At 39.7% G+C, this 71,826-nt stretch overlaps 2 protein-coding genes across 8 annotated transcripts in view; one reads left to right on the top strand and one right to left on the bottom strand.

The window, feature by feature from the left end:
- CEP43 (centrosomal protein 43) overlaps positions 1 to 23,742 on the bottom strand; it is a 25,430-nt gene extending 1,688 nt beyond the window's left edge. The window contains exons 1-11 of one of the 2 annotated variants that reach the window (XM_075036122.1): positions 23,348 to 23,449; positions 14,992 to 15,045; positions 14,213 to 14,288; positions 13,230 to 13,284; positions 12,487 to 12,575; positions 10,478 to 10,612; positions 9,632 to 9,715; positions 4,902 to 5,119; positions 1,476 to 1,585; positions 822 to 890; positions 34 to 73 (exon numbers count right to left, since the gene is read on the bottom strand). In XM_075036122.1, the coding sequence (XP_074892223.1) occupies positions 34 to 73; positions 822 to 890; positions 1,476 to 1,585; positions 4,902 to 5,119; positions 9,632 to 9,715; positions 10,478 to 10,612; positions 12,487 to 12,575; positions 13,230 to 13,284; positions 14,213 to 14,239 (827 nt within the window). In that variant the 5' untranslated portion in view covers positions 14,240 to 14,288; positions 14,992 to 15,045; positions 23,348 to 23,449. Of the gene's footprint in view, positions 1 to 33; positions 74 to 821; positions 891 to 1,475; positions 1,586 to 4,901; positions 5,120 to 9,631; positions 9,716 to 10,477; positions 10,613 to 12,486; positions 12,576 to 13,229; positions 13,285 to 14,212; positions 14,289 to 14,991; positions 15,046 to 23,347 lie in introns of both variants that reach the window. The other variant, XM_075036121.1, reaches the window with a different exon arrangement.
- Positions 23,743 to 28,069: 4,327 nt separating this feature from the next.
- On the top strand, positions 28,070 to 54,284 carry RNASET2 (ribonuclease T2). 6 transcript variants are annotated; one of them, XM_075036117.1, is made up of 11 exons: positions 28,590 to 28,714; positions 29,599 to 29,652; positions 32,047 to 32,151; positions 35,533 to 35,599; positions 41,924 to 41,979; positions 42,889 to 42,946; positions 43,756 to 43,826; positions 48,655 to 48,768; positions 51,027 to 51,072; positions 51,287 to 51,361; positions 53,922 to 54,284. In XM_075036117.1, exons 2-11 carry the CDS (start codon positions 29,633 to 29,635, stop codon positions 54,111 to 54,113), a joined length of 804 nt encoding a protein of 267 aa, XP_074892218.1. In that variant the 5' UTR covers positions 28,590 to 28,714; positions 29,599 to 29,632; the 3' UTR covers positions 54,114 to 54,284. The 6 variants fall into 6 exon arrangements, with proteins under 6 accessions (XP_074892215.1, XP_074892218.1, XP_074892220.1 ...); XM_075036118.1 differs by having other exon boundaries at positions 28,627 to 28,764; XM_075036114.1 differs by lacking the exon at positions 29,599 to 29,652 and having other exon boundaries at positions 28,070 to 28,764.
- The last annotated feature ends 17,542 nt before the right edge of the window (positions 54,285 to 71,826 follow it).

The following is a 71,826-nucleotide window of genomic DNA, read 5'->3' as shown; positions in this document are numbered from 1 at the left end:
TACTATGCTACTGCAGTATCATTCTTCTCTTACCTGTTGAAGTCATCAGCATACTCATCGTCATCTCCATTTCCTAAATAATTTTTAAAAGGTATTAATCAAACAAGTTTTCTTTTCAGGAAATGCAAAAAAGGAATCTAATCCTGCACCGAAATACATGGTTTGATGGCCAGCAAAAGTGGGAGTAGATTAAATTACTTTTGCAGATTAGGAAGAGAAGATGAGTTTACGTTTGCCATTAATTAATCTCAATCTCATTTACACAAACTGTTTTGAAATTGAACATACATTTTCAGGATGTTGACTACATTGATGAAGACAAGATTTAAATACTAGGCAGCTCTATTTTGAAAGAAAGCCAATACTTCTTATATCACATCATCTTCATATAGCTCCTAAAGCTTACAAGGCAACCCTCAAAGGTGTGGAGGGCAAGTAAATATGCCACTGAAAAACAGTAAGACTTGTCTGGCTATCTTTTTCCACAAATATAAATCCCCTCTTCTCTGAGAAACCTAGACAACAAAATTTATCACTTGGTACTAGCAAACGTATACACAGAATGAGTAAAATTTTTGCTGCATATGTAAAATATTAATCCACATACAAGACACTGGTTTTCACTTTTCTGTATTCCTTTAGATCAGATTTCACTCTTAACTCCAGTAAGTTTCACAATGGTGTTAAATATACATATTGACCTAAAATCTTCAGCTTTTACTTCTGTCACTCTGTTTCAGTTTCTCAGATTCCTCTAAGAAGCCAGGCCAGAAATTACAGTTAAAAATATCAGATGTTCCTCACGTTTAGCAGTTACTTGCCTAATTCTAGTGATCCCAGTTTTGCATTCACCAACCGCAGGTCTTTCAAAACAGAGTTTCTATTCAAATCTGTAACAAAACAAAAGCATTTATATCAGAAATTTGACTTGTGACTCTTTAATAAGATCCCACTTAAACATACCCATCAACCATTTATAACAAGTGTTCTTTTATAATAACTTTATATAATTTTATAGTATAGTATGGTAATGTTATATCCAATTTTCAGGTCTGAACTCTGTCCCTCTTTGCTACTTAAATGTTAGCAATCTCCCAGTATTCAAGATCAGATTTTACAACATGAAAGCAAATATCCCTAAAGAACTTGTGCAAATAACGTAAGATAACAATTACAAAGGCGTAAGTTAATTTCACTCAAAAACTGAGCAGTAAAATTTCATACTCCTGAAAACTGCTTTAAAGGACTGTAGATAAGTATTTCATGCTCCAAAACATAAGATGTCCTAATGGTAGCATAATATATTAAAATGAGTATGTGATCAATCAGTGAAAAAAGCATTACTATAAAGCACATTACAACCAGAAGGGGGCCACATACTTAATCACATTTGCATCTGAATGTGTGGACCATTCATTACATTATGGGAAATATCTTCTACATTCATCAAAAACCAAAAACATGTGAAAACTTACTGTCAGACTCCTTTAGTGAAGGTGCACCAGCCAGGGAGCTTAATCCACTTTTTAGAGGCGGTGCATCAGAAAGGGATGCTAGACCTCCTGCTTTATTAGCTTCAGTTTTCCTAAAACAAACCAAATAAATAAGTACTCTACAGAGCTGTAAAACATGCATAGTGACTTTCTTTTCTATTATTTACTAAACTGTCATAAAACTAGAACAGCAATATTTACAGCAAAAAGAACAAGGGGAAAGGACTATTCATTCTGCAATCTTAAGAACAGTAGGCAGTTTACTGGCACAAGTGTCAAGCAAGACATTCAGTAAGAAAGTCACTTTCTCACCTATGCAAAGATTTCTGCCTGCCTTCTTTCACACACAGAGCTCCTGCACCTTCATCAGCATCATTATTTTTATCAAGGGGCCTTTCATTATCCCCACATGTAAATGCAGCCAAAAGAAGAAAGATTCAGATACAAATAAATATTTAAATTAGTTTGGTTTACAACTAGAAGAGGTTATGTCTGACAAAACTATTAATCCCAAGAGCAGGCAGTTCACAGAATGAAAACCTCTCAGTTACAGCAAGATCGATGTCATCATCACATGTTAAAGTTCACTCGGCTACTACCTATTCCATTCATATATTTAAAGTACTGAGTTCAAATACTACTTGCAAGTAAAGGATGAAGAAACACTATTAAAAAGACATCAAGATTTTCACATTTAGTATTACCAGAACAGTTTGTTACTGTGATTGCATTCTTATTTGTAATGGACAACATTTGAATCATTCAATATACCTGCATCACTAAAATATCATGTATACCATCACATATTAAAACACTTCAAAATTTTGAACAACGGGTGGGAGACCTAGGGGCAATGAGAGCTTGGATTATCTCTTAACTCTGTCCTTAGTAACTGCTTGCTCCCTTCCTCTCTAATGCACCCTTCTTACAGGAATGGGCAAAGCTCCCGTAAGGAATTTACCTTTTTGCAAACCAAGCTATGCTGGCACCTCTCCTACTTACTCAACCCTTGGGAATCAGGCACACCAGCGCAACATACCACAAAGGGATTTCACCTGAAGAATATGTTCTTTTTTCTCCTCTAAAGGAGCTGCCAGGAGAGTAGAAGCAAGACTCAGCAGAGACAGCTCAGTTACAATTAGATGCTAGCTAATTTACTATTAACTTATTCAGAAAAGCTTACTGTGGAACATTACTATAATATCTACATCACAATAGCATTATAAGGTACAAATTACTACTTGGTGGATGGTGACTCTACTATAGACACACATAATTTGGAAATAATTTTTTTTCTGTAGGGAGTTTCTCTACTAGGAAAAAAAAAATCCTTATTTTACTGAATAATTAAGAGTCTTTTTCTTGGATGGTCTTTTTAAAGAAATCCAGTTTACCCAATTTCAAAGTGAGTTTCCCTTCTTGTCATATGAAAATGGTCAAAAAATAAGAAATTAGTAAATATTATTGTTTTCCAGAAGTTTTTCTAGCCTTGTCTAGTTTTCCTAACTTACCACTTAAACCGATTTTATGGCAACACAACCACCTGCTACAATGGTTAGACTTTGGTTAAATGCTAGTTAAATAAGCTCTTGAGTAAGGAGAAGTAAATGCACTCAGATGCAGTTTTAATCTTGATATTACCAATAAGAAAAAGAAAAAAGAAATACCATAGTAGAGTTATTTGTAACACACAATATTTTCCAGAGAAAAATCACTGCTCTGAGGAAAAATACTCTGCTCCAACTAAATACATCCAATGAAAGCTGTATTATAAATATTATTTCTCAAAGAGTCAGTTAATTTACTAGAAAGATACCTAGTTCACCTGGCATGATTGCTTTGTGCTGTACCAGAATGATCCCATTCCAAGAGTAAGCATCTACTGTAGTGATAATACAAAAGAGTTTATGCTGTTCTGCCCACTATCAATGTAGTTGGGGGGAAAAGGCCAACATGAGGAAAGCTACTAACAAACTGACTTGCAAATGCTTCTGCAACCTCTTCTGGTAACCTCTACTAAGCCGGAGCAATTCTCCGATTACTCAAGCACAGCAAAAGAACACCATGAAACGATCCTGCGGCATTTGTCAATAGAGCTATCTAAACTAAGCTTCAAGATAACTCGACATAACACAAAGGTAGGTTTTTCAGTTTTATAACAAAGCTGTTGTATAGTTGTCCTGATTTCAGCTGGGATAGAGTTAATTGTCTTCCTAGTAGCTGGTACAGTGCCATGTTTTGAGTTCAGTATGAGAAGAATGTTGATAACACTGAAGTTTTCAGTTGTTGCTAAGTAGTGTTCAGTCTAAAATCAAGGATTTTTCAGTTTCTCATGCCCAGCCAGCGAGAAAGCTGGAGGGGCACAAGAAGTTGGCACAGGACAAAGCCAGGGCAGCTGACCCAAACTGGCCAACAAGGTATTCCATACCATGTGATGTCACATCTAGTATAGGAACTGGGGGGAGTGGGGGATCGCCACTCGGGGACTAACTGGGTGTCGATCAGTGGGTGGTGAGCAATTGCACTATGCATCATTTGTACATTCCAATCCTTTTATTATTGCTGTTGTCATTTTGTTAGTGTTATCATTATTAGTTTCTTCTTTTCTGTTCTATTAAACCGTTCTTATCTCAACCCACAAGTTTTACTTCTTTTCCCAGTTTTCTCCCCCATCCCACTGGGACAGGGGGAGTCAGTGAGCAGCTGCGTGGTGCTTAGTTGCTGGCTGGGGTTAAACCACAACATAGTTCAGTCACTAGTTCTTGTTTCAAATGGTATTTTTCAGTCATCAGACTCCACAGATGTACAATAAAAATTGCCCTTCAAAAGCATCTGCAAAATTGGCATACACAGAAATAACAACACTTCACTGAAAACATAGAACTGCACAGAAAAGGTGCTGCACTGTGAAGAGGAAACCCTCAACTGTGAGAAAAGTTTCCTTATTCTCACATTTTATGGAGTCAGTTTACACATTCACCGGATTTTCTGTACTCCTTACAAAGCCATACAGATATCTAAAGCACTATCCCTGTCATTGTCCACTTCCTTTAGTGCTGATCTCCACTGCAGCTCTGCTGCAAGAAGAAATAGTAATGTCTGTGCCTCATATATGTTCATTCCACCAAAGAAAGGTTGGGGACATTATATAGTCTAACTGATGCACCTTAAAGTGATACAGATTTTTCCACTCATGGTACATCCAAGAGATCCCAGATGACATTGTGTATTTCAAAGAACAGAATCATAGAAATGCACATTTCAGAAACAAAATGTTACAGACCAGATCTAAACACTTGCATTTACAAGTGCGAATAATCAAACATTAGCTAGCTCTCAAAGGTCTGTCTGCAAACATACTGAAGACAAAAAAACCCCTATATTAAGTAGAACATACATGTTACTTACCAGCCATAAGTTCTTTCTGGTTTGGGTATAGGATCATCAAAAAAAGAATCTCCCTCTGCATCATCTTCATCCACACCTGGATCACTTTTTTCTTTGGTATTTAAGTCTTTGTCTTCTAGTTGAGGATCTAGTTTTGTTTCATTAGGCAGAAAATGAATGCTTCTTTTGCTTGCTTCCCCTGATGAGACACTTGTATCACTTTGAGTGGTTTCAGTAGCCTTGAAAGATAAAGAAAAAAGCCCTCACTGAAAGGAATAAGTATTTCTGTCTCATAATATTTTAAGTGGTAATATAAATATACAACATATAATATACACCTACCATCAATTTTTAAAAATTTACCTCAAATTTACTAGTACTTCTCAGGAATTTATTAGTATCAGGAGGAAATCACACAAGAGAAAAAAACCTGTTTTATCACTTTAGAAAGGAAATGCTCTTTATTGTTGCCACCATTAAAAAAATTTATTCCAGACTGCATTGCTTTACTATCTAAATCACCTCTACTATTAAAGCAACTATTTTTAAAAGATGTTGGTCATCAAATAAAGAAATCTACAGATAGACTGATTCTTACCCTCTAGCTTTGAATACAGGGGTGGGGTGGGGTAGTTTTTTTACAGCCCAAAAGTCACATGATGCTTTATTAGTGTTATTTTGCAACTTATCTATAAACAAATGTTGTTAGTTACAGCCCTTGTCTTCAAAAGAAATCAGTTTAAACCCATGCAAATTACTCTAACTTCCACATTAAATGGTAATCTCTGCAATATAGTATTAGGTTTTAAAGCAGCAAGCATAAGATGAGTGCAGTTAATGACATTTTCTCCCTCCAAATACTAAAACCAAAAATGACACAAACAAGATACTTTAAAAGTACATAACTTTCAGTCTTTGTATCACGCTTATGGCTCAGTCCTACAGATACTCAACCATTTAAAGTCTATTCTATATGGTAACTTTAAGATCAAGTAATACGGCTCAAGTCGTGTCTTTGCAAAACTTCTTGGCCCAAAGAACAATAGTCAAATTTACCTAGATAATCAAGCTGTTGTGAAAAAATGGACTTTTATTTTTAAACAATAGCATCTTGCTACCTAGCAAGCAGTACTGCAATTTCTATCTTCCCCTAGAATTATTAAAATTGAGCCAGTGAAAAGATATATTAACTTCCTTCCTGCACACTAGTAATAGCAACAGTTCTGAAACAAAACCAACAGTATTGTTTAATCCAGATAACCAATATGTAGGTTGCACTGTCCCTAGTATTTCTTTATCAGTCATCAACTTTCATTCAGAAGGCTGAAGTAAAATTTTCAAACCGTAGGCCATGAAACTAAAAAGGCCTACCAAGGTCATTTTATCTCAGTCACAGAACCACATTCAATTGCTGACAGCTCGGTTCTTCTAGGACAAAAAAAAAAAAGTACTTATACCTGTAAGTGGTAGTAACAACAATATCTTAATTTCCTATTGTTTTGGGTTTGTTTGTGATTTGATTGGTAACAAGTTAAATTGATTTTGTTTTTTTCCCCCCAGGTTGAGTCTGGTTTTTGCCCGTGACAGTAAGTGGCAAGTGATCCCTCCCTGTCCTTGTCTCAACCCACAAGCGTTTCATATTTTCTCCTCCCCATCCCACCAGGGCCAGAGCAGGGTTGAGTGAGCACACAGCTATATGGTGCTTTGTTGCCAGCTGGGCTTAAACCACAACATGTATCCTAGAGGAATAGAATTGTTGTTGAAAATTAAGAACTTATTGATACCCTGACTGGAGTAAAAGGGAAGGTACAGCTACTTTTCTGTTCTGGGCCCTGACGGAGTGAGTTGCTGCTATCTAGTCTGAGAAACTACAAGCACAACAGTTGACCTTTGCTTGAATTCATGTATCGTAAAGTTTTGCTAAAGTGAAATAACTACTTTCAAATTGTAGTCATAGGTTAACCATGGCTAAGGATTCAAAGAGCAACATGCCTACCTTGGGTTTCAGACTAATGGTGTTAATAAGGTAAGTCAGTGTGGTTTCACGCTTGCACCTAAACAAATTTAATTCTTTGCTGCTGCCAAGAGCTGTGGTCTTGGTGTCTCCTATCACACTCCCTTCTACATTACATGTATTGGTTGCCAAGTCACAGTCAAAGCCAGTTCAGTTCACCGGTTTGGTGAAAAACCACCAGAGAATCACAAGTTTCAATCAGGAAGTCTAGACTGTTCAGGTAACTTCCATCTTGCTCCAGCTGGGACTGGCTAAAATTTCCTCCTCCTGCGTTATTTTTACTCCAAGTATTTTGCACAGACAGAATATTCTCCCATCCTGCCTTTGTCAAGGAGAGAGAGAACCAGGAAAAAATATATCTAAGAACTATAGTCCTATTAAGATATCCACCGCTTATTCTTAGAGGAGTATGTAGTCCAACCAACAGCTGTTGCTGTTTCTATGAGGAAACAGCTATACAGAAACCATTTTTCTCCAGTTTGAGATAAATGTTTTCATGAAGGAGTCATCAATATATTATGAAAAGCATTTCCAGAACATGTTCATCTATGTCCCACTGCAATAGAATTATGATTTGCTTCCCACAGAAGATGGGTATAAAGAATATGAAAAGCGTGATCATAAATTCCAACTTGTTGGAACTTTGGGGGGATTAAGTGTATACACAGTAAAAAAATGCCAGTATCAGCTGGACCAGTCCCAATCACTTTCATTACGCTGAAGTCAGTCAATAGAGAAGCTTTTGCATCTATGGACTAGTACATCTAAACAGTTGATAGCAGCCTGAAAAATACTGACAACCTCAACACAGAGAAGAATACAACACACTGTAATACAGTATCACTTCTGGAAAACAGTACTAATCTTTAGAAATCATCCAGACATGTTTTGTATTTATTTTCTACCCAGTTTGGACAGCACTATTTGAGCTGGGTACAGAAGTTACTGTTTTGTACAGGCCCAAACAATTGTGATAAAAGAACTAAGACTGTCATTTATTCCTGTTATAAACTTAAACAACAGGAATGACTGTTACTACTCCATGATACCTCCTCTAAAGCAGAGTTTCCAGTCATAACTTAAAACTCATTCTTATCGATCTAGTTTCCTAATGAAACAAGTCTTAAGATATTATACTCCTCTGTGCTTATGTCTCTGTCTTCCCCTAACTAATGTACTGGACTGACTGGCTAAGTTCAACCACTGCAAAAAGGGTAGAAGTTTCAACTCCACCCCCCCCCCCCCAAAAAAAAAAAAGCACAAACCAAAAAAACCCCCAAACCCCAACAAAACAAACAAACCCACCAACAAAATCCTGCATAACTGCATTGCCAAAAGCTCTGTCAAGAACAGACATAAAGGAGTAAGATTCATACCAGACAGAGGATGCACCAACCTTAAGACATGTGCATGCACACCCAGAAAAACACCCATATGAAGACTGGTTCAATTTACAAGCTACTGGAACTACTTTTTTCCTCCTCTAGACAAGTATGCTTTTCCTCAGGAAAAGTCATGCGACAAACACTTAGCTCTTCTCTTTCTGACCTACTTATTTCAAATAAAGTAATTTAAATCTGAAGACGAAAGGTAGCATATGCAAGGTAGAATGGAATACTTATGAATTCTAACGCATCTTCAGTAGTTCTTTTTAGCTAATCTAGAACCACCCTAAGACAGAAGTTAGGGCTCAGGTAGGAAGCAATAGTAACAGTGATATTTAATCAGCATTCAGATCTTTTTAGTGGATTTGTTTTGTTTTAAAAGCTGGTGCTAAGCAAGAACTATATTCTCCTAAAGAAGGTCTGAAATTATTAGAATTTCCATTCAAAGGTCAGTTACAGAAATATTAGCTTTTAAAATACTAGCAACAAGCATAGCAATTAATAAAGTAACTTAACCTTGAAATGAAGCTTGCTTTTCAAATTGTATAGTTTTCTGGTTTTGCATGGCAAAAAACTAAAGAACTGGAATAAAATGAAGCAGATTGAAACTGAGCTGTCATTTTATTTTCTTTTATCCTTATCACTCCCTCTCTCAAGTGAATAAGCTAACATCAAAATCCACACAATGTTATATTTCCTCAGTTTTCATTAGTGAGTTGGAAAGCTTCTAAACTATTTCCAGTAATCTTGAAAAAAAACTATTAACATTTTTTATGTGATCAGATTACATCAATAATTTGAACAAATTTTCATATTTTAATCAGGGATGATTTGCTTTGGATTTTGGAGATTGTTTTGGATTGGTTTGGTTCCCTCCCCCCCCCCCCCCCCCCCATTGGGTGTAGTGGGTAGCTGGTTTCTTGTGGAAAAGAGGCTTAAGTGATCATGGCCCTTTTCATGCCCTACACTTTCCCATAATTCTCAACCTGTTGATCAGTTCCAGTCAAATGTAAAGGAGTACTAGAGGCCTGGAAGATGTTAGTTAATACAGATTTTGTGCTAACAGGAAGCAAGAGAGAAAACCAAGCCACAGGCCACAGCACAGACAGTTGTATCCTAACACCTTATCAATCCCAAGCAGCAATCAGCCAGCTGCCTCAGACAAATTAGCTCCAACCTCTGTCTCACAGAGAGTCCTGTGTATGCGCTGTCACCTACCCAGTCAGAAAGGTACAGGACTTTGCAGATCATTTAAGTGAATGCCATCATATCCACAGCTTCATAGGAGTTCTCTCTTTCAATTATCTCATGTATGTTGTGTAGCTTTTTCATTATTATTTCATTAATCTTACCTTATTTGGTATAGCAGGTGTACTTGATCTTCCATCAGATGATTTTGATGTGGGGCACAGGCTATCACTTAGAACTGGAGCCACCTAAGAAGTTTCACATAAACATTTATCAAAAATATACTGAATTTTGTCATAAAACCATCCAACAAGAAAAAAGGCTGCCATCCTCACTCACACAGTATGCAAATTGTGATGTGATGCTGTTAGGAAATCTATGACAACTACTCCTGAATTTAAGCTTTCTTTCTGAATGCATCTTGGGTGCAGAGAATTTTCTTTCAAGCCACAATCACGACAGAGTAACACTATTGGTTGGATTTGGTTCATTTAATTAACAACTTAATTACATATTATGTTAAAATATTACTGTCATTGCCTTCAGGTAGTTCAATACTTTCATATATTTAGTATTAAATACATATGTTTTCAGAACAGCTTTAAAGCTTTTAACAAAACCAATTCAAGGCTTTTCAGGTCATATTAAAATTAGAAGTATGCCAAAGAAAATAAGTACAGCTAAAAGTCTTATCAAACCACACTAGAAATTAGAAAATAAGCAACACAGTGTTTTGTGTCATTTATCTGGGTTCACTCTGTGTTACCATCTCGTAGCAGAGTATTAGTAAAGAGTACGAGGGTGACATTAAAAGTAATCAAATAGTCATAATCTTCACCTTTCAGCATTGTTTTCTGATAAGTTATGTTGAAGGCAAAATATAATAAAAACTTGAAACAGTATAATACTATAACAGTAGTCAAGTGTTCTTAATTTCAACTTATTTTTCATCATTGAAATGAAAATGAATAAAGAATTATGAAGAAAAGTTACATAATAAGACTACTTACTTCTCCACTGCCTGAAATCTTTTTCTGCTGACATTTTCTAACAACCTCCAACAACAGGGGACCACCCACGGTACCTTCTGTTTCTATAATTCCCAAATCTCGAGCTAAGTTTTCTCGACCATCAAGGCCATTTAGCTAGGGGCGGGGAACAATGGGGAGACATTAAAAAAAAAAATAAATCACAACACAGAAATAACTGTCAGAAAACACAATATATATTTTGTAATACAACTCCTAAATTTTTTTGGTCTTATTTAACTCAGCAATATTTTGACTAAACAGTGATTATTTAAGACTTCCTGTTGCATGTGGACTGAAGTAATGATAGCCTATTGCATCATTTACTTCTGATCTGCACCCAAACTTATCACAGACCATCCAAAGTTGTTTTAAATATGCAAGTATTCATCATTAGCATGCTTCAGGATTTAAGGATTTATATAGTCAAGTTACTTTAGCCCATCACATTTAAAACTGGATCCTAGGACACCTAGCCAGTGGTTCCAGAAAATTCATAGATGATGGAGAATCCCCATTCCCGTGCACATAGATGTACACCAGCATAGGTCAATGTTTACTTTCAGTCTCTATTTCACTTTAAAAAACATGGGTTTAGACAGAAACAGGGATGAAAGTAATTCAAGATCAGCCAAAAAAAAAAAAAAAAGAAAAAATTAAAGAAAAATACACTTTTTAAAAATGAACTTCACATTATAGCAGAAGCTGAATGCTGCAGCAAACCCAGGTTTCTTGGCATAACCTCAGAATTGCAATACTGCAAAGGGCACCTGTTCATCTTGAACTCTTACAATTATTTAGTGACACTTCCCATCAAAACACTGGTCAAGCAAATACTGAAGCAAGCCACTACTAGTCAAGCACACTGAAACATGGAGGATAAAATACAACACAACAGACTGCTCAGAGACAGGGGCTGGTAGAGGAAGACAAAGTAAAATCTTTCAGCACTATACACAGCAGCCTCGGCCAACTTGGTTAACTTTGCCACATTTCATATATGCACTGCAATAGGTGAAAAAGATGCTTTTACTGGAAAAAGGAAGGGGGCATTTCAAAGAGAATAAGATGCCTTTACAATGCAAATGAAGCACAGCTCCCAAGAGTGAGTGACAACATGACAGCAAGCATGACTCTTTCTATTTGGTAGCTTGAACATGAATCTTTGTACAGATGTGTCCTAGTGCAATAAATGCACCTAAGGATATTTGGCAAAGGATAACGGTGCATGGGATTTTCTTTGATTAAGCGCCTAAAATGAAACATGAACTTCTGAGAAACAGAATTCAATTAACTGATTTAATGAAGTTGGATTTTTTAATGAATTAACTACTTAAACTGACATTAAGAATAAAAATGAGTGTGTGAGAGGTAAAGAGAAATTCTTCAGTTAAATGGAATTGTTTCAAATCCAAATCTATTGTTAAAACCTTTGTATCATAAAAAGATACAAGGGGACAAACATGAAAAACCTCTAACTCAATATCAAAAGCCTAAAAAGAACCAGTTAGGCTACATGACCATTGTAGGTCCCTTCCAACTGATTCTATTCAATAACTTTTTGTCATGTGCATCTGCACAAAGTCCTTTGTTTCACTGAAATTTCTCTCAGAGTAGATTATTAACATTATTTTAATTTTCATGTAATAGTACTAACTTAATATAATGACATACTAAAATTATTGGCAAAAAATGTTGCAGAAATATTGTTGTATATACTGTTACATGATTTCACAAAAATTACTAATTTGTTAATTTTAAATTAACATATTATCAAGCATTGATTTTTGATAAAGGGTATACTCACTCATATTATCACACTTTCCTGGAATATGTGTCTTTAAGACAGTAAGCACCTTTTACAGACTAAACATAAAAAATTATTCTAAATAAACACAACCAAATGGCTTATATCTACTATAGCTTCTGTATTCATCGCCATGCACTCCAAACAATCAGCATAGCATACGTATAAAACAAGTATCTCTTACTGTGCTTGATTCAGGCTGAAAAACAGCCAGTGTAAAATCAAGATTAAAAAAACGTAGAAATTCTGCAACAAGACCTGCTACCAAGCGACCTAAAAAGGAAATGAGAAGAGTAAAAATACACCAGACGGAAACAACTCTTACTTCAAAGATGTAACATTAACATGGCTTCAGTAAGAACATCTACATTGATTCAATACTCCTACAAGATCATTTAGACACTCAGCAAACTACCACCACATAGCTAATTTGTATACCAATTTCCTAATTTCTAACTCAGTCATCACATCAAAATTATTTAAGGCAGCAATACTGAGGCAGCATAAATAGAGAGTGTGTAAAAAAAATAATCTTACACCTGAATTTTGTAAACTATTCACCTGTATTAAAGACATCATTTTGGCATTTCTCCCATGTGTGCATTCATGACTATCTCTACAGTGAGTTTTCAATGGTTACTCTTTCTATTGGTCCAGAATGGCTCTGAGTCAGCATAATCATAGCTCATAATGAAATACTAATTTAAATGCATTAGTCACTTCAGTTAAAAATACAGCTTCAGCAATATTAACTGCAAAAAATTACTGATTGAGCTCTATTCTGTATGAATAGTAATTATGACATTTGACAGGAACAAAAGCATCCTTTGTGTCATGAAGACTCTACTGTTAATAAAAGATTCAAAGATTTAATCCTTTGTTTCCTATGTTTATTATTTTGAGAAGTATATTAAACAAAGAACTTACCATCTTTTGTACCTAAAAAACTTTTCAAGCTTTCATTTACCAGAGGTGCTTTGTTCTGTCAAAAAGCAAAAACCAAACAGTAATTAACATCATCCTCGTATTAGCAAGAAATTGAAAACCACAGCAAGTTGGTGTTTTGGTCTACACTGTTCCCCAATGATGCCTGGCACACGTAATTCACTCCTTCAAAAGTCTACCTTGGTATTAATTCTACTACCTACAAGTAAAAGCTGCAGAGCCATACATTTACTTTGGCAAATTAAAATTGTCTCAGCGTTTCTATTATAAAAGCTACAGAGCTAGAGTAATTTCACCAAAATTCTTATTAGCACACTGATTTTTATTTACTTAATGACTAAAAAGGTAAGTTAAGTAATTAACTTCCCAAACTGCTCCTCTAATATAGTGCCAATTTTGTTTAAAGAAATTCACTCCCACTTTTTAAAAAAATGAGAATTTACAAATCATCTAGACAAACTGTGGACCATGCTAATTAGTGGTTCACAAATTAATACTAACCTATTAAAAGAGCTTCAAAGATATTATGAAAATGGTTTTTCTCCCTTGTTAGATTTGCCCTCTTCAACTTTCGATTTTTAAACAGAGATAAATCAATTTGCTGTGTTTGGGTTTGTCAAACCAAATTCTAAATGCCATTCCTAACATATTAAAAGATCCTGGGTAAGAACCTAACTTGATATGTTTAAGCCTTTTGAAAAAAGGGTGAGCGGAGATCAACTGTAGCAAATCTCTTTGGCCCTATTACTCTCCAGACAGTCTGCAAGGTTGTTCTCTGGGTACTCTGTAATACGCTGAAGCTCCCCATAAGAGATGGCACTGTTCCACTATATCATTCTTCCACTATTTCTTCTTCAGTAATCTTACGTTAGATTTCTGGAATATGGAATCTCATATCATAGAATAACCTCCTCATTAATGTCACAATAATGTCCATTTTTCCAGAAAGAGCACAACCATCTAACCAGTATAGGAACAGGACAGTCTTCCATTCCTCTTTTTAAACAGAGAGCCTTGACATACAGCAGCCTCTCTCTAGTTCTAGAAAATGTAAAGACACAGGAAATGAGGCAATGCCAGCATTACAAGGGGTCATAAAACTAGCATCTGCTTCCCACAGCAGTATTGTTACTTAATCATTCTAGTATCACATACCCTTAATACTATTATATTGTCAAGGTATCAGTACATAGTCCATCTCTTAATTCAGAATTCTTCCTTAACATAAGCAAATTATCCTGAAGTAAGCCTACAACATCCTTATGAGAAATACCAAAACCATTAGCATACTTGGCAAGTTACTGCATTCAATTGCTTTCACAATACACTAGTCAAAAAAAAACCCACTATAATATTTTAAATTTCAAAACATGTTATTCTGATTTGATAAAATCTTCATCAGTCAGCTTGGGTGGGTTTTTTAGGTTTTGGGGTTTTTTTTGAAGTAGTATTAGATGGAAAAGATATTTAGTTATTCTGGTCAATTGGGCAGAAGCCATATAAAACCAGCAGAGAGTTACTTGAAGCTATAGTTTCAAAAGGCTACGTAACAATTCCTATTTCTAAACATCAGGAAACACTCCGATAGTCCTGTTTTGTGTTCTCTAAGCACCATGCTCTTATACAGTAATACGTAATTTTCTCTTGTTACATTTCATGAACAGAAAGTATTAAAGCTATTATATTTAATTCTACATGAAGAACTATCAGGATGCTGATTTTCAGTTTTGTAAGGTTCTCTTACCTCTACTTTCTCTTGTTCTTCCAATGCCAAAAAAACAGCTGCTCGCAACTCTGCCTGCCAAATAAAAAAAAAACAAACCAAACATCATTTCTACAAGCACTGTTTTCCCCATGCAAATAGAATGCAAAGAGCCAGCAAGTAGCTTCACAGCTATTTGTTTCTCCTCAAGCAACTTGGCATCGATTGTAATCTACATTGGTGCAATTAAGACACTTAAGATTATAGGCAATATGACTTGAGGCTGAGAAAGAGTTTTCAGCCAGAGAACAACAAGGGGGGGGGACAGATTTGATACAAGACTTCCTAAATTATTTCTTCATACGCAAAAAGATTCCAAATTACCTATATTATCTCCTATTAGTTTCTTCTGAGACTTAAAAATCTAGCTCTTTCAGGCAGCTTTGAAACACCTACCCTTCATTTAAAATTCGTTCAGGAAACATGAACGAATAGCTTGTGGTAATACATCTTAAAACGTTCATGTTAAGATATACAAATTCCTGTGATTTCTTGTCAGATCACATTCAAAGAATCAGAATTTCTCAAGGAAAAGAGAGCATGATTCCAGTCATTCAAATACTCCTGTAGTGAGGTTTTACTTAACTGATTTTGAATATCTTATTATCAAGGATCAGACTTCTGCTAAGGACTATTTTGAATATTTAAGCTTAAGCCTTGCCTACTTTCTTAAAAATTTTTTTAAACATTATAATTTCTTACTTCTTTCATTGAACATGTCAAATGGACAACATACATTACATTTGATGAAGTAGTTTGCCACTTTAATTAACTCTTAATCTGACATTTTTAGGTAGCCAGCAGATAACACTGCAGTAAACCTATAAAAGACAGTGCTACTCTGTATGCCAGTTTTCTCAAGAGCAAAGAAGAAAGCAAGCTTTTAAAGAAAGGTTGATTTCCATAACTAAGAACAATATGAAGAGCGTCTGGATTTTCTCATGTATATTATGAAAGGTAACTAAACATGAGTTACCCTGTAACTGTTCCTTCCCACCAAAAAAAAAAATCCTTTCACAGTAAACATAAAATAAATACTTCCTTTTCAATCATAAGCCTCTTAGACACCTTTTTAAAGGACAAAAAGCAATACAAAAAAGTTAAAAAGATTTTCCATCAGAAGTAGTGTAATGCTTACCACAATTGTATGCAATGGTCATAGTGACGCTGCAGTTACATTTTTTCAGGTGCTGGGGTACAGCATTCAATCAGCAAATCCTCTTATAAGCCATTAATTTAAATATTATTCTTACAAAGAAAATTTACATTTAACTTCCCCACCAATGGCTAACAACTTATTTAGTCTTATGTCACTATGAAAAACTTCAAATGGTTGCAAGGCTGACTTCTGTTTCCACTGATGCCACAGAAACAAAGTATACTTACATAAAAGGACAAGAATAACAAAGCACTTGTGAAACAGACTGGCTATTACAACTGTTCAAAATAAAAGACACCAGCCATTACGTGTGGGTATGGGTAAACCCCCTTAAGGGTCTGGATCACGAGACTATAGAAAAAAGTTGTCTGAAAGTAGTTGCCATTACATCAGCTGATCCAGAGTCTGACCTGTTTGAGATTTTGGAACAATATCACAACTGTCATTCCTTTTCACATAACTCTGACCATTTGCCTGCTCCACTCCTCTAGGTCCAACCCAGTGGGTTTTAAATACTGACTGAAGTGCTTTTCTTCTTCTCATTTATTTAATGACACAGTGTCAACCTCTTCCAGATGTTGCCATTCCCCATTAATAGCAAGTTCACCTTTATCTCCATTACTGACCAATTAATATCCTTAAGGTCAGGGCCTCATCACCAGAAGATAATGCCAATGGTATTTACTACAACTCCCTTTGGCTTACCTGCATCACCTAGAATACCACCCTATAGCCTTTCCACAGGTAAGCAGCCTTTCAACTGGTCCTTCAATCCTGCAAGCATCACAGTAAGTTTGAAGTTAAGCACTCCTGTACTATCTCCATAAAGAAGGTTTACATCATTCCAACACACTCACCTTCATCCTTTGAGGTGGGTACTGCTCAGATCATAGCAACCTATTCTCAAAATATCATCTCAATAAATTTAGACATGGAACCATACACTTGAATCTGTGTGAGGTTAAAGCAGTAATTCTCAAGTTCATGAGGAAGAAAGTAAAAAGCAACAATAACACAGCTGAGGCCAAAGGAAAAATCACCCCAATACAAGGAGATGAATCATGCTATACAGTAGGATGAACAATGTCGTATAGGCTTTTCAGGACCTGAGACAAGTCACAGAAAATTTGAACACCAGAGACTGAGACCACCATTATCAGGTATGGTCACAGCAATTTGCTTCCACTAGCAGATATGGAGGCTTATATAACTGCATAGATTAATCCATTTACACAGTGTTGTTCTCTCTCCTGCCCCCCCCCTTCTTTTTAAATAAGTGTGAAGGGTTTGCATTTGGCTTTGCCCTAGTACCCTTTGACACTAGCCCAATCTGTGTTCCATACATTGTTACAATCTGCTCAACAGCGTATACCCATTACTCTTGCATCCACCAAACCCACAGGCTTCCTTCTCATCCTGTGGAAGGTGCCCATTCCCTTCTATCCCTAAGTAGTTTTATCACACAAGAGCTCATACTAATGAGACAGCAATTTGATTTCACTGAACTTAGCTAAAATGAGTAAGGCTAACATTGTATATGACAACCCCTGTCTGTACTCGGTGGGGACACGTATGGGTCAAAACAAAAGTTCCCCTTTTCCTCCCAGGCATTTACAGCTCATCAGACAACACTCCCTCTTGCCAATTGCTGTTGTACTGTTAATCAGAATCTTGTAGTCCATGAAAGCATCTTTTCTGCACTGAGCTGTAGTATCCCTCTTCAGAACCTAGAAAAGTTTATCCTGTTCTAAATGCAGAGCCTTTTGGGTGCATCTGAAGTACTGTATAGGAAAACAGCTCCCTCAATCTGCAGTTCCCTGGGAAAGGGGAAAACAGTTCTTAGTATCTCAAGAGCTCCCCAAACACATTTTTTAGGTGGCATCTCAAAAATGCCAATCCGATCTGGGAATATGCTCTTAATAGTACAAGCACCTACCTTAACAAGGTTATTAGTCTGATTTAGCAAACTTGTAAAAGCCATCCACAGCAGCTTACATAGCCTAATGCTTGATGAAAAGTAAAAAGATAAGATGGAGACTGTCCAGGACTGAAGGATGACCTGTAGCCTGTAACAGCCTCTCGCTTGAAGACTCCAACACATAGGTATGTAGCATGCCCCTGGAGTTTTCTTTTATTGTGGCATTTGCCTTTTATTGGGCTGGCACGCATTTGTTCAGCACTTAAACAAGAGAGCTATTGGAAAGCACTTGCATACTTCAAACTCATTTCTATGCCTTAGAGCATGTAGGCACATCAGCAGCCAAAATGACTTCTTATAATAGAGACTAAACACAACCTGTTGATATGGCTTATTCCCTGCACTCTGTTCTTCTTTGCACAGCTACACAATTCACTTGCAAATATCCTGATATCCCAACACCTTCCAAAGAGATGTCAGCAAAATTATTTTTTCCTATCAACCTTTATTCAATACTTTCTACTCTGGAGGCAATATTTTAGATGAACAAGCAGTGGCTTCATGACACTGATCTCGATATGCTATGGAATACTAGATCAAAAAGTGGTCACTTCAATTTCATAAAATGCTTTGTATGTGTAGTACAGTTGAGTATGACATAGTCTGCTAGTTAACAAAGCCTTGCTGTCTCTCTCATACATCTCTGAACATCATTTCTACAAACCCTTAAAGTCCTGCAGCTTTTGCAGAAGTAGTCCTGGGATTTCCACCCCCACACCCCCCCCCCATTAAAGACTCATTAACAGAAAGCATAATATGAATTTAAACTTGCCAAATGCACATGCTACCACCCTTCTCAACCTGCTTAAGCAGCTGAGCATAAACAGTTTTTGAAGCCACATACAGACAACTTCCCTAATACAGTGCGTTCCCTAAGAAACAAGGGGTAGGCAAGTTCAGCAAGCATCAATAAGGGAGACATTCACTTCAGAGACCTGCAATAGGCCAGCTGAAGGTGCAAAACTCTCCTGCAAGCTTGCATTCACAAATCATTACTAACACATGCATCAATGGATGGTGTGGTTAAATGTATGTTTAGGGCAGTGAAATGATTAAAGTAATGCATAAGATTTTGCAGGGTAAAAGAATGCATTGCCACTGAGATAAGCTGTTCACGGATCTTCCAGGTAAAACACAGGAATGTATAACTGCCATGTGCTCCAGTGCTATGAAACAACGCCATGCATGCACAAGCATAAACAGTCCCTTGCATATGTAAAATTTAGTGGCACACAGGCACCTTCCTGCACAGCTTTCGGCATCTCCACTTCCTAACTCCAAAACAACAGTCATGTACCTCAGTAGATACAGGGCAAGAAAGGCAGAACATTAAGCAGTCTAACCACTGGTAATCACCCCAGGCTAAAACTCTGTGTGCATCAGGCTAAAAGCCTGTACCAGTCTATACGCATCACAAATCCAAAGCCGGTGCCAAACTGTAAACAGCAACTTTACTACCAATGTCACTCCATACCCTCCCCACCACTCTCCATCTGTGAAGTGATGTTCTCATCCTTGAGCAGACCAGGAAAGTAGTTTGCCTGACCATATTTGTCCACTTCAGTGGAAAACTCTTCAACTTAGCAGCCTTAATTGGCTAAGGAAGTTAAACTTGCTGGCAGTGTAACTGAAAAGATGAAGAATGCTGGAAAAAAATAGGAAGAATCCATACCACAAAGGAAGAAGTAAACACCTAAAAGCCATAAACTCTGAATACCTGCAACTACATGTCATGTGCTTGCTCTGCATGTCACAACCAGTTCTCATTCTCGTACTCCTAAAGCTAGGATACATCCACAATGTTAAGAGGACCATACTGACATTTAAATGTTGAATTTCAGTTAGTTAATCTGAAAATATAACCATTTATAATGATTTACTTAAGAAGAAATAGATGTTACATAAGAAAAATAGTGATTCCCCTTGAATCCAAGAAATGAGTTGACTTTCTGATATGAACTACCTTAAAAAAACCAAAAACCACAACATCCAGAAAACAGTAGATTACACTGTAGTGTGCAGCATACTCATCATGACAGTTACTAATTCAATGACATTTAAAAGCATTGTTCATTATAATATATGGAATGAAGATGAAAAAGCAAATACGACAATTTTAACTGACCTATGCATATGCAGTTAACAGCCCATTTTAAAAATAGTGTTTTTATTCTAACACCACATTATCTGCCAGTACCTCAGCTGTCTTCATTTTGAACCAAATTAGGAAGAAATTAGCAAGAACAGTATCAGCTGGCCAAAAGCATTACTAGTCAAAGGATATTAGTGATGCTAACCTCCCTCATAATTGTAGCAATAGCAAGTTCCAGAGAAGATGCAAAATTCAGGTGGCATAAAGTTAATTTTCTGGAATGAAAAAGATTAAAAGATACAAACCAAAACAAAATAAGATGTCAAAGAAGCACAGTAAGAAGCATAATGGCTCTTCTTGCCCTGATGAGAACAGCTTCCCTAAGAGAGAAAGATCACATTCTCTTCGAGACAGAAGATCTCTATTTGTACAGCACGCACCACACAGTATTAGTGATAATTTTCACTAAAGTACAAATACCTACAGTTATATTCTGTATGTTTACAGAGTTCATTAGGAAGCAGTCTTATCCATCAGATTAATTCAAATGGTTAACAAAAATTGTATATAGACACACACTGCATCTTAGAGAAGACAGGGAATTCTCAGCTGCAAGTGGCTAATGTATTTACTCATCTTCCAGTTTTCACAATGTGACTTCTTTAAATACTTCAGTGCTCAAAGTCTAAGATAAATAGAAAAATTGTGAACAGACTTTTAAAATGTCATACAAGTAACATTTTTTCAGCTAAATAATCAACACCAATTTGCCCATGAAATTAATCTGAAAATAAGAATAAACTAATAAACTGCAACCCATTATAAAAATCATATTGTATTAGAGAACAAAGGCATCACCATAAATTTTTTTCTAAAAATTACTCAGTCATTATGTTACAAAATGTGTTAGCTGACAGCCTGATACATTCTATCCACTGAAATAATTCCACTTGAATTCTAATCATTCCAGAGCTGTCTTTACCTGTAGTGCTTCATACCAATTCAGCTATACATTGACCATATTTTTTTTCTCTTTAATGTATCTACTTCAATAAAACTCAAATACATTATTATAGTTTTCTAGCCTCATCCATCTTGAAAAAACGGTCAGCATTCACTCTGAAGTATAAAATAAACAACTGTTTTTATAACATGTAAATGTCATTCAGTTCTACCACATAATAAAAAAAATACTGACACATAATAGATAAAGAAACACTATTGATCACAGGTATATTAAATTTTAATGAAAGGATGATGGCAATTTGTTTTTTATGCACGGTATAATCTAATTTCAATTAAAAGCTGACAATTTAAGGAGACTTATTCAACCTTAATTCTTCTGGGAGACAATGGGCTTTTTGTCAGGTACTAGCAGAACAAATTCGATAAGTCATTAATACTATCAATCAGACAGACACTCAAACTCGCACACCAATTAAAGTTTACAGCTAAGAAAAAACACCATGAATTCCTTAAACGAGCAGCCTTAATCATAAGCATACCGATTATTAAACAGTAACTCCTAGTATTCAAAAGAGACATAACCCAGTAAGTAGGATGCAGTTTGTATTGTTTTAAGTCATTTGCTAGTTTGCCTTAAGGATACCTTATGCCATATTGGATACTACACACTTTCAGCATTATAAAATAGTGAAGACTACAATAAATATATTTACACAAAACTCAGCAAACCGGCAACTATAGTACAAAAATTTGCATTCTACGCAAAGGTAGGAGTTAAGAAACTACAGCTCGCATGCTCAATATGACCTAATTGGCTTGATTTTTTTTTTATCACCATACTTTTATTGGTTAAAACTATGTGAGAGGTTAGCAGGTGGCCCAAAAGGCCTATTTGACATTTAACTAGAAAAAGGTCTCCCTATTCAAAACACAGTTACATGAGCTAGATTCTTCATCTACTTATGGAATTTAAATAAGGATTAGCCATTTGAAATGAAAGAACAACACATTTTTAATAATACTATTTTGTTGAAAAGTATGACAACTACCCCAAAATCCAGTGGGCTTCCAAGTACACACAAAGATGCTCTTACTTCCCTTAACCACTTCAGTTGTTGAACTGTTCCTGAAATATCAGCAATGACCATCCACCTCCTGAACGCTTAAAATAGAACACTGTGGATAAACACCACCATCCTTGATCTGAAATCCAAACTTCATTTCTCCTTTAGCTTGGAAGGGAATCCAGCAGTTCTTATTCTTCCAAATCTGTATGGCTCTTTGCTACACACAACAGTTATTGCTGGAAGCCTCTAACTTGAACAAGAACCCAGGGAACCAATTTTCAGACACACGCGCAGGCTACATCACAGGCTTGGAAGTAGCGTACACTCCACTACAATATTACCTTCCATGTATTTTCTTAACACAGCATTATTTGTTCCCTGTAGGCAGGCAGCATCCCCAGAGACTTTCCAGGTTTAGCAAGCCTCCAAGACAGCTCAAGCAACCCACTTTCAAGAAGAACATTGTTTAAACAGCGACCCTCAAGAACCCCTGCTTGAAATTTTCAACTGAAGCTCTTCGTATCGAAGCGGAGAGAAACTCTATCCACCTTGTCCCGCACCACCCGGCGGCAGAATGTTTCCAGCGGGTTTGGCACCAGCAAGAGCTCTTGCGGCCACACGGTTTCTACGAGGGCGAAACCGCCCAGCCAGGCGCCGGGCTCCCTGCGGCGGCCGAGCGCTCCCCTCCCTCTCCCCGGCCTGGGCGGTCTTGCAGCTCCCGCGGCCGCCGGGCAGACCTCCTGCGGCGGTCGGGCCTCGGGCCCTCGGCTCCGCCTCGAGCACGTACCTGCTCCACCACGCACGGCAGGCGCTGGACTCGGCTCCTCGCCGAGCCCCGGGCCGAGCGGCGGGGGAGCACCACGAGCAAAGCAGGCGCCACCGCCAGGCCGCGACGCCGAGAGAGGGCCCCAGCCGGGAACACCGGCTGGAAGCAGCAGCGAGAGGGGACGAAGCCCGCGAAGCCTCAGCCCCCGCCGCGCTCCGAAGGGCCGTTAGCCGCCGCCGGGCGCCAGCCAGCGCTCCCCCCTCCCCGCCGGGCGGCGTGTGCGCGGGCGAGAGGCTCTCCTTCCCCCCACCTTAATCTTATTGAGCACCCCGCTGCTCTCCAGCGTCTGCACCAGCAGGTCCCGCAGCTCCGTGTCCTCCTCCGTCGCTGCGGCCGCCATCTTGTTTCTCCCTGACAACCGCCCAAACTGCGCTAGCGGTAGGACGAGCGCGGCAGATTCGCCTCCGCTGCCGGCAAAGGCACCGGCCCGGCGGCGGACCCGAGGAAACGAGGCGCAGCGGAGTCGGCGCCCACCCTCAGTACCGCTCCGAAAGGGGACGCGGAGAGACCGCGGCCACCCGGAGCCCCTGCCGCCCGCAGCGCTTGGAAACTGCGGCGGCGAATAAGCAGCGCGGCCGCCGGCGCCGGGCGGGAAGTTTAAAGCGGGGGGCGGCGCTAACGGCTGAACCGCGCGGCCGTTCGCCTTCGGCGGCACCGCGACCCGTTCCCCCCCCCCCCCCCAAAAAAAACCTGCCCCTCAGCTCCGCCCGCCCTCTCCCGCACCCGGTCTGCGTTCGTGCTCTCTCACCCTAAAGCGGGGGGGCACTGAAATAGGTTTAAGGAGCGAACAACCCTCCCCGGAGCCGGGGTCGCTCCAAGGCAGACGCAGTCCCTGGTCTCGGGGGGGGGGCCGAGGTCTCCGCCGCTGCTCTGCCCTGCACAGGGGCACCCGGCGTCCAAGAGTGGTAAAAGGGGTTCCAGAGTCCTAGTTTCGTAATAAGCGTGTTCCTTTCGTTAAAAGCGTTGGGCGGTGTCGTAGCTGGGCGAGGCTTCAAGGTTATTGTGCCTTTAAAAAAAAAAGATACTAAGCTTTGCGAGTTGTAATGCTTAATTCGCAGCACTACGTGTTGCCCTTCAGGCCTTTTTTTCCACGCTGAGCTTGCCGTGATTTTTCTTGAAGAGTACTCAAATACATGATAAAGAATTTCAGAAGCTACGAATATTTCAACGTGAGGGTGGAGCAAGACGTTGCCTGGAGTTATTTTCCAAAGCGGGCGGTAGGTGGCACCGGTTCTTCAGTGATGCCCTAAAGGCTCGGTCAAGCCTGGCAGGGCGGGGGTCGTTCGCACCGCCCGGCTTCGACCGAAGCCACGGGAGGTGCTGCTGGACAGACGCCTGCGACCCTTTCTGCAGCCGTTCAGAGAACGTACCGCTGCGTTTTGGAGTCCTGAAGTTTGGAAACATTAGCAGTCTTTCACTCCGGTACAAGTTCCTGTTAAAGTCGACCCACAAGGCCGCACTTCTTGAGCAAGACGGTAATGGTTTCCATCTAATTTTTCAAAACCCTATCAGAAACAAATCATAAATGCCGAAACAGAATGTCTGGTATTACAGCTACCATTTTTATTTGTCCGCTAACTCTCCGAACCCCATGGAAAGACAAAACCCACTTGACAAGATACTTGATGGAGATTGCAAAGCAAAGGAAAATAAAAATCAGTAGACTTAGAAGATAGTTTATAATTTGTAAAATTCATTTCAGCATTTCAGTAACATTGGCTTCCTGCTCTCAAACAGATGTAGAATATTTCAAATCCAGTCTACAGATAACCCTTTGTGAGCTCTGCAAAATACCAGAATATTACTTAGCTAAATATTCAACACCTAGAGGGCAGCAAAGCATTCTAATAGTCTGACTTCCTATCCAGCACACAATTTACCATCTCAAACTGTCTCATGTTTGAAGAAAATGTTGCCATTATGAATGTATGTAATTCCCAACTCTACCTTTATGGAAATCACAGAAACTCATTGTAAAAGATAAACCAAAATTATTTTTACTGTTTGTACAGCAATGTAAATGTGACTAACGTTACCATGGAAAGAAGAAAGAGTGTTTTTCATGGGAAACCCAGTATAGCTTCTAAAAGATTCTGTAAAATTAACACTGCATTATTAAAAAAGAAAAAACACTGTGGTGGCATTGCTACAGGCTCTTAACACAATTTAAATCAAATTTAAGCTTTCAAAGTCATGCATGGACTAAGTCTATTGACTTAAAATTAGGACACGGGAATATATATACATTCCAAAATTTATGCATCTGCTCAGAGTACTGTAAATGTCTTATTAACACACAGTTAAGAATAAAGTCTAGCTAGATTTGTTTGTTCTATTTGTTCAATGGGAATAATCAAAGCAAAACAACGCATTGTGTTAGGGAGACAAAATTTGAAAGTCTCTGTCTTGACTCTTAAATCCCAATCTCAATGTAAACTGCTGGAAGCTAGAAAAATGTATTCTTCTGAAGTGTTTAATATAAAATCTTTAAAGATGAATCATGCCAACCTCATTTTGTTTTGTTGTTTTTTTTTTTCCAGGCAACACATTCCAGCATATAAACATACAAGTATCTAAGATACAACTACATTTGTTCAGAAATTTTTGAGGAAAATGTTATTTTCATGAAAAATTTAAAAGAAAATTTTCAAATGTTCTGATATTTCCTCAGTTTTCCACCAATTCCTAATCACAGCATCATGAGTGTTAATAGGGAGCGAACAGGAGAAATAAGTCAATACTGAAATTAAAGATCATAGTAATTTTAATGAGAAATTCCCCAAATGAGGTCTATTATTTTTCACTACAATGCTTCTCAGATTTAGGACACCAACCTGCTCTCACAATCAATTATATACAGTATTAAAAATCCAATTTAACCCTAAGCTGGTGATTGAGGCTCTAGTTCAGGAAAGCACTTCCGTACTTTTTAGTTTTATCCCAGTTCAGAAGAGTATTCTAAACTGGTTGGTATGTGCTTGTGTCCTAGGATTTGAATGTGTGTGCATCTGTGGAGCCACATCCCCATAATGCAGGACACAGTTATGGGTCAGGTACTGAGTTTCAAACTGGACGGCCAGCCTGTTGACTGGGAGAATGGCTGTAACAGATCTTGTATCTGAGTGAGGATGTTGTCGCACTTCAGGAAAAGCCAAAGGTCCCAACAGCTTCTGTGGCTTCTACGCAGATATTCATACATATTAATTTCTTGTCCTTTCATTATGACTTAAGTGGTAAATTCTTTCTGTCTTACTCCTAATGAAGTCTCTTATGTTGTGCATAATTCCACCAAAGTCAGTGGAGGCTACCAGTGGCATAAAGTACAGCTCAAACTGACTGAAGTGCCTAAATCTTTCTTTTAATACAACCAAGTGTCAGAACATAGAATAAATACTAAATTCCAGGCAGTAATTATTAAATGAAGTCTTGGCACCACTTTACATCTTATAAACCTGGATATTTACACATGCTTGTCAACAATCCCCAAAATTCTGAGCTGTATTAAGATGGCCTGCCTATCTGCCAACTATTGGTGAAAGATGCATGTATTTTTGTTTCACAAATGATTATTTGAGAAAGCAGCCTTATTATGATTGGTTTTACTCTTCAAACAGGTTGCAACAACAGCTGTTCACATTACTGAAGTAATGAACTTCTTTAAGAGCGGAACATTTTCTAATCTTAACATAAAAATGTTGAAAACACTGGAAGTAGAACTTGGCTTTCTCATTATAGGTGTCAGCATCTGCATCTGACACAACATTTGATTTAAAATTATTGTTTTATTAACAATTTTCTTGTTTCCAGAACATAGGTAAATATTAAATGGTAAGTCTTAAGGAGATAATTATCCAACATAGCTCTCCATTGTCTATCTTTCTCATGTTCCTCAAAAATATTCTCTTTAATAATAGCCTCCATCAACATGCACTATTTTGTAATGATATCATGACATAGAAATATGGCTTCCTTGTCCTAATAGCTTAAGAGCCTACATTATTTTTTAGTAGCTTTGGATCTCTCTTTAAAACCACCTTAATGGGAAACTTGTCTTTGGGCTTAGTTTTCACAAAGTGTCAAGTGTTAAGTTGGCAGCCTCAGAGTGTAAATCACTATTGCACCTCAAAACAGGACTAACACTGGAGCACAAGACCTTGCAAGCTAGACTGTATGTGTAGTACAGCCCACTCATTTCGTCCCTAGTCTGCAAAGATAAAATCTGAGGCTGAGAGAATTAACTCAGTGTCCATGTCTACTGACTCTTCACAGGCAGTGACAAAGACTTCAGTGCCAGATGGAGCAGTGATGCCCTCAGCAGCAGGAGGAGGAAGAGGAGCAGGGCTGAGTACAAAGATCTGGAGAGCTTCACTATTTTTAACTCATCAGAAAAATTTCTGAAACTTGATACCTCAGACACTGTCAGAGACAACAGCAGATGGATCACTTGTTCCACACAGCACGACATTTTCATGTTTGAACAGAAAGGTGGGCAAAGAGATTAGTTTTGCCTCATCCTCCTTCTTACTGTGTAAACATAACCAAAAAAAATCTTGCCAGTGAATAATACTGTAACTTTGAACAAAGACCTTATTACACAGACTGTAATTAATCTGTTCAAAACAAATGTTGTTTTGCTTGTGGAAGTAGATCTGCCCACATTATTTCTCAAGTATGTTAAAGGAGGATGGCTGTGACATAACCCCCCTGCTTCAAAACTATACAATAGTAATTAATAACCATGCTTTGTATTTATGATTCATGCATCAGCAGAGAGAGAGGCGTTGGAATCTGTTTCACAGTTTACCGTAGCGCTGAGAAAACGTGAACCAAGTCCTGCCTGGGATACTTGTGGCTCATCCCTCCGGGTTCCTTCTTCCTCTGAAGCTTCCTATCGTTTCCAAACACGACTGCTACCATTTCAAACTTCCCTGGTTATTCTGAAGTTCACCACAGACTGTGTGTCAGCATTGCCCTCTTCCCCTAACCAGGCTTGCTTTGGTCAAGTCTCCCATCTGCCGTCTGAGTAGGCGACTTAAAAATATGGAGCATCCTTATCGCACTGCTGAAGACCTGTGCGCCGCACGAGTTTTCAGGAGGAAATCCAAACAATTAAAACCTAGAATATGCTAAAGAAGAACAACCAAAACATCAGGATGAGCAAAAACCATGCCTATAAATGGTTTCCCTCCGCGGCCACCTGACTCTTCTGCCTTGCCCGCACACACACGGGCCCGGGCCCGCTCCCCGGGTCGCCAGGCTCCAGCGGCGCCCGGCGGCAGGGAAGCCGACGAGCGCCATCGCCCCCTCAAGCCCCCCGGGGCAGGGGCTCCGGGGCGGCTGCGAGGCATCGGGCAGGCCGCGGAGCGCCACCGGACCGCCGCGGGAGGAGGCGGGCCCGGCCCCATGCGGCCTTGCGGAGGGGCCCGGGAGGGCGGGCCTGCCCCGCGGGGCAGTGGGAGGCGGCTCCGTCCTTCCGTCCCTCCTTCCCGCCCGCAGCCTCCTCCCAGGCGGGGGCTGTGCGAGGTCAGCCCTGCCGGGAGCCCCGTCCGTGCGCCGTGACTTGGGCCCGGGCCGCGGGAGAGCTCCTGAGGGGCCGGGCGGGAGGAGCAGGCGGAAGGTAACGCGGGCCGGCGGGTCCCGGGCAGGGCCAAGCAGCGGAGTGCTGAGGTGAGGTGTCGGGTCTGGGGCAGCGGAGGTCAGGTCCGAAAGCCTCCCCGCTCCGGCGTCCCTGCTGCTCCCGCTCCCCGCCTCTTGGCCCGCGTGTGGCCGCGCTGCGATGGCAGCAGGAGGCGGGGAGCGCTCGGCCTGCCCGAGGTAGTCCTGTGTAGGCTTTTTTGCCCGTTGCCTCCAGTGAGATTACTGACGAAGTTAGGTGGGATTTGTAGGACTGGTAAGGGCTCAAACCGTATCAGGTTTTGTTTCCTATGCCTTAAGTTTCCTGTGAAGCAAATCGAAAGTCAGCCAAAGAAATTGCAGCATTTCCCAGAGCTGGGAAAACTCTGTTTATAGTTCTCCTTTGTACACTTGTCAGCTTTGGCATCCTTCTGTCGCAGGTGGTCTCTGCTCTGCTGCATTCTTTGCGATTTATAAAAATACCTTTGTAATAAAATGTGATGATTTGTTTATCTGCAGCAAGTGCTTTACAGTGTCAGGAAGTTAAATCTTACAACACGGGGCTAAAAGTAGAGCCGTGCGTTAGTTTCTGTGTGAGGAAAGCAAGGTGCCGCCTTGCTCAAGACTTCCCCAGGAAGCCCGTGGAAGGGCCACACGCAGCACCGAGCTCCTGCCGGCCTCTCCCAAAAGCCACTGCTGCACAAGTTCTGCTTTGAATTGTACTTTGTGAGAGAAGTAGTGAGAAAGTTCTGCTAAAAAGCTTGCTGTGTCAGTGCTGAAGAAGCAATTTTTATTAAAATTGGATGTGCTTCATACATCTTAGTTGTTAATACAGTTTTAATTTGGATGTGCATTTCCTCAAATGTGCATCATTTGGGTGCTTTTTAGGCGAGATTGACGCCCTTGTTGCCTCCCGCCATCAATGTCGCAGATGAATAAAAGGTCAGTTTGAGTAAATCACTCAGTCTGTCGTGATAGCTGCAATACTGTATTCCAAGCTGAAACCTTAGAGTTTATGTATTGTTTATCAGTGGAAAAAAATGTAATTTGTTATGTAAAAGTTACAGATCGGAGGCTTTCAGGTCTGGTCGCTGTCTCTGTCGTCCCTACGTTCTGGTTCCAGGGTGAAGACCAATATGCAGAATAAATCAGTACATTCCACTGTTCTGATAGCAGCATTTTTTGAAGTCCCCCTCTGTTTCTGGTCAGTATTTGGTCAAATGTAAGAGTCCAATGAGAAAGGAAGATAATTGCCTTTATGCTTTTTTACAGCTTAGTCACTGGAAAATAATGTTTCTTTGTGCCTGCCATCTTAAGTCATACCAGTTTGCAGAAGAAATGCCATAAGGGTTGCTGGCTTATTTTGTTTCCATAATCTACTTCCTTAAGAAGTTTTTTCCACACCTTGTATAGTGCAGCCTTTTTTGGTGATGGTGTGTAACATTATTGTCTTTTAACTGGTACTTTCTGCTCTCCGAAGAAGTGTGCTTTTTATAGGTAGGGCAGAATCTTACATGAGGACTCCTTACATCTCTCAGTGTTTTATCATGGGTAGATAGTTTATCATGCAGAAAAATAAAGTCTTGCTTGGTTGGTTATGATTTGAAAATAACAGTAGATGAAATCATAAACAGGTCTATAAGGTCTGAATCTCGCATCATTAATTGCTACTGCTCAAGTGATGAGTGAGACTTGAGATCACTTTAAATGTCTTTAAAGTCTTGGGGAAATTGGATACCCCGCAGTTAATTACTTATTTGCGATTTTTTGGCACATTATGTGAATATATCAGTTTCTTTAATACAAGGTATACATCTTGCTTTAGCTAGCTTTTGATAAAGATCAGTTCTACATTGTTGACTGTTTTGTATACAAGTAGCACACTCCAAATTATTTGAATTTTTTTTTGGTTGTCTTGCCTGGTGAGTGAAAATCCGTCAGGCGTTTCTTAAGAAACTAGATCAGAAAATTAACAGTTGCCAACTAATATATATCTAGTAATATCTTCTATTAGGCCAAGCCGTTTACCTTGATAATACACCAATTACAAATTAGAGACATTAACATATGAAATAGATTAGTATCTTAAAGGGTATAGTTTCTTCACAGTTTAGCAAAGCCTAGTGATAAATCTAGCTGGTTAACTGTTACAGTTGTTGCCTAAGCCCTTGGACAGTTTTGAAATCTCGACACATTTTGCAAGCTGGGAGGCTGCCTCTTTCGTACATCAGAACTGTGGGGTAGCGCTTTGGGGGTGGACTGCAGGCTGGTTCCAGGGCCACACCATAATGGTGGGAAAATGGACTCTTGTTTATAATGAGCTGTGGATCAGAATTACACTGAATTTCCTAATGTTAGCCTTAATGGCTGAATCGGCAATGTCTTTACTGGTGTCAAAACAAGCTTTATTTGACTGCTATAAGAAAGGATTAGTTTTAAAACCTTCATAGAAAAAAGGATATGACTTGTGTAGTGAGCGATCTTGGAAGGCGCACATAGGTTACACGCAGTATCTTGTAGTGCTTTTTTTAGGGTTCTCAAAATGAGAAAGTGGAGAAGTAGGTTTGGTGAGGCGTTAATAATTGCATGTAAATACATGCATGTACATCTATTTCTGGCATCTAGGAGGTAGCATCTGAAATGCTGTGAAATGACTGGCGGATACAGGAGGCAGCTGGGGTTTTTTGACCTGTGCCAAGTGAAAGTCCTTCTGTTGGTGAAAGTTAAGTTGATTTGTTTTGGTTTTTTTTTTTCTCCCCTCATTTCCAGGTTTCATGAGGTAGTAGGCAGATTGTGCCTGGTTTCACAGAGGCTGTCTCAAGTTTATAACAAGAAAAGCAATTTTTTTAACATCAGTATAGTAGTTGACTGGCATTTAGAGAGAATTTCATCCTTGGACATCATACTTCACTTCCACTGAGTTTCTAATATCAGCCTTGGTCAATCCAACATGAATATTCAATGTTAAGTTCAAAGTTTCTTTAATGAATCACTTTGGGCATTTCAGCTGACCGCAAGTAGAGTCTTACATAAAGTAAGGTTGCATAGAAGATTTATGTATCTCTATTGGAAAGTTGGGACTGTATGCAAGTAAAGAAAAAAAAAAGGAAACCGTGATCTCATCCTTGATGCCATTAGTTTATGAAAATTAGCATACAACCTGTGGAATCAGACACAGCCTTGAAAGAGATCCTCATTTTAGCCATGGTTGTAAATCTAGTCTAGAGTTGATATTACTTGCTGTTTCTGAGATAGTTGTGTTTTTCTGCATTTTAACGCTTGCAATTTAGTGCATTGGATAAGTAACGGATTTCTTCTTTTAACACCTTTTTACAGCTATTTGATTAACAAAATGAAGCCTGCAAAGCTGCACTATTGGATTCTGGGTTGGTTTTCTATGGCATTATGTTGTTGGTGTGCTTCAGGTAAATTCACTCAAAGGTAAGTTATGCTTTAAAAAGAAATCTCTGACAGTTACTCCTTAAGTGCAGAGCAGAATAGTTTAGCTTCTGATGAGTGTAAATTTCATTATTCCCTTAGGTGACTGGTAAAATGAGGCATCTGCATTAACTGGAGGAGTGGGGGGTCCTGCCTGAGAAAAGCTTTACATTTATTAATGTGTCAGCATGAAAAAAGAGGGAAACTTAAATTACATTCATTGCACTTTAAAAACTTTGCAATCTTGCTTTAAATGAATCATTTAGACTTGTGATGTAGTAATGACATAAATCAGAAATAAGTGTGGGTCCTATAACAAAAAAATGGAATCATCTTTATGGCAACTGTTACACTGTATACTTTTTTTAATATCTTTTTTTTTTCTTGCTATTTTCTCAGTTCCAATAATTTTAAATTCCTTTTCATACAGCATCCTAACTGGGGCTGTATCAGTGCCATGCAGTCTTTTGGTGGTTGTTGCACTTGGCAAAATCTGGGCTTGAATATGAATAGGCCATGGGGGAGCCCACACCCCATATCACACCCTTCTGTGGTAAAAGCTCAAATTCCTATTGCATTATATTAGGAAATAAACTTTTCTCCTTCCTTTCAGTGTTTTGGCAAGAGAATGGTTAAGGGTGCTCAGTTCAGTGCTGAACTTCATATAATGGCTGCACTGCAGCTGGTTGGTAGCTTAGACACTATACTGGGGTTTCTTGAATCCCCAGGACTTGGGCTATGGCTTGGCCATCTTGGCAGCAGAGGCAGCTCTAGACATAGGTACAGTGCTGAACTGCACAGAGCAGGATAACTGGGATCAAAAAAAGGGTAGATATCCCTGAAGCTGGATAGATACGGAAAATGGCTTTCCTTGGATTCCAGTTCTGAGCTTAAGTTTCTAAAACTTGTTCTATTTAATAAACAAAATTTTCTGACCTATCATTAGCCAAAAGGTGTGTTCTAGGAGAAATTGTTTTGGCATGATTGTCGTTACAGAAGTTCAGCTGCTATTTCAAATACAGATGAAAGATGCTACTTTTCTAAGCAAGGATTTTTTCAAAGCAAGGAAACTAACAGCTCTACAGTATTAGGGAATTCTTCTATTCAGGTTTCCACAGCAGCAGTAAAGATCAGTTAGAAGTGTTCATAGTTTTCATTGTGGCTATGCTTGATTTGTTCCAGAGCTATTCTGCTAAATTATTTAAAAACCACAGATACATATGAACGCTTAAGATAATATGTGGTCATTGCATATTAGCAAAACTAGAGGGGAAAAACTGAGAAGTGATCTAACACGGGAGTATCCCTACTTCCTCAGGTTGAGAAAGATTAGCTTTCTCATATTTTTTTTTATATAACCTCTGGCAAGCACTAATGAAGGACATGTGGCTATTAGCTTCCAGAGAATAACAATTTGTTTTGACAGTACTGCACATAGTGCTGTCAGTTTGAACAATTTACAGTTCTGTTTTTGTTGATTAGGTTTTCCCACTTGCTGTTCTATTTAATCACTTAGTGTGGCCGAATGTATCTGCTGTAGTGTCTGAAGCAACAGGTTTTTTATCTACTTCTAGTTTATCCAGAATAGGTCTGCTTCAAAATGTAGTGTTTAAGTTAGATGTCTGTAAAATAATAAAGTTAGCATTTTTGAGATTTATGGTTGTGGTAGGTTGACCCTGGCTGGACCTCAGGTGCCCACCAAAGCCACTCTATCGCTGCCCATCCTCGACTGGACAGGGGAGAGAAAATATAACAAAAGGCTCATGGGCAGAGATAAGGGCAGGGAGAGATCATACACCAGTTACCATCACCAGCAAAACAGGGTTGACTTGGGGAAATTAGTTTAATTTATTACCAATCAAATCAGAGTAGGATAATGAGAAATAAAACCAAATCTTAAAAACACCTTTCCCCACCCCTCCCTTCTCAGGCTCAACTTCACTCCTGATTTTCTCTACCTCCTCCCCGCCAGCAGTGCGGGGGAATGGGGGTTGGGGTCAGTTCCTCACACCTTGTCTCTGCCGCTTCTTCCTCTTCAGGGGCAGGACTCCCCACTTGTCCCCTGCTCCAGCGTGGGGTCCCTCCCATGGGAGACAGTCCTCCATGAACTTCTCCAACGTGAATCCTTCCCCTGGGCTGCAGTTCTTCACGAACTGCTCTAGTGTGGGTCCCTTCCATGGGCTGCAGTCCTTCCAGCACAGACTGCTCCAGCGTGGGTCCCCTGCAGGGTCACGAGTCCTGCCAGAAAACCTGCTCCAGCCTGGGCTCCTCTCTCCATGGGGCCACAGGTTCTGCCAGGAGCCTGCTGCAGCGCGGGCTTCCCATGGGGTCACAGCCTCCTTTGGGCATCCACCTGCTCTGGCGTGGGGTCCTCCCCGGGCTGCAGGTGGAGATCTGCTCCACCGTGGAGCTCCCTGGGCTGCAGGGGGACAGCCTACCTCACCAGGGTCTTCCCCACGGGCTGCAGGGGAATCTCTGCTCCGGCGCCTGGAGCATCTCCTCCCCCTCCTTCTTCACTGATCTGGGGGTCTGCAGGGTTGTTTCTCTCACATGTTCTCACTCCTCTCTCTGGCTGCAGTTTCTGTTGTGCAGCAACTTTTTTCCCCTCCTTAAATACGTTCTCCCAGAGGCACTACCACTGTTGCTGATGGGATCGGCCTGGGCCAGTGGCAGGTCTGTCTTGGAGCCAGCTGGCATTGGCTCTGTCAGACATAGGAGAAACTTCTACAACCTTCTCAGAGAAGCCACCTCTGTAGCCCCCTGGCTACCAAAACCTTGCCATGCAAACCCAATACAATTTTTTTTTACGTTTCTTTTTATTCTGATTTTTTTTTTTTTAAATATAAATGTTGGCGACACTTGCAAAATCAGATTGCATCTCCTGCGGTGTCAACTGCATTGCTTGTGGTTGTTTGTAGTCTTTCTTTTTTAAAAGAGTAGTTACAGTTCCAAGAATGTGGTATACTTTCTTTTTAGCTAATATACCCATCAAGAAGAATTAGAAGATTGTTAACATCCTAAATAATCTTTTTTTTTTTAAATTATTGTTGTAAAAGCTTGCCAGTAAGCACTTTCATCAATATAAAACAGAAAATATGTTTCTTCCATATTTAAGTAGTGGAAAACATATGGAGATAGAATGCCAGGAGTTGAATTTGTTTGACAATGTGGAGGGTGTTAGCAGGTTTCTAAATATGTTGTTTCTGTGTGATTTGTTAGTTTGGTCCTGCTGTGTCTGGAGTTCTCAAATATTACAATAGAAGCTATAGACAAAAACCAGCTCTATAATCAATGTATTATACTAGTAAGCATCTTGTTGCTGGCTGAAGGTGTTGCTCTTTTTAAAATGCTTGAGGAAAAATAGATTTGTCTATCTTTCTCCAGTGAAAGCCACCCTCATACCTGGAAAAAGCTGTATCTTGCTCATCATTGGCCAGTGACTGTATGTAAGGTGAGATTTTTGTGTTTTGTTCTCTTTTATCCTGACAAATGTAGCCTCGGGCAATAAAAGTTTGAAAACAGAATGAACAAAGCCCATCAAGCACTTAATCTTGCTTATGCCCTTATATCTTTGTAAAGGCTTTCGCTGACCTTGGTGCAACTTTTGCTACTTGACCTGCACTCCAAAGTAGCAGTAAATGACAGGATTGTGATATGTTGCAGATGTAATAGTCAATGTAGGACATGCTGTACTCTAAGCCTTAGTTGCTTGTTACATGTTTTTTGATGTCTTGTTAGTTGTAATCTTAAGCCTAGACTTTCACCAGACTCTGTAAGGAGACTTGCCTGCTTTGTCTAACTGAAGACAGATAGCAGATTAATACTTGAACTGTCTGCTGCACAACAAGTATTAGCTTTGTAATGTTGGCTCCAGTGTTTTAGTGATAAGTCATCAAATATGGATTCAGTCAGGAAAAAGAGGGCTATAAAGCTTTTATGGCAGGTGTCTCTGAGCATTTCTGTACTTGAGGGGTGGGAACCAAAAATGAACCCAACCTTCCAACATATGCCTGTCAAAAGCACCGCTAAGAGGTGTGCTACTTATGTCCCTTTTGCTATTAAATACCTACTACCATCTTATAAGTAGAACATTTTTCATATGTTGGAAATACTCAAAGACTTCGTCTCATACAGCTAAGTTAAAAATGTGCTATACTTTTCGAAAGTGTGATCAGATTAACTGGCACAAGGATGAAGAACCCTGTAGACAATAGAGAAGCTTCAGTTTCAGGCAGATGTTTCTGGAGCCAAAAAGGTCCCGATCTTGGAGACTTAGGTTTATTTATTACAATATCGGAGTCTTATTTTTTTTGTGCTTTAGGTACTTTTTTCATTTCTCATTCCCATTTCTGGAAATATGTACAAAAGCAGTAGCAGCAAAAGTCACATACTGCCTAAATTTCTGAGGAAAAGTAGATGTACTTTAGTTAAGTGTGGAGGGGAAGTATCAATAACAAAAGTCAGATGTGCATGACTAACTGAGACCAAGGAGTGGCCACTGTTCTGTTTTTTGTTTGTTTGCCTGTTTTTTTTGGGGGGGGCGGGGAATAAGGGTGGATTTGATGCCAGTTTGTGTCTGATTTTCTGTTGAGTAAACATCACAGTTACTGACTTCAAACAGAGGTGTTGGTGTTCAGGGGTTTCTAGTGCCTGGCATGAGTGGGCATTCAGAGTCAGTAGCAGTGCAAGCCCTTGCTTACATGAATGATGTGCAAGCAATTAAAAAAATAAAAAAAAACAAACAAACAAAAAAACCCCACAGACCAACCAAACAAAAAACCCCTACTAACCAGTTTTCCCACTGTGTATTCATGCTGGCTTCTACTCTTCATTCCAGGGTAGTGCCACTGGTAAATTGACAGATAACCTTTATAACCTTCCAGTGAAATTGTAATGAATAATTGAAGATGTTAAGCATCAGAAAACGTAGGCTTTCTTACACTTTGTTGATTCCTTATGATCTTCTGTAGTAAGAGGTGGACAGAAGCATTCCAAAGAGTGAAGAAAAAGTGAAATTAAAATCATATTAAGTGCCTTTTTGCCCAGTTTCACATCACTGTGTTATATAAAGAAACAGAATCTCAACTGTACTCCTGTAACAGCTTTCTTTTTACTAATGTTAACATAAGAGGAGTTCCCAAATTCAGCTGTGGCTTTTTTTTAAGTATGTAGATTCCTCTCATGTTCAGTGTATTTATATATGATTGTGATGTTATTTCAGGGAGACAATATTTTTAATATCATTCTTCAGTTTAGAACTGTTCACATGATATTGAAAGGAAAAATAACTAGGTGAAGGAAACTACAGAACTCATTAAATCATTTATGTAAAAGACCTTTGAGACACTAGTTTGTGCAAGTACTCACTAGTTTATGCTTCCTATATAAAGGAACCTGATTATTGAATACTTTGCTACATACTGTGTTCTTGATAAGTGTGTGGATGACCTACATCTTAATTCCTGCCTGTTTTGCATATCTGTATTCAAAAAGTTTTTCAGGCTTTTGAAGGCCTAAAAGGCCTGGTTTAAAATTTAGTGGGCACGGTTCAGCATGCCAGAAATTTGACAATACACATCTCCCAGCTCTTCCTGTGCTTTGAACTGTATGTGTTCATCTGGTGCTTTTTAATACTGAGTGTGATCAGCACAGTTAAACTGGAAAGTAAGTGTTTTGTAATCGTATCTTCCAAACTAACCTATTAAAATAAAATAGTGAGTATCATGGAAGCAATAATCCCAGGGTTTAACTACTGACTGCTGCAGTGAAAGGGTGAAGGAGGAAGAGATGTTCTTCCTTATCATGTGATTAGAAATTCTAGTACCATATAATTGACCTAAAGTGACTATGTCTTCTACAAAGATACCAAAGCAAAATTCATAGACCTCAAGTGATTATGAATTTAATGTTCCCTTAATAAATGGTGCCTGTGGTGCAATTTATTGAACTTCATGTGGCTATTTCATGTCACTTAAACTTTCTGGTCACAAATTAATATGAATCCTGTTAGATGGAAATAGGAGCAACTCAAGGGCGAGAAGAGGGACTTTCCCCCTCCCTTTTTATGGAGTTGTGCTTTAATTCAAGAATTTAAGAAGAGAAATATTATTGCAGCTTTTGCATCTTGGAGATTGCAAAAGAGACAATCTTATGTGAGTGTTTCCTTGTGAAATGGGGAAAATCTAGTGCAAGTTTGTAGGCTATTCAGTTCCTCCTCTGTTGAGAATAGGAAGGATAATAAAGAAATGGGTACTAAACCCTGCTGTCATCTGCCTTTTACTGCACATATGTGCTGATCAAGTGGAAGAATTAAAGAAAAGATGACAGAATAGGCTGGTTAACAGAACAGTCTGAATTCAGGTTTGAAAGTAGTGTAAAGTAGCAGATGAAATTCTTTTTTTTATGTATGAGATAAAAGGTTTTCCTAATTTCAGGCTTTGGCTGTAATTTTACAGCAAAGGCTTAAAGGAAGAATAGAAACTTTTTTTTTTTTTTGGTAAAAATAGAAGTAGTCATGTAATATAGAAAGAATTAAAGTGACTAAGGTGAGGGCAGTACACTGTTGTGATCTAGCATTAGATCAAAAAGTTCCTTAGATAAAGGGAGGCCTTTATTTCTTTGTTTATATATTAAGCCAGGTGTCTCCAAGAGAGTCCAGCTCTTGACATGTGCTATTTTGGAACAAAAGAAAGTTTTTTCCTAAATGCCAGTGTAACTCATAAGATAACTCTTAATCTATGCCTCCAACTGCTCTGTGAATAAGTCTGGTTTATATGGGTTTTGTGCGTCTTTTATCTTCCGTAAGGATAAACACATGAAAGGTTTTAGCTTATCAGCTCATGATAGAGAGGTGTTCATCAAGAAGTAAATTTGTTTTATTTCCCTACTCCCAGATTTTTTCAGCAACCTTATAAATCTGATTCATTCATTGATTGGTTTTACCCCAGGGGCTGGGGGGCAAGAGGAAGGGGAATAATTACACACTGTTTGGGGGAGAGAAATTGAAGAGATGAACTCTCTCCACAGTTTCAAAAGCAAGGATTTTTCATAGCAGTTGTGATGTTTCAATACAAAATAACACTTAAAATTGATCTTAATTAAACAGGGAGATTGAAAAGGAAAGCAGGATTAAATATTTCACTTCCCAGAAGCTGACTTTTTATTTAAGCTTGGGCTATCTGTATGTGATCCAGTAGCACTACCCGCCCCTATGTACAAGCTGCTATATCACAGGATTTGTAATTTGGGCAAATCTACAGGTAAGACTTCTGTGACAGTTTGATGGTGTTTCACTTTTTGGCATTTTGGAGGTGAAAGGAGCTTCCATGCTTCTGGAACCTGCTGTTTGTCCAATGTCTTGCTATTACAAATAGGCAAATCTCTCTGCTGCAGCATTGCCTCTCAGCATGGTGGATGCTGGAAAGGCTCACTGGCACTTTTCTCAGTGTTATAGAACGCATACGGTTAATTTGGATTGGTTTCATTATCAGATTGCTTTAAAACAGGAGAAAACAATGTTTCTTTTTCAAATTAATCTAGCTATAGAAGGCTTTCTGGGGTCCAATGGGCCTACTTGAAAATACACATTTGTAACTCTGTTTCAAGTCAACGGTTGCTTGAGGTTGGATTAATCCTTCAGCAATCAGTATATGATAAACAGGAAGGCTGCCAAGAAGTGTTTTTGCAGAAGCAGCAGGGTGTCCTAGTTTCAGCCCAGCCAGCATCAAAGCACCAGGAAGCCGCTTGTTCACTCCTCACCCCCCTGGTGGGATGGGGAGCAGAAAATGGAAAAGCTCAAGGGTCGAGACAAGGACAAGGAGGGATCACTCACCACTTATGCTCACGGGCAAAAGACAGGCTCAACCTGGGGAAAAAAACCAAAATCAATTTAACTTGTTACCAATCAAATCAGAGCAGGATAATGAGAAGTAAAACCAAATATCAAAACACCGTCCCCCCACTCCTCCCTTCTCAGCTCAACCCCACTCCCGATTTCTCCACCTCCCGCCCCCCAGCAGGGCCAGCGGCGGGTCCGACATGGAGCCGGGGAAGCTTCCAGCAGCTTCTCACAGGAGCCGGCCCTGCGGCCCCTCCCCTGCTACCAAAACCCCACCACACAAATCCAAACCACAGGGTTACCCATCTTCTCAGACTAGTGTTTGCTCATTTTATGATATTGATTTAAAATTAACATTGGAAAAATGCTATGGCTAGAATTAAAAAGGAGGATGAATGAAGCTGGCCAAAGCATGCAAATTGTGAACTAATGCATTGTAGGTGGCATTGACCTCGCAGTTCTGCCAGCACACAGTGTAACACCAAGAGCCTGATGAAATGTGTAGGAGAAACTGCTAATACGGTTAGTGCCATGATAGGGGAGAACTGATTCCAAATTTAAAATACTCGAGGCTTTCCTTTAGCGTGTCTGAGAACTGCAGTTAAAGAGCGGATGAGGAGCACAGTTGCACTGTTCTTGTTACCACCCTCGGTTGAACAAGCTGGTTAGCTGTCAGGTTGTTTTTCAGGGAATGATGCATTAGCTGCTGGCTATTAATTTGCTGTACTTTGGGCTAGATAGATGAACTCTTTCAGCTCCACAAAGCTTATGTCGTGAGAGGAGCAATATTGTTTAGGCGTTTGCAGTGTCTGTTTGTTGAAAATATTCCTTTCAGGAAAAAAAGTTGTGGCTGGGTTTAATTGCTTCTATTATTGGTGGCAAGAGAGCAGAGAAAGGAAATGGGCATGGAACAAGAAAGTTTTGCATAGCTTGCAGTTTTGCTGCCACTGGCCTGTGGCATGTGGAAGGCAATTGGTGAGATTACAGGCCTCTCTCTGCTCTTCTCTACACTTTGCTCTTGCATCATGTAAAAGGCATTGTGGCATAATTAAGACGGGATGCAGACCCAAAAAGGAAAGCTATTATTATGAGGAAAAAAAGTCTGAGAAGGTTGTTATTTAGTGGTGAAAAGTGTTTAATAAAGAGCCATAATTACTAAGCAGAATGATCAGGGAAAATATAGTAATGGTATTCTGTGATGTGTGAACATGGATTTTTGTTTTGTTTTGTTCAGTAATACGTACTCTGGTCTAAACAATAATTAATGTGTAGGCTATTTCTCCTGCATTATCAAAAATTTTGACTGGGGCATTTTTTTTGTAGTAACGTATATACTCTTCTCTTTATTCCCTTGTCCCTCAAGTCAAAGTATTTAAAAAATACATTCTAACCATTTTACTTGGAATAAGCAACCTATTTCATCTCTTCTTTGTATTTTTCCCTTTTAATACAACAATAAAACTACTCCTGGATGCTGAAAGATCGTTGTGTGCTTGTCTAATATTATAGTTTATCTGGATGGTTTTTATTTTAATGGCTCTGCACTCCTTGAAAAGATCTGATGATGAGAAAAATACAGAGAGCTGCCACCTAGAAGATAATAAATGCATATTTAGTTCCATTCATTTAGCATGGATCAGGCTACTTTCTATTACCTCAGAACCTGTCCTTTGTCTTCTTTTTACACTGCCTGTTCAGGATACCCCTGGTATTTGCTTGATCTGCGAATCAAAACTTTAATGCCAATTGGTCTCTGCTAAGTGGCACAGTCTGTGACAGCTTCAAGTAACTGGAGTTCACCAGTTCCTGATCTGAGCAAGCAAAACTTCTCATGTCTCAGTAGAGCCCTGGACCACCAGTGAATGAGCTTTTATTTTTTCCTCTTAAAACATTATCCTTGGACACATATAACGTATTCTATATTTTTGTTTTCCACAGATGAGTGCTAATGATTGTCAAGACCCTCCAGAGTACTGGACAATCCATGGACTATGGTATGATCATAGAGTGTTTTTATTTCAGCCTGGAAAGGAAAAATCAAGTTTTGTACCAGGATGTTTAGTGCTTTTTTTTTTTGAGGGCTAATATATCTGGTTTTATGATTCCTTGAAAAAAAAAGCCCTTGTTTTGTTGGAAATCAAAACCCTATATTTTGATGTAAAACTGAAATACACTTCTGTATCTCATGACTTGCTGAGCTCCTGAAATCCTCTGTGCCACATGAGCATTTTATTTATACATCCCCTTACAAGATCAGTAGTATTCTCAAACAAAAAGGGAAGTATAGTTTCCTCTCTTTTTTTTTTTCTGTCTGAGTACACAGAATTTGTTAATGTCTCATGACTGCTTGCAGCTTTAAGTATCTTAACTCAGCACAAATATTGCAAAAGTACAGGAAAAACTAATTTGCTTCAAAGGAATCAAATCAGTGGAATTGGTGCCAATGGTAGAAATTCAAAGGTCTTCCTGACAAATACAGGGAAAAATTCAGTACAGGAGTTTATTAAGCTATATGTCCTGGAAAGGTGAACAGCATTATGTCTAGATTTCCAGTGAGTGTCTTGGTGATACTTGCAGAATCATCGCTTGGTGCAGTGGTTGGGGAGGTCAAGATCCTTCCATATCATTTACTCCCCCTCTATGACTTTTACCAAAAGTGAGAGGGACTGGAGGGCCTAACGAAGAGTCTCTACATGGGAAATGTTATGGCCATAATTAATGTCTTGAATTTTTACTTCTAAAACACTGTAGATGCTGATGGGTTACTTGCATTTTTAAATAAAACCTCTAGCTATAATCTTGCATATTTAAAATTCAGGCTAATGATACAGAATAGAATGCTGTTAGTTACCATTAGTGAGTTAGGAGACATCTTTTTTTTCACTTTTATTTTGCTTCCCTAGGCCTGACAAAACTGAAGAATGTAATAGGACATGGCATTTCAATGTCACCGAGATTAAGGTATTTATTTAAAACAAAAATAGTCTTACCAAGCAGAGCTGAGTACAATTACTTTTGCACATCCTATATGTAAAATCTGTAGCTTATCATGTATTACTCTTAATGTTTGCTGAAGGGTATGTTCTTTTAAGGACTCCGCAAATTTATTAGGTGCTTCTGGTGCTACTTGAAGTTGCAGTGCTTGTAATCATTAGCAGCTGTTTCTACTTGATTTTGTAGACATGTGGTTTGACTCGTTCAGCCATATCCTCTAAAAAATCTAGAGAACGTAGGCGGTGGATCTGCAGTGGCAAAAAGGACCTGTGAAAAAGAAGTTACAGTCAGTCCATGTTCTCTCTTCCATTTTCTAGTGCAAAGCTAGGACACAGAAAATAAAAGAGTTCAGAGTATGTTTTTCTGTGTGTTTTCTCCCAGGGCATTAGTACTTTTTTATTCTTTTTTTTAATTAAAAAAATTTCCATATTTCATTCAAATGTGTTGTAAACAGGGATAGGAGGCTTGAGCTGACAAATGTGAAAAGCTGCATGACTGAGCAGCTTCTGCAGTGACAGTTGAAGGAAAAATCTTACTTTGAGGCAGTGTGTCGGTATTAGTACATTCAGATATTTAGATAGTTGCACCTACCTGTTACCTCCAACAACAGCATTTTCAGAATACTGGGGAAAAAGATCTTTTCTGCGAGTAAATGTTTCAGTTGGAGATGTTGAAAGATGAGGCTTCAGTTCTAGAAAATTTATCAATGTATGTAGATTGTGTAAGAAATAGCTTTTCAACACTGTAGCTGCATTTATTGATTGTGAAATTTTTAGGATCTTCTGTCAGACATGAGACACTATTGGCCTGATGTGCTTCATTCATCTCTGAATCGCACCCAGTTCTGGTGAGTACAAAAAAACCTAAAAAGTATTTTGGATATTATTTTATTTAAAAAAAAAAAAAAAAATCTGAGTTAGTAATTCTTCAGGTGAGATGTTGTGCATGAGAAGCAGTGTCCAGGAGGCCACTGAAAGCAGTGTGTCTTGTCAGCCTCATTTACAAATAAATCTGGTTTCTTGTTAGAACACCTGCAAAATGCAGCTGTTGGAGGGGGCTGTGGCAGAGGTTTTGGAGAAATGAAGCTTAGTGAAAGAGAGAGAGGATGTGTTTCCTCCCTTTGTCCCCAGGGAGGAGAAGCAGTTGCTGTCGACACATTAAATCTGAATAGCAGTAGCACTCCTGGGCTGTCACAGCTAGCTGTAAAAGCAGCTTCCAGGCCTCTTTTCCTAGCTAGCTTCACTGTGTTGCTGTCCTTTAGAGACCTTTCCTTTTGGGCTTTCTCACAGAAAACGAAATGGAAAAATAGGATGCATTGGATCATCCTAGCCACTTCTCTACAGAATTCTCTCTCTTTATTTACTTTCCTAGCAGCCTAAAATCAGATCTGGGAATTTGTTTAGAGATCAACCTACTTGGCTCGTGGGAAGGGAAAAAGACATTTTGATCTCTTCTGATAACAGTACTGTTTTCCTCCTTCTCCATGTTTCTCTGGTTCTGAATAATCAGACACTTGGACCAAAGAGCAGTATGGGTGGTATTTGAGTTTGCACAGGCTTCAGTTGGAGTGCATTATTTCAAACTAATTTCAGTGGCCATTCAAGTTAATTTGCTGAGCCATGAGCTGCATCAGCCAAGGTACGGATAAGCAATTTGTTCTTCCAGATCTACAGTGAAAGTGGTAACATCAGATAAGAAGCAGAGCACGTAGCTAGAGGCAGTAGCATTTAAAGCCATCTCAACTATAAGTGCCCATAAGTTTTCCTTTGGATTGGATGACTGTTTCCCTGCTGTGTCACTAGGAAAAAGCTTTGACGGGATTGTGCATTTCTTCTAGTCTTGTCCTTGATCTATGGAAGACACTTGTCCTCAGAGTCTTAAACTGGTTCCACAAGTGTCTTACGGCAACCTAAGCTTGTAACTGTCAAAAGTGGTAGTCTCGCTTTTTCTTCCCTCCACTCCTCTGTTGCACTATGCCAGGGAGAGCATGACTGCTTCTTTGTGGTAGCACAAGTTTATGCCACCTTAAACTGTTCCTGGAATTATAATAAGAAAAATGTGTTGTAAATCTAGCACCTCCCATGCCCTGACCACCCACCTGTTCATAAAAACAGGTGCATACTAGTCCTTATTTACCAACAGAGATACTTTGGTAGGCAGCAGGTGTGAACAGATGCCATCAAAACCTTTTCCCTTTCAGTTCAAGGCTATCAAATAGCACATATTTCAATACCTGGAAATATAATTAGAAATATCACAAAAGTCGGGTTATAACACTGAAACTAATATTTTGATTGACAGTGTAATTCATTCCCTTTCAGTAAGGTGCCAAGTGCACTGTAATTGGCAGCTCTAACTGCAGATTTCGTAAGTGCAAGCTTTTAAGCCGACTGAAAGACAGTGAGATCCCATTGTACGTCTCCCTTCAGTTAAATGTACTTCAAAATTTTAAAAAAAAGACACAAAGCAAACCTCTCTGTAGCGTAAAGAGGACATACCGGGAGACAAAATCTCTTTGAGGTTCAGCTTCCTTTCCACACAGCTGAGTTATACCAGTTTCATTCCTTTGCATTTCTGCAGCCCCCTAAGATTTCATTTGTAGGACTTAGCTTTGAGGTATGCAAGTGTGACATTTATTCTTAGCAGCACTATAGAGAAAACGGTGGAGAAGGACAAGTTACGTAGTGGAATCCAACCTAGTGCTGTAAGCACCACTCCTGTGTGCCTGCCAAAGTGCTTGTGTTCTACAAGGAGGAAAAAATGTTCAGCAAAGTTCTTGACAGGTGGCATATGTGCTCTGTGCTACTGCCTAGCTCGTGGCTACAAGAGGTACAGAAGGATGGGTGGCCTTCATGAATACAGGCAGCTATGTTCTGTATCCACATGCCACCCAGATGTGAGCTGAGGCTCAAGTGGAATTACCTTGTCTTATTGTGGTCTAGGTGAAGGATTATGTGTCTCAGTGAATAACATTGAGATATTAATTCTTTTGATTTCTAAACAAATTATTTTATGTTATTCCCTGGTACCTGCAGCTCCTTCATTTCCTAACTGCTTCAGCTTGCGTTTAAATGGAAGAGGTGCAGGTAAAAATTCATATGCCTGTGCTGAATGGTCAGAATTAGCTGTATCTGCATCATTGGTTTTTTTCATATAGCTGTGCTGCAAAATAAAATAACACTGTCAAGAGTGTCATCTTAAAGTTTCAGTAATTGTTTTGTAGTGACTTTAAAGTAGCTCTCCATTCTGGAAGCTCACAAATTAAAAAACTGATAAAAAAACTTGGGCCTGGTGTATGCTTGACTTGCTGCAGCTGATGATGCATGGGTACTGTCTGTGGGTAGCTCCGTGTATTTTCACTTGGGATCCCCACAGACCCATTGCCTGGGCCCTGTGATCAGTGTGAACTGGACCAAACTACTCCAATGGCAGTTCCATGTTAGCAGTAATGTGCTTCTTGAGCAGCATCAGATCTTTGGCCCTCTATTTTTGCTATTTTTCTGGAAACAGCAGGACACTTAAATACAAGAACTACTGAAAGCCTTCAAAAGACAGCCACAACATTTTACCATTAGTTTTACACACATGCATATATTATCTGAAGAAAAATTGTCACCCTGCATGCAAAGCCTTGCCTCCAGTTTACTGCTGTTCCAGTAGCCCTTTGGATTTGACTATTATCTGCTTCTGGTCCAAGTTAACTGCTCAGTATCTCTTGCTAAATTTACACCTAAAAGAGTTTCCATTTTCTTTAAAACTGCAGTCTCTTTTCTCATCAGTAATTTCAAAACCCTTGTTGGGAAATCTGCTCTTTGGCCCATGTAAAGTGGACTCCTCCAGGCAATAAACAATTCCCTTGACATGCAGTTGAGTTGAGTGTTAGAGCCAACATGAGAACTCTCTACAAGGTTAATTTGGGAACGTATAGTGAAAATCTTCCAGTAACGCTTCTTCTCCCCTCCCTCAAATCTCCCGACACCACAGTTGCTTTATTCATTCTCTGTTCAGAAGTAGTGTACAAATTTCTCTAAATACAAACATAATTTCTTTTAAAGTGTTTTCATCCCTTAAGAAAAATTTGAAGTTTTTAATATGAATGGACAATTCAAAGGCAGGCTTTAAAGTGAATAATAGTTGTCCTTGTGCTTCTCTGCTTTTCCATGAGGTTCTTAAGGCATCATAAGGTCAGGGGGTGCTGTGGTAGTAGCAGGAATTTGTGATTAGATAACTTTTTGTACTAAATAGGTATCAATTCAGCAGATGTGCACAAGTGGGTTGTGAAAATTTGAAAAGAAGGAAAAAGAAAAAAAAAAAGAAAAGACACCACCACCACCCCCAAATCCACAGGTAGTCTTACTAAAGATTATACTGTTTAGTCTTTCAATAGACTTTAGAACTGATAGAAATATATTTTGAGCTTTGCCCTATTTTTTGTCTTATTTGACTTTGTCTACCATAAAATTGTAAGAATTGCTTTCTTCTGCACTCTGTTCCATGGTGTTAGAAGACTTGATGGTGGAATAGTAGCAAGACTTGAGAGCAGGCCTATGAAAATACTGCCACAGGCCAAAGTAAAAGTTGAGGCGTCAGTCTTGTCCTAGCAGTTTGTGCAGTTTCACTGTTCCACCCAAAATAAGGGTTAGTCTCTTCAGTTGTGAAAAATTTTTAGTGCTTTGAAACTATGTTTAGCATAAAAGACTCCACTAAAACTTATACAAAGTTTAGAAACATTCATTTCTTATCATTCTGACCTCCAAACATCTCTTTGTAATACACTGAGAGACCTTTGTATTGTAAGAGCATGATACATATTTACTTCATAAATTCCTTCATTTAATTATTTCAAAACCAAGCTGATTCAAAGGAGGCAGCTAAAAACCCCAAATACTCAAGCTATTTGGGCTAACTCAATCTAAAGAAACCCCTGAACAGCGCTTTCAGCTTGATAAAGTTTTGTCACGCTCTTGTGACACAAAGTTCTCTTAAGTCAGCTTTGGAATGAAGTAATGGTTTATTCCACATTGGTATCTATCTATCTCATCTCCTCACCTTGCAATGCCCAATCCTAAAAAGATAGCTGGGGGGGGGGGGGGGAGGCAGAGAAGAGTGTTAACCCTTTGGTGGGATAACAGGTGAAGGGCTGAAAGGGCTGAACTTCAAATGACTTTTGCACAAATTCATATACATAATTTATAGGAAAACAGAATTATTGATTCTGAACATCCCACGTTGATATTCAAACCATTAGACCATTCTCTCCTTTATCTTTTACAACTCTTACATGAATTTGGAGTCTCTCTCTTCCAGCTGCCAGTGTTAAGGCCAACTCATTTATATATTTTTAAAACAACTTACTGTCTGAAAGAATTTTTCCTTAGTTTGATGTTACAGACCATAATGAGGGACTTGGGCTTCTTCCTTACTCTCCTGATAGGTCCAGAATCTCTTGGTAAATTATTCTACTAAAAAAATACATAGATGTTGCTGTAATTGAAATGGCGGGAGTGATCTTTCTTGGTTTTCCTTTTTGCACATGCAGTATTTTTTGAGTGCAGTGTGCTGCTTCACCCATGTAGCCTTTCAGATACTTGATTTAGGTATATTGGCTAGCTTGTGCAGCACATATATCTGCAAATTATGTTTTCTGAAACTTAAATTTTGCTTTTCTCCTATAGGAAACATGAATGGGAGAAACATGGCACTTGTGCAGCCACGCTTGAGATCCTTAATTCTCAGAAGAAATACTTTGGTAAAGCCTTAGAACTCTACCAGCATGTTGATCTTAACAGGTACGTGAATGACTCAGTGGCCTGCCTCTTTCAAACAATTTCTAAAAGTTTCAAATCTAGCCTAAAAAAAAAATCTAAAAGTCTGATGGCAGAGGGGAAATGAGTATTAGCATAAATTACTTTTAGTACTGGAGTTCAGAGGAAGGGTTGTCTACTCTGAGAAGCCTGTCTCTGGTCACTTCAGAGTCTGGTAAGCCAGCAGCATTCTTCATGGCATCATTTTAGACAATGTGAGCAGTAAATTTTGAGAAGCTGTATCGGCTATATCTCGCTACTAAAAGCTATGGTACCTGTAAACGTCTAAATCAAGTGACAAACCCCCCCAAACTTCTCAGTCATACTGAGGCCCAAACACTTGTTTATAGAAAAGACAGTGCTCTGCACGGAGGAAAGGACAAGCTGCAGGCAAAATCGTGCAGAACATCCTGAGAAAAGGCCGAGAAGTAACAGCAAGAGAGGATGTCCTGAAGGGCAGTGTTCAGTTGCTGCAGGCAGCGCTCTGCTGTCCTTTCAAACAACCCCAATCTGACACTCTTGCTTTGTCCTAGAGGCTGATTCCTCCTCATGGTTCCAAAGCACTGGCCATTCCAGATACAAAATCTTGATGGGAATGTTGTGGCTTGTCCAAGCACTGCATGTACACATTCTGGCTGCAGGTGAATGCCAGAAGGCCAGAGTCCTTTCCTGATCATGCTTGGTATGGCTGGGAGAATGTTTGGCTTGGATTTGTTGACCATGAATTGTGTCTCTGTATAAGACTACAGTATCTGAGAGAGGAAATAAGTTCTTTTGTATCTAGAAACATACCTTAAAAAAAAATAATTTAAAAATCCTGTTTGTGTTCTGTCAGTGACTTGTCCAAGGAATCTCATAACAAAGACTCATTAACTTTGCATATGCACAAAGGAAATATATCTTTTCTTCCACCTCCTCTCCTATTTTTGTAGGTGTCTTATAAAACTTAATCAGATTTTTCTAGACACAGTGCTTAAGAGCATGTCATATGTAGTGTTAAAATTAATAATGTCTGATAAGTCAATTGCCTAAGTAGCTGTAATGGTGTGACTAAAACATTTTACAGATGGCACAGTGACCGATTATGTAACTCCATATCAGCATGTGTAACACCAAAAAAGAATAGAGACTGAAACATGTTGAAATTAATTGCTCAGGGCATATTCTCCATTGTAGAAATGAACATAATTAAATTAATCTTTACTAAAAGAATAAAGACTGCTAATGTTCTCATCGTACTTCATTTATACTTGAATGCAAAAAAGTAGTCTTAGTGATTAAAATATTGTTTCCAAAAAGGAAATTACTAAAAAGAGGGCATTATGCAGGCTCCTGTAAGAATAACAGAACATCATTTATTTTATTGGCCTCCTTATATCCAGTGTAAAATGACTATGACAAACAGCTACACCTTTAGTCATCTGGGTTAAATCTCAAATGTGCAGAAGCTGACCTTGGAAGGGCTGAGCACTATCAGCACTCATGAATTAAACCCTGCGAGATGCTGAACATTCCCACTCCTTATGGAAGAAGCTGGGACTTACAGACTCTGGGTCCCGAGTCTTCTTGTCAGCTTGGAAGTGCGGACTTCCCTCAGGACCAAATCTCAAGGAAGGGGTATACAGGCTAGAGGTTCTTGAGTTACCTTGTTTCTCTTATGTGATCAACCTTTCCTCTTCAAAAACATATTAATTAGGAAACATTTCTGCGCTGGCATTGATGTTGTTCCAGATCCATGTACCATGTCCCTCTCCCAGTGTGCTGTGCAACTCCCACCCCAGCAAGCCCACCCTGTATTAGAACATGAGGGTGTCGAGAGCAGCCTCACAAGTCTGCCTCCATCACCTCGCGGTGGCCTGAGCACAGGGGTATGGCTCAAGGCGGGGGAAAGGAGGTAATTAAACTTCATGCCCTAGCTGGCACTCGACAGGGCGTTCTGAAGGTCCAGCAAATAACAGTAATATTGCCCTTTCCTTGAGCTGTGTCTGAAGACTCAGCTCTCACAGCTCCTCAGATTAAGGTGGGGAGAGGGTTCTTCCTGACCCTGCCAAGTTGAATGGAAAGTGGCGTTTCAGAAGAGTGGAACCTTTCCTAGGCCTGGCAGAGGATGGAAGACGAGTTTCCTTTGCTCCCCATCACTGTAATGCTTGCCAAGTTCTCCCTAAGATTATCTGTTTACCTAATGATTATGAAATTACGTTTGCATACAGAAACCATGGAAAAATGTTTTATCTTTGTTTTAGTTGTCTCCTGAAAGCTGGGATAAAGCCAAGCAGTTCATATTACCAGGTAAGAGGCAATCTTTTATAAAACAAAATCATGAGCGTGTACTACTTTTCAGCAGAAGTTAAGTAATTTCTAGAGAGTAAGTGATCTTTTTTTAATTGTATAGTTCTTTAAGGTTGTGCTTTACCTGAACGTTTTTGTGAACTTAACAAGTGTGGGAGCTGTTGGAAAATGTACTAGTGACTTATTAACTTATATAAGCTTTTTAATTCTTCAGATGACTGCCATAAAGGAAGCTCTTACAAGGTTTTATGGAGTAACACCAAAGATCCAATGTCTTCCTCCAGAAGAGGTAAAAACCCCAAACACACAGTCCCCAAACCCCCCAAAACCAAAAACCAAACAAAAAAACAACCAACGAAAAAAAAACCAACCTTTTTTTTTATTTTTAAAAGGAGGACTTTTTATCAAAAAACAAAAGCAAAATTAGAATGAAAAATCTTCAGCATGGTGAAACTTAGGTCTGGGTGTTCCTTGTGTGTACAGCTCTTTGCAGATTACATATTGCTCAATTCTTAGAGTTGAGTTCATAAAAACATTGCTTATGTACTGGCACCACTTTGCAGCTTATGTTACTGTTGCCACAGCCTTTTCTTAGCTCAGAAATACTGCTAGTGGAGGAAGTGTCCATTCTTTACCTAGTAACTTTACTGTTGGTATTCTTACCCAGAAAGTGGGAGCACTGGGTTTTAAAGGTCTCTCTGTCTTAAAAGATTTGAACTTGCATCTCTTGCATGAATGCTGTAAGTACCATGCTAGAGATTTTGCTGTAGCTGAGTACTTCCCTTTCCTCTTGCTAAAGCTTAATTGCCATATAGCAAATTACTAGAACCAACAAGAGTGAGCTGAATGGAGCCAGTGACTGTCATCCTTGACAAAGGTACTGCCTGTCAACAGCACTCTTCCCTTCACTGGGCAAGGCTCGTGTTCCACATGAAGAAGTTTCAATGGATGAAATCCTTCAGAAAAAAAACAGCTCAGAGGCTTGTCTCTGAGGTTGTTCTCAAAAGTCTATACCTAAAGAGGTACAAAAAGGCATTTTGAGCCTCACTGTGGTTCAAGATGGCTATAGTTTTTCCTTTTGAGCCAACAGTGTCTGAAATTTCCATTTCTTTCTACTTTTCCTTGCCGATTGTACTGTGAATCACAATGCAGTAGAGAATGTGGTACACAGAGACGGTGTGCTGTAGCGTAAAATACAGGTCACCATACCTGAACCAAAAATGCCTTTCAAGGAACAAAATAGTATTCTGAACAATTACATGGGTGGGCTGCATAGCTGTTTCTTTCCTTTTTCAGCTGGGTTACGCTGGTTTTGTACAAAAAGAAAACAAAAAAAACAAACCCACAAGATAGCTTTCCCTCTTTTAAGTGGTTCCTTATTATCTTAGCTTGATACAAGTGGTTTGCTACAAAACACTTGGCAGACTTATTGCCCATAGAGAGACAACAATTTTATGAAAACTTGCCAAGATACAGTTGCTGTTGGAGTTTAATAGCTTGTGTGTTGTCAGCTCATTTGCTTTAGTAGTGCTCTGAGGTTTTTATACTGGGATGTTTCTTCATGTGAAAAAGAATTCTAGGTTACAGTATTTTTTAAATGTATTTTTAAGTTACTTTAAGCAACAAGGGAATATGAGTTGAATGTGGGTTGCACACTCATCCATCTCTTGATGTTGAAGAAATACAGAGCTAACACAAACTGCAGTTTCTAGCTCTGTTCACTGTAGTTCTGCCATTGCTTTTAGTACAATTGGGGTGGTGCTCAAATTAAATGAAGGTAATTTACAGCTTGAGTCTCCTGTGCTTAGCAGCTGAAGCTAATGGGTAATAGAAAGGAAAAAGTACACCCCATTTTTTTACAGATAGCTCTTTTCAGAGTTCCAGCCTTCTTGATGCCTGGAGTGCATTATAGAGGTGCTTTGATGTTTAAAACATATTGTACACTTGCTGTGTTTTTAAGATGCTTTAAAAAAAAAAGGGGGGCAAAAAAACCCCCCAAAACCCCTAACAACAAAAAAAAACAAAACCAGAATAAATAAAAAAAAACCCAAACCCACAACAAAAAAAACCCCCAAAACTAAACCAAAGCAACAACAAAAAAACCCCTACCACAGTTACTTTTGTCTTGTACATATATTCTTGTCCTGCTTAGTGGTTTCAAAACCAATTTTTTTCCACATGCATTTTGTCACACCTGAGCATTTTGGGAGATTTTTGTATAATCTTCTTCCTCACATGAAAGGCTTCCATGCCTGCCTGCCTGCCTGAATAAACGTTCAATATTTTAATTCCTAGGCTGTCCTGTAGTCCAAAAATGACACTTCTGCTAATTTTGACAGCTTGTTTTTTTATTCTTTTCAGTAAAAGCTATTGTAGAACCAAGATTCTTTTCTCCTTTTTGGAGAATTTTCTTTGCCTCAGTTTCCATCCTGCTACAAAAGAGTTGGTGAAAGGTGGCTTTCAGGTCACACATACCCTTCAATATTCACAGAGTTCAGCCAGAGCTCATCATTAAGGTGAACAGCTTCTGTGTACTGTGCAGATTTGGTAGATGCTAAGATAATCTGTGTCACAGCATTTCATAATGAGACTTACTAGTTAGGCAGATTCCCTGTATTGTTACTGAATTATGTTGTTGGAACAGGTTTCCTTGACTGCTTGCTCCTTAAAGACAAGTACGTACTATAAGCTGTCCAGAGTGGATGCCTCTGGTACCTGTATCCTTCACATTTTTCAAGTGGCAAATGTACAAATAAGCACGACTGTATTCTATAGATAAGGCAATATATATGAGGAATTGATTTATTTTCTTCTCCCCATCAAGCTGATCTCATCCCTCATGTTTCTAGGGTGAAAAAGCACAAACAATTGGTCAGATTGAATTCTGCTTCACCAAAGAACTGCAGCTGAGAAACTGCACGGCGCTGAAGGGTGAATCCAACCCGATGCAGGCTGACTTGAAGCTTGGAACTGAGGAGTTGTCTGTCTGCAGTGATACTCTCCCAACCTATTATCCTTCACAGGTCCAAGATCACAAATGAAGCCATAAGAGTTCAAAAAACTTTTTAAACAGCAACGAAAACCAAACCCTTAAACACTATACCTTGGAAAGCAGTCTTGACTTAGCAAAAACCCTGTCATGCTGTGAAGATTTCTGCTGGAAAACTTGCTTCTTTTGCCATTAAAGGAGAATTGTCTATATTGTAATACCAGTTACACAGGCTGAAGTATTGAATTGTGGCTCTGATATTGATGGGATCAGAATCTGATTTACAGCTTTGCCTGGACTTTTTGTCTTGCTTATGGTTTGAATCAATATTCAAAAGAGAACTGTGACTTCTTAGTTTCACTTGCAGTTCAGTCTGCCACTTCAGCCACTTTTGGTTTTTGCCAGTGAGTCAGGGAAATTAAGTCATTGTTTGTTTTGAAAGGATGCTTGTCTCTCTGAGATGAGATGACAATTTCTTGAGAAGAAAATATTGTAAACAAAAAGAAGTTAGAGACCTGTCTAAAGGTCTTTTCCCAGACATAATACCCACTGCCTTGTGTAAATTTGCTCTCCAGAAGTGCTGAACAGAGTCCTCTGAGGCATTAAACCTTTCCTCACTCAGGACCAAAGATGACGACTTTTGCGTAACTTCTTAGTGAATGAAATAGTGTTCACCAGGTTTTGGCACTTCTGCCTAAAGGACCCCAGGAAGACTGTATTTGTAGCCTTACCTATTCTTTGATTGATTTTGCTACAGTAGCTCCATACAGTCTTGAAGAACAGCCAGTCTTAGAACATACTTGCTAATATAGGAAAATGTTAGTCCCTAGAAATATGTTGTTATCAATTTTTCATTGCATTTGAACATTTAACATTACCAGACAGGTGTGAGTGCCTGCACTTTTATTTAAAAATTAGATAGTCACATAATCACTTTGTTCCAAGAAACAGCTTTTTATAAGTGAAACTAAATACTACAGGATTTTCAGTGAAAAGTACAAATGTTAGCGATAGTGCATCTCTATCCCATAATAATTAATAACATGCCACAAAGTTGGATGTTTCCAAAGGGGACCAGATTTGGATGACATCCTCTACACAGTGCTGTATTGATGTAAGTGTCTCAAATTGTCTTTCAAAGACAGACAATTATGGCTCAAGGAGCCATCTGTTAGAAGTATATTACTGTGAAAACATGAAATGGGGTATTAGAAACAAATTTTTTATGTCTTTCGGGGTTCAGAAACCATTCACATTTACTTTCATTTTTTACTGTTCCTGTTTCTCTACCACCTTTTTTTCATTTAAGGCTCTGTTACCTTGCCATTCCAGAATGCTGTCAGTTTTTTAGCCCTTTCTTTAGAAACTCAGACATTTATTTAACAGCTGAGAAATGAGTATGATCTGCATTCTGTTATATTTGTATTTCAATAAAAGAAGGGCTTCTCTTCCAGACTTTTTCTTCCTTCCCAAGAGAGGGAATATACTAATGTATACTAATACTATTTTATTATACTGTTGCTAATCAGACCTAGTGTTTTTATAGTAGCGATGGCATGTTAAGCATGGCCAGAAGAATCACAATTCTTCATTCCCCCATTTCTGCCATCTTCTTCTGAGCAAGAAAAAGTAGGGAGACTGAACTAAAGTGCTTGAAAAGACTAGAATATACTTGTTTTCTGTGGAATCTTTTTGAGATCACTAATATTTTTTTCCTCCTAATTACAAAAGTCATCTTAGCCTAAAGAAAACAAATACTTGTTGGGAAAAATGCTGTTCTCTGCAAAGGAGCAGCCCAGGGCTCATGTACTTTTTTTAAACTTTCTCTCCAACTCTTTCAAGTAGTACTTAGATTGTGCATAGGGTTTGGGTGGACTACATAGAGAGTAAACAACTTAGAATTAACATTAATTTACAATTCACATTATAAGGTGTTTTGGTTTTAAAGAAGGCAGACTCTCCTTTTCCTCAAAATTGTGCTTTTTTTTTAATGGTTTGGACTTTTTTGTTCTCTGGTGAAGTGCCGCCTTCTCCTTTTCCTTTCAAAGTTCTTGGAGTGCAGCAGTGAGGGAAGTGGAAACAGAGGTTGGTAACTACTATCAGACTATCTCACAAACATCTTGCTCAGTGCTTTTCAGTCACCAGTTTGGTTATGAGCACAGTCCTTAATTAGAACAATAGTCTTCTCAAAATCTCACTATAGATATTGCCACCTTGGATGAGCAGGTGCAGTATAAAAAAATCCATGAAATGTACAGCAACATGCTGTACTGCCAAAGGAGTGATTGTTGGGTTTTCCTGTTTTTCTGCAGTTGTTTTAATTCCTTGGTCCTCTTCACAGTTAGAATAAAAGCTCAAACTTGAAAGCAGTGGTAGCATTGGTTCTTGCACAGGCATATGCTTAATGGAAGCTCAAATCAATAGCCTGATTTTTTTTTCTTTTTTAATTGCAGTATAAATTGTATTTTCTTTTATAATGCCAAATAATGCTTAAGGAGACAAAATACACAGTATGAGTTCTCTGCAGTTCAAGTGTAATGCATTAATTTAAGCAAAGCCAACAACTGCAAATACGTACTTTACAAGGAAGCGACACACACAGCTTTCACACTGTGTGAGGCTCAAAGGTAAAGCTGACTTTTGCCAAATAGAGAGTCAGCGGATGTAGACAAGAGTCAGAAATGACCAGCTTCTGCAGTAGAGTAGGTAGTATGGCTTCCATGTGGTTTTCAGCCTCATTTTCAAATGCAAGACATGTGAGGGAGCTGATAAGTTTTAAAAGTTTGAGGACGAACTAGCATAATCTGAAATGAGAAAGAGAGAGGAAGGGAGGGAGATAGAAAAGCCAGCAGCGTGCTAAACAACAATCTGCAACTGAGTAAAAAATGACTGATGAATGCTAAGTCAATGTTGGCTAAAAATAACCTCATGGGCTCTGATGTCCTGTTTAAAGGGACTTACCTGAGGTACTGCACTTGCCTTAACAACCACACCTACATTCTTTTTATTTTGCCAACAGTATTGCACATTAAATATAAATTAATGATAGCAAATTAAAATTAGCAGTAGCAATAAAACATTATATATGACCACCATTGCTTGGTTTGTGACAATCCCACCTGCCTAACTTCTAGGAAGATGCAAATGTCTTTTAAGAGCTACTGACTGATTTTTACACAGAGAAGTGCCAAGACACTATAAAGTTTTAAGTGATACATTTAAGGGATGCTTTAAGGGCTATGTCTGGATGTGGGCAACCAGGAGAGCAGTTGTATGAATGGTAGCACTGGCTCAGACCAAAGAGCATGTCCAGCCCTTTATGTTCTCTCTAGCAATGGCTCACCGCCAGTTACCAGCCTTGGCAGTTGCTTTCCATCAGAATGTATATAATTTTGAGAGTTGGATTAATGCAATTTAAATACAAGAGGTAAACAAAGGTATATCGGGAGCCTTAAAAATTGCTTCAGTTCTGAAAAATGTCACTCACTTCCTTAAGCAAAATAAAATCTATCAGCCTGAAGATTCATCACAGCCTGGGGAAGATGGGGGTTATATTCTTTCTGCATCATTAAATAAATTAACTAAATCCCAGTAGGGGGGGTTGTTTGTGCAGTCTTGGTGCTTTAAAACAGTAGTCAACTCCACGAAGGGGCTTAGCTTGTTTATACTCTTTGCCCATGTGCTGTCTCATGCAAAATGGCGTGTAGGTTAGAGCATGGGCTGCCTGTCCCCTTTCCAAGGACAGCCCATCTTCCTAGACCATGGGCAGGTTCTTTCCTCTCTCTTGTTCTCTTGTTCTCTTCCTGGCCTGCACTGAGCCTTTCTCAGCTGTACAGGAGCCCAGCTTCAGCCAAGTTTACTGTCGGGGGGAAATATGAGATTGGAAAAATCAGCTTCTACTCAAGTTTCTTTAGGTAGCTACCCATGCACACGTATATCGTGCTTATGGCCACATCTGACTGTCCCTGCTAGCATCCAGCTGATGTGCCAGTGCCAACAGGAACAGGAGATGGGAGAAGCAGAGGGGACTTCTCCCAAGTGGTCCTCTTCTTAGTGGGGGCAGCGACCGGTTGCCATTGCCCAGCTGATAGGCAAAGCTACCTCTGCAGGCTGAGATGGAGGTGGCACAGGCCTCTATCACGTCCCCTCTCTGCACCCTCAGGGGCTGGCGAGCACTGGGCTGTGCTGCTGGCCCCGGCTGCTGCCCAGCGGAAGGAAAAAAGCAGCAGCAGGACTGCAGTGCCCACGGGGGAGGCCAATCCACTGCACATCGAGTCCCACAAACGTGGACAGCCTCACTATCCACAGCATCAGGTGCTGGCTTTTACAGTGGGGAAGGAGGGTTTTCACAGGGATGGGTTCTTGAATTTGAGCAGCTCAGTTGTGGTGTGGCTCTGCTTCAGGCAGCTGCGCTCTGTTTGGATCTGGCTCCGAGCACCATTAAGCCAAGGCCGTAGAAGGTTAACAGCGCTGCTAACAACATTATTGCTGCCTGATGATGGTACTGATGATGCAAAGGGAAAATGTCAGGACTTTGCAAGTTGCTTTCCCAGGAACTGAGCAATGGATGATGAGGGTTGTTGTATTTATTTAAAATTCAGACTGTATTGCTGCTCAGGCAGCTCCCTTCACAAGGCCCAGTGCATGCCTTCCCTTCCTGTGTGTAAGTATTCCCTGCTCCACAAAGTTGCTGTAGATCATCCAGAGTTGATATAAAGAATTCATTTTAGAAGGGATTTCAATTTCTTGTGCTTTGGAGGATAAGAGCTTTAGTATACAGGCTAAGTGAGACCTGATGTGGGAGATGGGCAGATTATTTTATGTTTGTATACTGTGGTCTTCATTATTCCTTACCCCAAAGTACACTGGAGTGTCACAGATTGAGCAAGGATTAGATAGACCTCAAGAGCAGCCAAGGCCAGCTGTGCCTACAGATTGGTGGTATGAATCCTACTAATATAGTCAGCATGAAAATCACAGTGCTGACATTCAGACACAGTGCTCAGTTTGGAGGACTGATGTTTCAGTAACCTTTTATTAAAAAGAAGCAAAAATGACCATATTTGATAAGAAAATTCTTAAGCAAGTGATAGAAAATTCTTAAGCAAGCTGAAGCATACCATGGTGTTGTCTAAGAAATACTTTTCTGAGTGCAGCCTCACTTACCAGAAAACAGGCTGTTCACTTAAGATTTTCCTATAACTCACACAATTGTTTGCGTTACAGATGTGTGCTCTGCATGTAAATCAGGGAAGACGAGCCAAAACAAAATGAGCAAGAACTAAAAGCACAGCAGTTACCCTGTAATAATTACAATCTCTATAAACAAGTGTGATGCATCCCAGCAGGTACCCGCCATTAGATGACTTACTTCTGCTTGGTATTGTTGAGTAAAACTTGCTGCTGTCAGCTTTGGAGAGAGGCTTCTCTCTTTCCAAAGTGCTCAGCTGAGGGTTGAGAAGCTGTGCATACTTGCAGCAGAGGCTGGAAGAGCTGTTATGTCACCTGAATGCTGTCATTTTAGCCCATCAGCTTTCCACAGATCACCTCCGTTACCGAGATTTCATCGGTTATTATGATTTTGAAGGCTACATGTGTCCAGGTGACTTGTGCTATCAGTTCCCAGTGCCAGTGGTTGCAGGTTTGTGTTCAAAAGGATATTATGCAGGGACTGTTCCTCCTCATAAACCCTATTTTGCAGGTACTTGCCAAATACGTGGGGCATGCCTTCGTCAAGGATTAATTAACCAGGAGGCTGGTTGACTGATGCGTGAAGTGGGAACCACTTTCTTGTCTCCCGGGCGCTCAGATGTTTGGGGCTTACAATGCCGGTATTCTGCTGAGACAGTCATTTTATATGTAACAGCTGGCCCTGCCTTATTTATCCTCTAGCCCCTGGATATCTTAAGACATTTCAGCCTCGTAGTTTCTGTGGGATTCAATGAGCAGCTTGTCATTTCTGAAGCTACTGCAGGATGATCACTGTAACAAAATAGCTCTGAGACACAAACTACCCTCCTATTTCCAATGCTTCATGTTTTCTCTTCGATTCCTTTCATTATTCTCAGTGACTTGAGGGATGAACGGACGACACTCTTTGATCTCGCAGAGTAACCAAACCATTTATGAAGGCACAGATATTGTACCAGGGAAGATCTCTTAAATCTCATGGACAAAATACACTCAAAATAAATACCTATTTTTTTCCCCCCATTTTTCCCCCCTCTGTTGTTTTGAGAGATTCTGACTGCAAGTCTGGGGGAAGGTAGGCATATTGATGGATAACTTTTAATCCTTTATTTGTTATCCCTTTGGCACCAATTTTTTAGCATGCCTGGCTGGTTAACAGGCTTGTTGCCACACTTACACCTGACCAAGAACAATGTCTCAAAAAATTAATTAAAAAAGATGGCAAAACTGGATATCATTAAATCAGTTAACAGTCTCAGGCCTCCATAATTACTTAAACAGAAACATGGCATGAATAGCCTGGTCTGTCCGGGCAGGTAGGAGAACAGGGAAATCGGAGGATGTTTTCTTACTTAGCTCTGCCACTATCCCCCTGTGAGTGAAATTCAACTTGAAATCTGATGACAATTTTAAGTCATACACAAATTAAGCAAGGCTTCCACGCACTTGCTGTCTGCAGAGGGGCATTTCATCCTCCCTAGCCCTGGTCAAGTAATTAAAGTCTAAATGCTTAAAAATATAATGGCTTTTGAAGACAATTAGAATATCTGGTCCCTACAGTGGAATCAAAACCCTGGTTTAAGGAGCTGAGCTCCTTGTGCTTACATGGTAGGAACGATGTGGCGCTGCAGAGGGATGACTAATGCAATAGGTGGACCAAGTCTTAAATCGGTCTCCTTCCCAGGGTGGCAAGGGACCATGTCCTGCTGCTCTGGGGCAGCCCTCCCTAAGCCTTTTGGGATAAACCAGGTATGGCATTCCCAGCAGGAGCTCAGATAGCACTGATTAGTGTAAATATGCACCTCTGAGTCATATGGCACAGTGACACTCCTCCAGTCACCCTGGAGAGGTTTCTGCTGCTACAAACGGCCTCTGGAGAAAATGCACAAGCAGGTTTTGTAGCAGAGGTGAGAATCTGGGGCTTCTCCCTGCTTCAGGCAGTTGCAGACGGTTTTCTTCACAGCTTCACATGGAGGTACTTGGAGGAGGCCCTGTGCAAAACAGCCCCCAGTCTGGTGGTTTGGATGCCTAATGGGGAAAAAGGAGCCTTTGTCCCTGTTTTACCCTGCCAAGGGGAGAGTACAAGGGACCTCCTCTCCTGCAGCTGGGACCACTGCTTTGCTTGCCGGTGGTTCCTACAAACAAACAGCACTGGCACATTCATCTACATGTTAAACACAACGGCTGTTGTCTTTTGCAACGAACTTTGTGCTGTTGGTATAAGTGACCTGGGCTCTTAGAAAGCCACCCCAAGGATTGGTATGTACTGTGAACTCCTCCTCCTCACCCAGATGGGCCATCCTCAGCAGCACTTCTCCAAGTGCTTGCGGAACATCAGAATAAAATGGTGAGAGTAAGGACCTCACAGGACTAAGTGCCAGGTGAGCCAGAGTTTCCCAAGATCAGGTTTTATGATTTGCATGCCTAAATTCCCCCAAATCTCACAAGAAGCACATGGGCTTTTTTGCATCCATCTCTTAAAATTTGATAGGCAGCGTTTCTGCACGTTTCACCTTCTCCAGCTGAATTCTCCTGGAAGCCACCAGTGGTCAGTGGTGGAAATTTTAGTTACTGGCAGCTTGTTTTATAAGCCACAGAGAGCCAGATGGAGCCAATTCCATAATCCTGAAATATAAATGATGGATTACTTAATACAGATTCTGAAGTCCCTTCAGGCTTGCAAATCAGCCAGTTAATAACTTTTTGGTTTAGACATACTGAAAACTGTAATAACCTAATGTCATTTTGAACACAGTGATTAAGTATTCAGTTTACAAGACAAATGGAGACTTATTACAGTCAATCAGGGAGGAATTACATCAGCTTAAATTGCAGGTATTTATCACAGTTTCCTAAAAGAATATTTGACTAACTATTTTGAAAGAAAAAGCTGCTGCTTTGTTATTCTGTAAAAGTACTGCCTTCTTTGTAAAGAACTTCTAATGAGATCTTTTTCCAATCCTAAAGTTTTGTAGTAATCCAACTGCACTATGTCATCATAGGTCATTGTGAAATTAGGTAGTGCAACAAAGACGTCATATACTGGCAATTTCTTAGCAATCTATTTCAAGGTTTTGCCTTTGTGATGACTAGAACGAGAGAAAGCTTTACTTTAGATAATGCAATAGGAACTGATTCAGCAGCCAGTGACTTCCAGTACACTGGCCAGAAAAAAGAAAAAAAAAAAACAGCAAGAAAAAGTAATATTTGATATGCATAGTTCGTCATGTTTTCTTAACTTGGAAAATGTTGGGAATTCTCCAGTAGTTTAGAGCTCAGTGACACAAGTCATACAAAGTACACTTAGTTAAATACACATGGATTCAATTTTTTATGATTGCAAGTTTTAATTATTTCAATTCCACCTATCTCTGTAAGTTTTGTACTATATTTATCTTTTTTACAAGATTGCCTAAGCTGTAATAAGGCTGCCAAAAGCCAATTAACAATATTGGGGTAATACTAATACATTGTAGCAGGGGAACTGGAATAAAATGGTTTCCATTTAGCCAAGGATAGTGAAATATTAAGTAGCATCATAATTAGATTTAGAGAAAGAAAACCAGGCTGAGGCTGCTTTTCAGAAATTTGCTCAACATTTTTTTCCCCTGAAATTCTTTACAGCACAGCAGCCGAATGTTATTGGCTCCAGCTGTAGCACTAGGTGCTCCTATTGCTTTAAGATAAAGTTTTATTATCGGTTGAACAAATCACAGTCAGACTCTGCTAATCAATAACCTTTGTATCATGAATGACTTAACAGTAAAGCTCCTGGTTTAGCTCCCTGCTTTCAGTCACAGCATGTTTCTCTTCTAGGTTATTTGGTATTATTTGTATTTAAACTGAGAGGCTGTGTTTTGTACTCGCTCTTTGTGAAGATAAAATTTACATGAGCATTCCCCAAAATATCACAGTCAGCTTCAGTTTCGTTAAGAGACGTTGGTATTCCAAGACAACTGGCATTTGTATTCAAGTAACAGAGCAGCAAGGTTTGCAGAGAAAAGCACATTAATTAAGTAGTTTTGCCTTAGAAAAGTAGTTACATTTCCTAGGAAGAAGGGAGCAGTTTTGTCTTCATTTTCTTTATTCCACACAGAGAATTAGATAGAAAGACTCTGTGATAGTGAGCATGCCTTGATGCAGCCTGACTGCACCAGACAGTTTATTACCAAATTTTATCCTGGACTTCTATTTACTGGAATTAACTACCATGTGACCTGCTTCAGAAGCATTTCAGGGTAGTTTATAAAATAGACAAAATTGTACAGTTGGTGTCATTTGTATGAGACAGTAAGCAGTTCCAGATTCTACTAGTTGTGATTTTGGAGGGAAACATTTCAGTTTTGAGAAACCTGTTCCAGTTTGTCAGCTAAAAAGTGGAATTTGGTCAGAAGAGGAGACCATCAAACCAGCTGACATGCCAACCGTGTCCAGGTTGGACAAACAGCCAATTTGTTGAGGACGCATCCAGAACGTTTCTGAATCTCAGTTGTGAGACACTGTGGCCATTGGCTACATTTTCTTTTCTCTCCTGGAAGAACAACCTCCCAAGCCAACCATTTTCTGCAAGTCAGAATTTTATTTCCCCATGAGCCTTTCATAGACTTCAGCAACCACCAGAAAGCATTCCTAATGCAGCCAAGATATTTGCAGTTCCAAGAATATCACAATGCAGAGCTGTGCTTTATTCTGTAGCTGGACCAAAGCATCAGCATTTCAGACTGCTCAGTTCTGAAATTCTGGGACTACTTGCAGTTCTAATCTGAACTTCTGCCCTGTTTACATTAGCCTTCTTATTCCAGTTTGTACAGAAGAGGGGAAGAAACCAAAGGACCAAGTGACTTGATGCAGCTTATGCAGAGGAGTAAAACCATCCATGACCAGAACCTAATTTAGTGCTGCATGTATTAGGTAAAATTAGATTTGCAGCATTAGCTGCTCTGTTTTGTTGCATAGTATTGTAAGGGATTTGGCAGAAGGCTGGGTTTTGTGACAGAGAGCCAAGTTATAAATAATAATGTTTTGTTCCTATAGGTGCTTATTTACATATAAAATGACTGCAGGAGAAATGGAGTCTGAAAATAGTGTGCTACATATCTGAGTTCAGAATGTACTGATTTACAACATTAAGACAAGCCAGCATGCATTTTGAAACACTTCTGAGAAGACTTCCATTTCCCCCAGACAATGTGTGTTGCCCACGTGGAGGTGAATGTTCGCTGTCCTTGAAAACCTTGTAAACTGGAGGTGGTGGAAAGCTGTGCTGTCAGTCGTCATAAAGACAGTGTTTCTATGAAGTACCCACCAACTAAGAACCCTGGCCCTTCAGAAAACTTCCCTAAACTTCACAAAAGGTGCTGCCCTGTGGGAGACACTGCTGCAAATTTCCGTTCCGCTCAATTGGGGTTATTCAGGATTGAAAAACTTTCCTTCTAGCAAGCAGAATAAGCTCTTGGCTTATTTGGGAGCTCTCCAAAAGACTGAGATCCTACCTAGAGGTTGCAAAGCCTGATGCACATGTGGGCCATTTGCCCTAGAGCTTTGCAAGAGGTTTGAGGTTTTCTTTGAAATAAATTTTGCACCTTGAGAGCTGCTGTGAGGCAGGAGAGTGCTTTGCAACTGGGAGGGATGGGTCAGAAAGTGCTGGTCTTCCTGGTGGATATTTTACTTCTGATTCTAGGTCTTTGAGTGTCAGAGGTTTGAAAACAGGTAGCAGATGCACAGGGAATTAGATCCAGAGGAAAATTGTCTCTGTTAAAACTGCTTGGAGGGCACTGACTGAGAGATCTAGTAATTAGGTATACATCTAACTCAGGGCAGCTGTTTGCCTGGTTTTTTTTTTTTCTGCTACGTGACTTTTAGCTACTTGGTCATGTTGTATTGCAAGATAATACAGTCACAGAAACGGTTTAAATTTCTTTATGTAAGAAACTTCTAGTCAACCATGTCACAGTAATGTCTCAAGGCAAATTGCAGCAAAACTTGCAAAAATGTTTTGCAAATGATTTAGGATGTCATAAACAACATTTGTCTGGGTTTAGTGATACTGAGATATCATAATTATTCAGATAAGCCTTTGCCTCTCCAGTGATAACAGACAGGTAATTAAGAAAATGTATGAAAATAATACTATGTCTCATATGCCTCCTTCTCATACACTACTCAAGAAGGATAATATTTTTTTCTTTCAACAGGCTATTGTGAGGGTTTATTATTGCTTATAATTGTACCAGTAATTACTTGAGTCAGAATCTCCTGACATGAGAAAATAACATTTTCCAAACCCCAATAAACTGAGCTGAATGAAGATTCAGAGATACACACAGGACTTATTATTGGTGACCTATAGAAATGGTAGGTATATAAATATTTCTAGAACATTTGAGCCAGCAGTTACTTTAGCCATTTAAGCAGTGGGAGCATGTTTAGGAATACTTTTAGTAGAAGCAGTAAAAGAAAGTATTTAAAACACTATGTTTTAAATGTGAGGTAGGAACCTAGAGGTTTGGAAAACAGCAAATTCTAAGATAAAACTACTTTTTACAAACAATTTTAAAAGATGAAATTATGCACATTCACTATTAAAGTAGCTACAGCAAATATAACTTTTTCCATGTTAGACAATACAAAGGTCAGCCATCATTATGGTGTTAAAATCAGAGGATAAATTAGAGATACTTAATAAGCACATGTGTTTCAACTTTATTGAACAAGATGCCTCAGAACACGTATCCAAATATTAAGCATTGCAGAATTGTTGTGGAAACCACTGCAAAATAACATTAGCATATAATTAACTGTGGGTCAATTGTCAAAATAGCAATCATAAAGGAGGAAATGGGAGGAGAAGAGACAGAAAGATAGGAATACCCAGCACAAAGTAGGTTTCAGACTTCTAGTGGCTGTGGGTAATATTGAACTTTTAATTCTCATTCTTTGCTAATTTCCATCCATCTAGATCCCAAACAACCACCACCAATCAAAACAAAACCCAAAACCCAACATTAAGTGGAATACTTTTTAAGGAGCTCTGGGGAAATGAGACAAAATCAAATCTGAAAAATTCATTGTGCCCTTATTTGGAAAAGGAAAAGGACTGGATTTCACTCTCCATTGTATCTATGCAATTACAGCAGAACAGAATGTGTTCAGTAATTTTACAGTTGGGTTTATTCCATCTGCAGAGTAATTCTGGTCCCTCTGATATTGTCTTCTCCTATAGGTTTATGGGCTAGAAGTGATATACGTAGCAGATATTAATTGCTAGCGTGAAGTATTTGTCAATGTAATTCCAGATTTGGTTTTACAGAAGTGCATGCACTACTAAAACATTTGAAGGTTATTTGTTTGACCAGTTCTGTTCAGCTGCAAAGTTACAGTTCTTTGTTCACTACACAAGACTGGTTTACTAGAGAGCTTCGACTTCTCTTTCTCCACTCTTAAATGTGATGAGTGAAACTAGCTCAGATGGTCCAGGCTGTACAGGTGACCCCTGAGGTCGCTTGTGTTCTTCATGAGGCCGTCATATGCAGGAGGTCACCCAGAAGGACTAATGATTATCGTCTTGGCAAAAGTGTAAGTCCTGAAGCATCTCAGCAAGGACACAGGGCTTCCTACTTTTCCAATGGTTGACACAGAATATTAGGTACAACAGGAAGGAAGTAGAACACGAGTTTCTCATTGAGTTAGTAGGACTTCTTTTTCAAGCCAAAATTTAATTATCAAAAAAGATCTTTAAGACAATATGAATGTGTACCTAAATGGATTTCTAGAAGTAATGATTCATACATCAGAACAGTCCTTCCAGCACATACGTATCTGTTCCTATTTTTTAAAAATTCTAGAATGTAGAAAGACTTTTTAACAAAACTGATTTTTTTTCTATAATGATAAAAAAACATTTATACTAATATATTGCAGCATTTGAGGGAATCTATGCAAGATATAGACTTGTTTCCCTTGTTAGGAAAAAAAATTATAGATAGTTTTCGGATTTCAGTGATGTTAGGGTCTGTATGAAGTCAAGCAAGTTATTAAAACTAACTGCATTTTCCTTGCTGTATTTCTGGCTGACACTGAAAATGCTAAATCATCTGATAAAGGAACTTCTGACCTTCAGTTTCAAGTCCTGTTTGTAGAATCCTCGGGCAAGTCATTACATTTGAAATCTTTTGAGGATCTCTGAGCATCATTTTCCTTTGTTGTATCTCAATGCTACTAGGAAAGGTCTAGGAAAGGTTGTGTGTGTGTAAAACCAGCCCAAATCCTAAGAACATTGACACTGATTTCAGCTTGGGCAAAGGTGACTTACATAGCAATTTCACTTGATTGGCGTTGAGCAGTGGATTTAAGATTCTTTCTTTAACTGACAGAAATTCCTTCTTACCTTCTGTGCAGTTAACCTCATTTTGAAACCTTCTAGTTACAGTATGCTCTGATCCTATGATCTTGCTTGGTCTTAAAGCTCATTTTCAAGGCCAAGATAGGTAGGCTTTAATCCTACTTTTACCATAAAGTAATATTGTGTGATATTGCTACCTGAAGACTACTTAGGAAAGTTAAACAAAGGCTTAAATTGGGACAACTTTGGTAGGAAGTCTGAGGATGTGTGAGACAGAGCGATATCTCTGATGCAGATGGATGGGAAAATAATTCAGTTAATGCTGAGTGGAAGCATAGGATCCCAATGACTTCAAAAAGTAAAAATATCCTTATAGAGATGGATATAAGGAAGTGATACATAAAAAAGCAACACGAATACTAAGAAATCCCCTACAAGGTAAAACTTTGTTTTAGTTAAGGGACTAAACACTCACTCAGGACATAGGGATCCTTCCTTTAGCTCCCTTTTTTGCACAAGAGGATCCGCATTTCCCACCACTCATGTGAGTGAGTCCCTCATCTGGCAGAACAGCCTGGCTTGGATTGCATCAGCTGTTTGTATTGCTGTTTCCCTTTGCACAAGATCATAGAATCATAGAATCATTTAGATTGTAAAAGACCATTAAGATCATTGAGTCCAACCATCAACCATGCCCACTAAACCATGTCCTGAAGTGCCTTGTCTACGTGCTTTTTGAATACCTCCAGGGTTGGTGACTCAACCACTTCCCTGGGCAGCCTGTTCCAATGCCTGACAACCCTTTCTGTAAAGAAATTTTTCCTAATATCCAGTCTAAACCTCCCCTGGCACAACTTGAGGCCATTTCCTCTTGTCCTAAAGTTCAACAATCTTTGCTGACAGGACTGGGTGTCAGGACTCCTATCCATCTGCTGAATGTCTGAGACACTAAATACAGTCATGAATCGCCTCTTCTCTACTTCTTGGTGAATTTTCAGACGTTTTATGGAAAGTTAGGCAGCTTTTTCAGCAAGACTGAGGTGTTTCTCCACCCCGAGAATAACAATTAAGGACACTCGCCAGGGTCTGGAGAGTAGGAAACGTGGGTTAAAGTGTCTCCAAGGCATACAGGCAGCAGCAGATCTGCAGTGCTGAAAAGAAAAGGCAAAGCCTGCAATGCACTTCTTTTTGTTTGCTTCCTAGAAGGCACTTTCACATAAAAGAATGAGGCATAGGGTAAAAAAGTGCTCGGACTAAGCACTGTAGATACAGTAAGAGATCCATGTCGACTAATCTGGAGACTCATTATTCTGTCATTATTTTGTTATACGTGAACATTATTTTTCTGTCTTCCTGTGCTTTTTTTTTTTTTTAAAGCTGACAAGGGATGACATTCTGCAATGTAAATAATTTAGAATCCAGTTCCCCTACACTGAACACTGATAATTGCCTCCAGAAAACTTAAAAGTGCTTTATAGCTGGAAGGATGGAAGGAGACTCAATGCATCTTATTGAAAAACCTCGCAGCGATAGGCTCCATGGCCTTGGGATTGCACACTTGTTGCAGGAGGTATCAGAGAGCCCGTGCCTGGCAGCCACCCGGGAAACACGAAGGTGAGAGCGGGTTCATGCGGCGTCCTTTAAGATGCCGGTTCAATATGCACAGCCTGGAGAGGTGGAAAGCAGGAGATGGCTCCCATCAAAGGCTGTACGCAGAAGGGATCGGCGCAGACTGCTGCTGGGGAAGGCCAAGGAGATAGTCCCTGCGGAGAAGAGTTGATTGAACGTGGAGTTCTGCTGTCAGCCTTATAAAGGCCCTCAAGTCCTTACCAGTGGCATTCATAAGGATGAGCCAGGTTAGCTGAACATTTAGGGTTAATTCCCAACTTTAACCTCAAAAAAACAGCTGAAAGCAATCTTTCTGTGTAGGAGTTAATTAAACCCTGAAGATCCAAATAGGCCTTATGAAGGTTTGACTTGACTGAGAGCCTGTGCAACCCAGCTAACCTTGAACCTTTTGTTTTTATTCTTTCTGCTATGACCTTGGTTTTATACAAGGTTGCTAAAGCTTGAAAAGTAAATTGCAGGTCTAGTGGGTAACAGCAGCTCAGAGCCTGCAACATACCCCGTGTGTCTGTTTGAATGGCTCTAATGAGGCCAAGGGAGCTTTGTTTTGAAATCTAGAAGCATGACTGCTCTTGCAGAATTCTGCTCTTTGCAAGGAAAATCATGCCTCATTTGCACAAAGCTAAGACCTTTGGTTTGCCTCTGGTTGCCATCACCCTGCATTCTCTGGTTGAGTACTGATGTGGAAGTGCTACAACTCTGGTCTAATTTTTGTCGCTTTTGGTTAAGCCTTTGGCCAGCTGATGGTCAAGCTCATTTGGTCACCTGTTCATAAGGCCTTGAAATTTTCTTGGAAGTAGCCTTAGAAGTCATTTATGATAATAAATTCTGCTATTCTTGCAGAACAACTGTGTTTCTTTTCTAATACAAGTAAGCTTTTATCAATCAGTACTCATACAGCAACTTTGGCAGGCTTTTGCTTTTCATGCCTTGCTTCACAAATTGTGCTTTGATTTGGGGTTTTTTTTGAGAAATACAAAAGCAAGTTAGTGACATAAAACGGTTCTTGAAGCAAAATGTGGAAATCATAATTTATAAAGGGACATCAGACATAAGCCAAATATAAAATTCTACTGCAGGCTTGATTTTATTTACAGTCAAGAAAAACAGATTAATATTGGAACAAATTTATTAATCCATACTTGTTCCAGAGCTTTTCAGACTTTATACATAGCAAGATAGCAAATGGATGATAAAAGAAAACCCAGGAAATCAGTAACTCAGAACATCAGATTGTTTTACTAGCTGGGATTTATTCTATTACACTCTCTTTCTCTCAATAATTATTGTTAGCAGCAAAACACCACAGTAAATTACTATGATTTAACACTCATCTGAATCAAAATAGCAGTGAGCAAGCGCACATCTGACTGACACCGCCGCAGACCAGTTTTGAGACTCTCTGAGTGCCTGCACTCTGTGTTTCTGCCCCTACAAACACTCTCTGCCCTTGCTCTGGGAGAAGAACATGTGTCCAGCCTGCAGCAAGGAGGACCACGAGAAGTCAAGTGCTGCTGACACAGCAGGGAAGCAACCGCCCCAACCTTCCCAGAAGACTTTGATTCCTGGAAAGCTCCAGCCCAGAAAGTGCTCCCAGTGCTAACGCCACCAGTACGTTCCTTTTCCCCTGGAGCCCAGGAGCAGGTGGCCCTCGTCCAGGTGTCCCTCACCCAGGTGTCCCTCACTACACTAACGAGGAGCTATGAAGCAGTGCAGGCTGGGAGCACTGGAAGCTTCTCTGCTTTGGGTCTTTTCTGTAGCTTGTGCTGCTTCTGTGTGTGGAGGCAGTACTCTGGGGTGGTAACGCTGCCTGTACGGTCAGTACTGAAGTGCACCATCGGTGTGGGCTCCTGGAGCTGCTATACTGCTGTGCCTTGACCTGCAAAGCTGCAAAAGTGGCTTAGAGCAGCCCTGTTTCCTTATTGCTGCTCAGGTGGGGGAAGAAGGGCACCTGAAGGTAGGAAGGTATGTGCTACCAGCCTGGCTTATTCATCTTGGAAAAAGCGGTGAATGGTGTGGAAAGTGTATGCCCTGTGTGGGCAGGGTTGCTTTTTTTTTTTACCTGGGTCATCTTGCTGTTGTGCTGTGGGGAGGGCGGCTGGCTGAGCGGCACGACTGGCTCACCTGTGGGCAGCCTTGTCCCAGCCTTGCGTGTTCCTGTCCTGCTGGGAGGTAGGAGTTCTGGTTTGGGCATGCACCTCCTCGCAGTCCTGTTGCTGTGGGAAGCGATTGCTTGACCTGTAATGTCTATTTTGGAGAGTTGCTATGTTGCAGGTGTCTCTCTTTGCTAGTGGGCAGTGTAAGCAATAGAAGGTTTGGTCCCCTGTGCAACACGGTTTTAACTTGCCTATCAAGCCAGGTTTTTTTCCTTTTTTTCTTTTTTGCAAAAGAAATATGAAATGTGAGTTATGTGGGGGTGGTGTACAGCTGTGCTGCATAGCCTGGCTTTCTGTTCACTCTCACAGCATGACAGGATTGTAGCTCTGGTCTATGGCTTTCTGTCCCCAGCTCTCTCCCTGCTCTCACCTTTGCTAATAGCAACTGCGGTGATGAGGGGGAATTCCTCCTGGAATTGCACAGTTGATAGATGAAGGTTGGGCTGCAATCT

Source organism: Buteo buteo, chromosome 9 (genome assembly GCF_964188355.1).
Source record: "Buteo buteo chromosome 9, bButBut1.hap1.1, whole genome shotgun sequence".
In the NCBI taxonomy this organism is placed as follows: Eukaryota; Metazoa; Chordata; class Aves; order Accipitriformes; family Accipitridae; genus Buteo; species Buteo buteo.
The sequence above is the reverse complement of the archived record's forward strand: the minus strand, read 5'-3'. Positions and strand labels throughout refer to the sequence as shown.

What these genes read in the sequence shown, in the direction of transcription:
- RNASET2 (XM_075036114.1), top strand. Translation starts at nt 28,274, where the DNA reads ATGGTTTCCCTCCGCGGCCACCTGACTCTTCTGCCTTGCCCGCACACA. An exon ending in TCAGGTAAATTCACTCAAAG is followed by an intron (nt 32,152 to 35,532) that starts GTAAGTTATGCT and finishes ATCTTTCTCCAG; the next exon opens with TGAAAGCCACCCTCATACCT. An exon ending in TGGACAATCCATGGACTATG is followed by an intron (nt 41,980 to 42,888) that starts GTATGATCATAG and finishes TTGCTTCCCTAG; the next exon opens with GCCTGACAAAACTGAAGAAT.